The sequence below is a fragment of the Staurois parvus genome, unplaced genomic scaffold, assembly GCF_062004578.1.
Source record: "Staurois parvus isolate SC_StPar_1 unplaced genomic scaffold, SC_StPar_1.0 ptg000599l, whole genome shotgun sequence".
NCBI lineage: Eukaryota > Metazoa > Chordata > Amphibia > Anura > Ranidae > Staurois > Staurois parvus.
In genome coordinates this window covers 1,429,362-1,501,450 of record NW_028318395.1, presented here as the reverse complement: position 1 = coordinate 1,501,450, position 72,089 = coordinate 1,429,362, and positions in this window count along the sequence as shown.

The window sequence follows — 72,089 nt, the reverse complement described above, 5'->3', positions numbered from 1 at the left end:
ATTGGGTATCCTTTGCAAAGTGAATCTTTATCTCATTTACTAAGCTCTGGAGCAACTGCACTTGTTGAGTGCAACTGCATTTGCAAAGTGCAGTCTATTTACCTTTAATAAATCCGCACCTATATATTATGTTGTGGATTACATATTCCCACTTTCAAATGCAATCTGGACATATCTATTCATTTCAGAATCATCTGCAGATATCACCCAAATTGTGGTCTCAGGAAATCTTTCTCTCTAGCTATCTTGTTACCTCCTCCAATGCTTACCTCCAGGACTTTTCTAGAACCTCTCCCATCCTCTGGAACTCCCTACCCTAGTATGTCCAGTTAGCCTCTACTCTGTCCACTTTAAGCAATCCTTGAAAAAGAAATATTCAGGGAAGCCTTCCTCACCTCCACCTAAGAATCTGTACTTGAGGCACCTCCATCAGATTATCCCTTGCAGCTATAATCTATTGTACCACCTGCCCCTCCCTTTATATTGTAAACTTCATGAGCAAGACCCTCCTATTCCTTCTGTAATGAACTGTAATTGTACTGTCCCATTTTATTTTGTAAAGTGCTGTGCAACCAGTTTGCGCTATATAAATCCTGGATAATAATAATATAAAAATAATAATTCATCTCCACAGTGTGCGTATTTGAAACCAGCAGCAAAACTTGTCCTCACTCTCTCTCCCAGTCATGTGAATTCAGTATCTCCCATTGTCAAAACCCTTCTAAGACATAACGATGCCGGCTGTAAGGCAGCAAAAACACAATACTGCAGACTGCATACATTTAAAAAAGGTATAACATCTTATTTCATTCAAAAGATTTGATTAGGAGCACACAGCAATTGAAACATTTATAAGCTTTAAACACTTCTATTACACTTGTATTGAAGCCTTTTTGGATCTTGCACCCTGCCAGTGCCCATAAAGACCAAACACATATTAAAAGTAACAATCCAGTCAAGGAGTATATTTGAGCTACACAGTTTGCATTACACAACCTGAAGAATGATGCAGAAAGTCACAATGAATGTACCGTATTTTTCACTCCATAAGATGCACTTTTTTCCCCCCAGAAAAGGGGGGGGGATGTCAGTGATTCTTAAGGAGTGAATATGGAGTGGCCAGTCCGATATTTCCGCCGCCGCCACCATGTCAGAATACAGGGCTGGCTGCTCAGCTCTTCTCTGCAGCAGGACCTTACCTGTTCCTCGGTTCAGTGCTGTACAGTCTTCCTGCGCTGGCATCTTTAGTGTGGGCACCCGGCTGTGACACATGACAGGTCCCAGAAGATGCTGGACCATTCAAAAAGCGCAGCGCTTCTCGCGCATGTGCAGTGGGCACCCGGCTATCAGCCGGGTGCCCACACCAAAGAAAAGACAACTCCACGGAAGTGGGAAGCCCACGCTAAAGAGAAGACAACTCCGTGGAAGTGGGAGCGGGTACCTGTCAAATTCAGGTACCCATTCCCCCTCCCTCCCCAAAGGTCCGCAGTATCTTGATTATCCCCTGTACTGTCTGCAGTCTCTGGTCATCCCCTGTACTCTCTGCAGTCTCTGGTCATCCCCTGTACTCTCTGCAGTCTCTGGTCATCCCCTGTACTCTCTGCAGTCTCTGGTCATCCCCTGTATTGTCTGCAGTCTCTTGGTCATCCCCTGTATTGTCTGCAGTCACTTGGTCATCCTCTGTACAGTCTGCAGTCTCTTGGTCATCCCCTGTACTGTCTGCAGTCTCTGGTCATCCCCTGTACTATGCCCGCAGTCTCTGGTCATCTCCTGTACTGTGTCCGCAGTCTCTGGTCATCTCCTGTACTGTGTTCACAGTCTCTGGTCATCTCCTGTACTGTGTCTGAAGTCTCCGGTCATCTCCTGTACTATGTCCGCAGTCTCTGGTCATCTCCTGTACTATGTCTGCAGTCTCTGGTCATTTTCTGTACTATGTCTGCAGTCCATTGGTTCAGAATATTTTTTTTCTTGTTTTTCACTTCTAAAACCTAGGCGCGTCTCATGGTCAGGTGCGTCTTATGAAGCGAAAAATACGGTAAGTCACCTGCTCTATGCTGTTTCTCAATTTTCTCATACTACAACATATCTGACCTGCTGCCCTGGGTCCTCAGTGACCCATGGCTCTATGCTGTTGCTCAGGTAGAGGAAACCAATCAGTATGAGTGCCACTCACAAGTCCTGTCATAATTTAGAGATCCCAAAATGGCTGTCAGATAAAAATCCCTATCTGGTATTTTTGCCATTTCCTGTAATAGTGAGAAATTTGAAACTTGGATTTTTCCCAACACTTTCAGTACCAGTGACAAAGGTAATGAGGACAAATAGAGATGGCAAATCTTCCCAATGGGGATGCAGACACCACTACTGTTCTAAGATCTAATGTTTTTGTGCTTAGGAATAGAGTTTCCTTTTGCACTTCCTGATGACGATCTATTGATCGAAACCGGTCAAGGTTTGATGACGCAACTTCCGCTGATGTCATTTCCGCCCTTTGAAACACGTTGGAACACGGTGGCCATTTTGGTTCCTATTCACAGGCAGCAAGGCTGAATACACTGAGTGCCAGGTTATGGGCACTTTGCTTGTGAGTTTTATTCTTATAATTTCTCCCCATCATTAAAGTTTTTTTTACGGTTTTACACTATGGGATGTTTGCTTTTGTTTCTGTTCACATGCTGAAACTTGGTTTAGTGTCTGGGAGGAGAGGAGAAAGTTTAAAAAGGATATTTTGAAACTACACTGTCCTTTATATCCACGCTGGTCATCATCCTATTGGTTACTATCAGCCAGATCGCATGATTCCCAGGAATGAATATTGGTGCTATTCTTATCATCACGCATTGGGCTAGTCCCAAACCAGGCGCTTAAGATCAACCTAGAGATAAGTGGTCCACGGCTAACGGTGAGTGCACATCTATGTGGTGCACCGATTGAGCACAGAGGAGCACCTGTCATTATTTTTTGTATGAAGTTCACCAGTTAGTATTCAACACCTGGGCACTTTATTTTTCCGTATTGGGACTGAATGTTACAATTATTCACTTTGCATATGTGAAGCAACACTACTGTTCTGTTTCAAATGCTGCGTTATGTGCTGGCATACCTCTTTAGACCCAGTCTGTCTGGGCAGTATAGTCACCTGCCAATCTGGCACAAACAACAGGCAGCCTAACTCTTCAAAAGAGATACAGAAGTTGAATTAAATGCAATTTTACTTCAGCTAACTGCAGTATAGAGGATATGTTTCCAGTTTTTTTAAGTGAAAAAGACAATGACGTTTCTGAGCCCTGTGAACAGCTAACATTGACTGAGAAAACATGGAGGAAGTGGGGAAGCTCTAGCTAGGGCTAAACTAACTAGCTATAAACAAAAGGGGAGGACAGAAGATAATACCAAAAATTACACTAGCAAACAAATTGTAGTAGCCCCAAACCACTATTAGCTGGCAGCACACTACAGAAAAATGATACCTTGATGCAGTTCAATACAAGACATGAAAAGTGGGCAGAACAACTATAAACATAACCCTTCACCATTTTATTCAAGAATGAAAAAAAAAAAGGTTTTGGCTTTGGATACAATTTAATAGCAGACACATACATACTTAAACCCAAATCAAATCAATATAGATAGAGTGAGAATAGGCTACAGCCTGCTTCAGGTTTTTGTGTTGCTACAATATTGTTTATGATTTTAAACAATTCAGGAACGTTTTACATGCATTTAAGTGATTTATTTGTTTTTTTACATTCGCAAGCAGGAATGAAGAAAGGTTATATGTGAGTTTATGGAGTCAAATACTGGTACTGGAATTGGTGACTGAAGGGTGGGGAGTGCAAAGGTGCCCCCTTTCCTAGGGCCCTATTTAGCCTTTATCCATCTATGGCTTTGTTCCAGAGATAGCCAAGTGTGCAACTTTTGCCAAATATAACCATCTTAACGTCAAATCCCTGGATCAAAATATTTATATTGAAGGATTTAGCAAACATAACTCTGGATAATATTAGTTCTAAGAAAATAATACAGCCCTTTTTTAATTTCCTATGTTTCTTTTGCCATTACTACACTATGTAGTTGTGGCAGCCTAATCTATTTTCACCGAAAAACCCCGTCCTAAACTAATGTAAAAACCTTTGTTACATGGATAAATTATGTCCTTCGAAAAAGTCCTTGGCATGTGGCCTTACAAGATGTGGCCTTACAAGGGACTTTCACAGAGGAAATATTGTACTACCATTATGTGTTTTTTTCTCCCTTTTAATACATTCCAAAATTCTGTTTGCTTATGCGAGCTCTCTCTTGGCAATGCGTTGCGATATTTAGCTTATTGTTGATCAATATTTCCAGGTCTTTCTCATCTCTGTTTTGCCCAGTTGTGGTCCAATAATTTACAGGGTGTAGAGCTATTACCCTAGCCTTGGTACACGACTTGCTATTATTATGTCAAGCTGTTTCTGTATATATATATATATATATATATATATATATATATATACGGTATATATATATATACATACACACACGTGAAACTCGAAAAAGTGGAATATCGTGCAAAAGTTAATTTATTTCATTTTGTCTCTCATAGTTGAGGTCTACCTATGATGCCAATTACAGGGCTCTCTCATCTTTGTAAGTGGGAGAAGTTGCACAATTGGTGGCTGACTAAATACTTTTTTGCCCCACTGTATATATATTCAGGTTAAACTCAAAAAATTAGAATATCGTGCAAAAGTTAATTTATTTCAGTAATGCAACTTAAAAGGTGAAACTAATATATGAGATAGACTCATTACATGCAAAGCAAGATAGTTGAAGCCGTGATTTGTCATAATTGTGATGATTATGGCTTACAGCTCATGAAAACTCCAAATCCACAATCTCAGAAAATTAGAATATTACATGCAATCAATAAAACAAGGATTGTACATAGAACAATATCGGACCTGTGAAAAGTATAAGCATGCATATGTACTCAGTACTTGGTTTGGGCCCCTTTTGCAGCAATTACTGCCTCAATGTGGCGTGGCATGGAAGCTATCAGCCTGTGGCCCTGCTGAGGTGTTATGGAAGACTAGGATGCTTCAATAGCGGCCTTCAGCTCTTCTGCATTGTTCGGTCTCATGTTTCTCATCTTTCTCTTGGCAATGCCCCATAGATTCTCTATGGGGTTCAGGTCAGGCGAGTTTGCTGGCCAATCAAGCACAGTAATCCCATGGTTACTGAACCAGGTTTTGGTGCTTTTGGCAGTGTGGGCAGGTGCCAAGTCCTGCTGGAAAATGAAGTCAGCATCCCCATAAAGTTCGTCTGCGGAAAAAAGCATGAAGTGCTCCAAAATCTCCTGGTAGACGGCTGTGTTGACCCTGGACTTATTGAAGCACAGTGGACCAACACCAGCAGATGACATGGCTCCCCAAATCAACAAAGACTGTGGAAACTTCACACTGGACTTCAAGCATCTTGCAGTGTGTGCCTCTCCATTCTTCCTCCATACTCTGGGTCCTTGGTTTCCAAATGAGATGCAAAAGTTGCTCTCATCAGAAAAGAGGACTTTGGAGCACTGAGCAACAGACCAGGTCTGTTTTTCTTTAGCCCAGGTAAGACGCTTCTGACGTTGCTTGTTGTTCAGGAGTAACTTGACAAGAGGAATACGACATTTGAAGCCCATGTCCAGGATCCGCCTGTTTGTGGTGGCTCTTGATGCACTGACTCCAGCCTCAGTCCACTCCTTGTGAAAGTCCCCAACACTTTTGAATGGCCTTTTCCTGACAATCCTCTCCAGGCTGCGGTCATCCCTGCTGCTTGTGCACCTTTTTCTTCCACACTTTTCCCTTCAACATAACTTTCTATTAATGTGCTTTGGTACAGCACTTTGGGAACATCCAACTTCTTTTGCAATTACCTTTTGAGGCTTTCCCTCCTTATGGAGGGTGTCAATGATGGTTTTCTGCACAACTGGCAGGTCAGCAGTCTTTCCCATGATTGTGATTCCTACTGAACCAGACTGAGAGACCATTTAAAGGCTCAGGAACCCTTTGCAGGTGTTACGGCTTAATTAGCTGATTAGAGTGGGACACTTTGAGCCTAGAATATTGCACTTTTTTACAATATTCTAATTTTCTGAGATTGTGGATTTGGGGTTTTCAGGAGTTGTAAGCCATAATCATCACAATTATGACAAATCACAGCTTGAACTATCTTGCTTTGCATGTAATGAGTCTATCTCATATATTAGTTTCACCTTTTAAGTTGCATTACTGAAATAAATTAACTTTTGCACGATATTCTAATTTTTCGAGTTTAACCTGAACCTGAATACAGTGGGGCAAAAAAGAATTTAGTCAGCCACCAATTGTGCAAGTTCTCCCACTTACAAAGATGAGAGAGGCCTGTAATTGGCATCATAGGTAGACCTCAACTATGAGAGACAAAATGAGAAAACAAATCCAGACAATCACATTGGCTGATTTGGAAAGAATTTATTTGCAAATTATGGTGGAAAATAAGTATTTGGTCACCTACAAACAAGCAAGATTTCTGGCTCTCACAGACCTGTACCTTCTTCTTTAAGAGGCTCCTCTGTCCTGCACTCATTACCTGTATCAATGGCACCTGTTTGAACTTGTTATCAATATAAAAGTCACCTGTTCACAACCTCAAACAGTCACACTCCAAACTCCACTATGGTGAAGACCAAAGAGCTGTCGAAGGACACCAGAAACAAAATTGCTGACCTGCACCAGGCTGGGAAGACTGAATCTGCAATAGGCAAGCAGCTTGGTGTGAACAAATCAACTGTGGGAGCAATAATTAGAAAATGGAAGACATACAAGACCACTGATAATCTCCCTTGATCTGGGGCTCCATGCAAAATCTCACCCCGTGGTGTCAAAATGATCACAAGAACGGTGAGCAAAAATTCCAGGACCACACAAGGGGACCTAGTGAATGACCTGCAGAGAGCTGGGAGCAACGTAACAAAGGCTACCATCAGTAACACACTACACCGCCAGGGACTCAGATCCTGCAGTGCCAGACTTGTCCCCCTGCTGAAGCCAGTACATGTCCGGGCCCGTCTGAAGTTTGCTAGAGAGCATTTGAATGATCCAGAAGAGGATTGGGAGAATGTCATATGGTCAGATGAAACCAAAATAGAACTGTTTGGAAGAAACACAACTCGTCGTGTTTGGAGGAGAGAGAATGCTGAGTTGCATCCAAAGAACACTATACCTACTGTGAAACATGGGGGTGGCAACATCATGTTTTGGGGCTGTTTCTCCACAAAGGGACCAGGACGACTGATCCATGTACAGGACAGAATGAATGGGGCCATGTATCGTGAGATTTTGAGTGCAAACCTCCTTCCATCAGCAAGGGCATTGAAGATGAAACGTGGCTAGGTCTTCCAACATGACAATAATCCCAAACATACCACCCGGGCAACGAAGGAGTGGCTTCGTAAGAAGCATTTCAAGGTCCTGGAGTGACCTAGCCAGTCTCCAGACCTCAACCCCATAGAAAACCTTTGGAGGGAGTTTGAAAGTCCGTGTTGCCCAGCGACAGCCCCAAAACATCACTGCTCTAGAGGAGATCTGCATGGAGGAATGGGCCAACATACCAGCAACAGAGTGTGCCAACCTTGTGAAGACGTACAGGAAACGTCTGACCTCTGTCATTGCCAACAAAGGATATATAACAAAGTATTGAGATGAACTTTTCATATTGACCAAATACTTATTTTCCACCATAATTTGCAAATAAATTCTTTCCAAATCAGCCAATGTGATTGTCTGGATTTGTTTTCTCATTTTGTCTCTCATAGTTGAGGTCTACCTATGATGCCAATTACAGGCCTCTCTCATCTTTTTAAGTGGGAGAACTTGCACAATTGGTGGCTGACTAAATACTTTTTTGCCCCACTGTATATATACTGTATATATATATATATATACACACACACACATCTATAGCACGCTCCTAGTTTAGCTAGGGGGAATTAGATCCTAATAGTTAGACAGGAGTTGGTTAGCAGCTCAGGTGTGAAAGCCAGTGGGGTCAAATTGTGGTCAGGGCTGAGAGACTCTGCAAGCTTTTGGATGTGGGCCTTGGAGGCAGTGGGTGGATCTGAGGAGTGCCTGGCTGCATTCTTGAGGGACCTCAGCCAATCCCCAACAGAGGGCTTTGTAAGGGGCTGGGACTCCCTTAAAATGTAGGTGCCTGCTCAGTAGCAGGAGTCAGGTGGAAGGAGAGGAGTGTAGAGAGGAAGATGTGAGCCTGAGTAAGGAGGCTGCCAGGAGGCCTAGTGGGATAGGGCCTGCCTGCGAGCTTGGAGCTGGAAAGTCAGAAAACTTGGAGCTCACTGGCCCCCTGATAGAGGACCACCTGTATGGCAGGGAAGGAGTGGCTCAGCTGATAGGCCTGGTAGCAGCAGCCAACCTGCAAGCAGTACAGGAGAGGATCTGAATGAGTACTCCTGCACCCCCTGGGCAGATAGGGGAGGGAGCATTCTGGTGGAAAACCAGATTAGCCCCTGCTAGTGACTGTACACCTCAGTTATAGGAACAGTAGTCAGATCCCCTGCTCAGGAAAAACCTCTAAATTGCTGGTTGAAGAGGAGTTCATCTAGGGTCTGGGGTGGTACAACTAGGAGATGCTGGCTAGCACTCCAGCAGAGCCTGTGTTGCAGAAGAAGAATCATTATGAAATTCTCTAATCAACACAACCAAGTTATAAACATCAATCAAAAGTACTGGCACCTACTAACCATAGATCCTCTGATGGGCAAATTCGTACCCCCTATCCCTCTAATTACATTTAGAAGGGCTACATCTGTAAAAGATCGCATTATACAAAGTGAATATAAGGGTGACTCATTTAGAGGTCCTTGCAAACTAAATGGTACTTTCAACTGTGGGACTTGCAACTATTGCAGGTATATGTAAACGGAAGCACAACCCAGACTACCAAATGGGGTTCTCTTCAAATCCAAACATTTTGCCAATTGTCGAACTGCGGGGGTGATATATCTACTTCTATGGGAATGTGGTTGTTTTTATGTGGGCAAAAATTGGAGTTTTGGAGGCCTGCGTATAGACACATAAAAAGTATGCAGACTAGTGACCTTGAATTACCTTTGGGGCGCCATGTCCTTATGGTACATAATGGTAAATTTCAAAAATGTAATTTCTTACATCCAGGCCCTAGAGGGGGTGACTGGAACAAGCTCAGATGGATTTTCCACCTACATTCTACTCCCCCCCCCCCCCGGCTTGAATGAATCGGTCAATTTCAGGCCCTTCTTACAGGGGTTTGTGTCTGGCAGTATGGAAAAATAAGTTCACGCAATGATCCTCGTTCTGTACATGTGTCCTGCCCACATTTGTTGTCATATTTGATACTCTGCTTCAAACTTTATATGGTTTTGATTCAGTGCCCTATATGTGGAATGTACATCCTTTTTAATTCTGTATCACTGTTTGAGATTTCCCCATTTTACATAATTTCCAGCCTTGTATTTTGTATACCTTTTGTACAGCTTTGATGTATTATATATATGGTTTTGTTTAATATAATTTAAAAACATGCATGGCTCTGTTTTGTTGCTTCCACAGCTATGGGATCGGGTGGGGTTTGAACCCAGGTCCTGGGCCCTTTCTCTCAGCGCCCGGCACACTGGGGCTGTAGAACAGCGCTTTTCCTTTGCCCAGTGAGTGCAGAAATCCATGGCCACTGTGGCTCAATGTTTTGGCTTTTGCCTTTCCTCTTCGATTCAGTGGCCGTGTTTTTTTCCTCTAGCATGTCGGTGGTCCGTCGATGCGTGACGTCACTACACACGACATAATGTGATGACGCCATGCACCGACACACCAGGGGCCAAGCTCAGTGGCGTTCCTTGTTGAGGCAGCGTGGGATTGGCATCTGGGTGCCATTTTCCTTCCTTGCCCACCTGGAAGCTGTTCATTGCTGCCAGATGATTGGATGGACCCCTCAGTGGGGTTCCTATATATTTGGGGTCTGCATTTTACATTTGATACTCCTTGCTCTTTGTGGGCCGGTGCAGACTCTCTTAGATTGCAGTACTGCAATTTCTTATGGTGAGCATCATGTAGATTTTTACATCCAATAGGAAATCTTTCCTTTTTTGAGAATTGGGGCCTTGTACCTATGTTTTATTTTCTATTTTTGGTCTAACGATATATGCACTTATTAGTTTCCCTATTAATATTACTTTTAAAGGTCCATGCAGCTTGACCTGATGCTCATTTTTGAAGATTTATATCTACATGCCCCCTGGTTCGTCTGTATAGATGGAACAATTCCTTGGAAATATTCAGATACTCACAACTATAATGGTGGGCTACCCCATAGGTGATGTAATGGTTTGAATTTCCTTTGGAGAAGTTTTTTACTATCTAACCCCTCTCTTGCAGTGATTTGGGTGGCCCTTGTGTTCCGTTTGGGAGGGTCCAAGGTATCTGAGGCCCGCCGGCGCTCTGGCTAGGAGGTGGCAGCAAACTAGAGCCTTGCTTTTAAACTTGGTTGAAGATTTATCTATTTGTCTTTTAACTCCTCTATGTTGTGAGTATAGTTTTATACTTGAAACTATGTAAATACTCTATATGGAAATATACTGTGTATTCTAAACAAATGTAATCTTAATCTCACAGACTGTCAGGGATCCGGGTATGACCAGAAATGTGTGGACTAACACAGGGAAGTAACAGGCTTCAGGAATGATATAATAATATAATTTATTATTAGCTACACAAATATACAACGCTCAGTAAATAAACCAACCTTCCACTAATCTTAGTATGTGCAGGAACACAGGCGCAGTCAGGGATGGAGAGGTGGAAGGGTCAGGCCGGCCATATGGTTCTGTTAACGACCGTCTGGTGATACCCCTAGCAGTCCTCAGGACAGGATTCCCCAGGGCGCAGAATCTAAGTCCCAGTCTGCTTATTCACCAGGGCCCCTGATGGTGGGGATGGACTTGGAGCAGACAGGAACCAGGTCGCGGCCCCTGAGTACACCTGCTCGTGGTAGAGGGATCCGCCAGAGGTATATGCAGGTAGGAAGCCTGATGTGAAGAGGCAGAAGGTGTGAGCAGGGATGGCTGGATCCGTGCAGGATGGATGGATCGTCTGGGTAGCGTAAGGCGTAGTTAGGCAGGCCAGGTCAGCAACCTGCGGGCAGTGAGGTACCGAAGGAGCAGGCAGAGAATAGTCAGGGTCACAAGCCGGGTTCAGGAACTCACGGGCAGCGCGGTACAGAGGATCAGGCAGAAGGATGGTCAGGCAAGCCAGGGATTCAACAGGAGACGGTCAGCAGAGGTCAGGATCAAAGCAGGGTCAGCAACTAGGCAGATAGGCAGGAACACAGGATACCAGGTACAGGGGCTCATGGGAAACATACACCAAGGCACTGATCACAGGCCTGGTCATTCCTTAAATACACCTCCTGCAATCAGCCCCAGGTGTTGGCTGACTGCAGGAGTGAGCTTCTGGCTGCTCAGTAAATCCCCTCAGTAAATAACAAAACAAAAGCTCAAGGACTGATTTTCTGACTCTGATGCAAGCTTGTGTGGAAAATGCTGAAATGCCTGGCTGTGCAGGACTATAGGGGCACCCAATTCATCATCAACCTCTAAGGGGGTAGTGCTACATATACATATACAGTGGATGTAAAAAGTCTACACACCCCTGTTAAAATGTCAGGTTTCTGTGATGTAAAAAAATGAGACAAAGATAAATAATTTCAGAACTTTTTCCACCTTTAACAACTTCCTGTCCAGCCCATGTATATAAACGGCGAGCCTGGTGATCGCCGTGTCCCTCAGATACAGTGGATCACGTGACATGGTACAGGACCAACGAAATCGGTCCTTTACCATGTGACCAACTGTGTCCAATAAGGACACAGTCTAACTGTCAACAGAAGCAGCATGGTGCGGCTTCTGGCTCTTTCTCCTCACACAGAGTTTTGTCTGTGAGAGGAGAAGGAGCTGGATAGCCTGAGCAAGCAGCAAGCAAACTGCCCTCCACCTTGGTAACATCTGTAGTGTCCCTGATCACAAGTGTCCCTGTTCGCCAGTGTCCCTGATCGCTGCACACCTTCAGTCCCAATCACAGCCATACCAGTGGGTCCTGATAGCCGCCACACTAGTGGATCCTGATCACAGACATACCAGCAGGTCCTGATCACCCCCCCAGCAAATCATGATCACTACCCAACCAGTGGGTCCTGATCCCTGCCATACCAGCGGGTTCTGATTGCTGCCACATCATTGGATCCTGATCACCGCCAAACCAACGGGCCCTGATCACCACCATACCAGCAGGCTCTGATTACCACCATACCAGTCCTGATCACCTGAGAGCCATTACAGCAACCTGTGTACCTGATCGCCAGTGTCCCTGATCATCGGTGTCTCTGATCGCCAGTGTCACTGATCGCCAAACAGTGGTCCAGCAATGTCCCTGATCACCAGTGTCCCTGATTGCCGCACAGCAGCCCAGCAGTGTCTCTGATTGCCAGTGTCCCTGATCGCCACACGGCGGCCCAGCAGTGTCCCTGATCGCTGCATAGCGTCCCAGTGTCCCTGATTGCCACACCAGCAGGTCTTGATCACCTCCACACTACCAAGTCCTGATCATCATACCACCAGGTCTTGATCACCGCCACAGCTGCAGGTCCTAATCACAGCCATACCAGCAGGTCCTGAACGCCGCCACAATAGCGGATCCTGATCACAGCCATACCAGCAGGTCCTGATCACCACCCCAGCGGATCCTGATCACCACCAAACCAGTGGGTCCTGATCCCCGCCATACCAGCGGGTTCTGATCGCTGCCACGTCATTGGATCCTGATCACTGCCAAACCAACGGGTCCTGATCACCACCACACCAGTCCTGATCACCTGAGAGCCATTACAGCAAGCTCTGAGTACTTTTCAGCCTTTGCACACAGTTTACACACACACTCACAAAACATTGCCTGCCAGCTCACGGTATCTCTGATCTTTGCCCAACAGTGTCTTGTGTGAACCAACCGCAGACAGCCATCTGTCCCTCACTACAGTAACATCAGACCACTGTACACCAGCACCATCATCCTGATCACCGCCATTCCAGTAGTTCCTGATCACAGTGTCAAAAATATGTCCAAAAGATTATACACAAGCGAGGAGGAGTTTCAAATTCTGAGTATGACAGATGAGAGTAATGGAGAACTCTCACTGTCAGACTCAGACTCTGTATATCAACCAGTACACAGCAGCGGTTCACTCTCTGATTCAGAAGAAGAACGTGTTCCAACAAAAAGAATGAGGTGCTCCAAGGAGCAGCAAGCAACCACCAGCAGCTCAATACCTTCCTCTGACATGGCTAGTACCAGCAGTGTAAGTGTCGCGTCAGCCACCAAGAATTAGGGCCCATACTGATGTCCCAGATGCACTTTTAAACCCTGTGTGGATACCTACAGGATCAGGAGCACTTATAATTCCCCCATTCATAGCCCAGCCAGGCATTCAGGTAGAAACTCAAAATTTTACAGCCATTGATTTTTTCAATTTATTTTTCATGGCAGATTTTTTTAATTCAGTTGTGTACCAATGCAATCTTTTTGCCCAGCAATTTATCACCCAAAATCCCAACTTCATTTATGCCCATCCATTTGAGTGGAAATGCCTGACAGTTGAAGAATTTAAAGTTTTTCTTGGCCTTGCATTTAATATGGGACAAACAAAAAAAATGAACTGCATGCTTCTTGGTCAACAAATCCCATTCATAACATGCCGCTCTATTCCGCCACTATGTCCAGGACCTGCTATAAAATAATTATGCACTTTCTGCATTTCAACGATACTTCCCTATGCCCCCCCAGAGATCACCCCAAGTATGACAAACTTTATAAAACTAGGCCACTGATCAATTATTTCAACCAAAGATTTTCAGAAATATATTGTCCTGAAAAAAACACCTGTGTCGATGAATCCCTAATCCATTTCACTGGGAGGCTGATCATAAAACAATACATTCTAAGCAAACGGGCCAGATACGGGGTGAAGATGAACAAACTCTACAAAAGGGCCACAGGGTATGTGCACAAGTTCCATATCTATGAAGGAAAGGACAGTCAGCTAGAGCCCCCTGAATGCCCAGCCTATATGGGGATTAGTGGAAAAGTTGTCTGGGACCTGGTATACCCTCTCTTCAGTCAGGGGTACCACCTTTACATGGACAATTTCTATACAAGCCTGCTCCTTTTCCGCCACCTTTATCTTAAGAACACTGTAGACTGTGGCACAGTTCGACCCAATCAGAAGGACTTTCCACAACAATTGGTTGCCACCAGGTTAAACAGGGGGGAGTCAGCTAGCTTGAGAAATGAAGAGATCCTGGCCCTTAAGTGGCGAGACAGATGGGATGTTTATGTCCTTTCCTCTATCCATAACAGCAGCTCATTGGAAATTCAAGGAAGACGCGGTACCATCCGAAAACCCCAATGCATACACAAATACAAACTGTTCATGGGGGGAGTGGATTTAAATGATCAAATGCTACAGCCCTACATGCCCAACAGAAGGTCAATCCACTGGTATAAAAAAGTATCCTTCTACCTTTTACATTTGGCCCTGTACAATTCCTACATTGTTTTCCAGAAGTCCACACAAAGACCTGTCACCTTCTTACAATATCAGGAAGAGATTATCACATCCTTCATCTATCAAGAAAGCCCCGTACCTGAACAAATTCGCTCTGATGCGGTGAGCAGATTGCATGAAAGACATTTCCCCGATATCATCCCCACTACCCAAGCAGACTGCCATCCTCAAAAAAAATGTTGTGTATGCTCCAAAAATAGAATTCGATGTGACACCTGATACTAATGTCCCCAGTGTCTGTCAAAGCCTGGTCTCTGTACAGGAGAGTGCTTCCGTATCTACCTTACCTCACTACATTAGTGAAGTATGGTGAAGATATTTCTTTGTCCTCTTACCTGCTATTTCCCTGCTATGTTTCTGCCTGTATTCATTTTCCTACTTTCCATCTGAACTGACCTCGGCCTGTTAATTGACCATGCCTCTGCCTGCTGCCTAAACTGAGCTCGGCCTGTTAATCGACCATGTTTTCTGCCTGCCTCCTGGACTGATCTTTTTCCCTCCCACTTTAGTAGTGGGATTCAAGACAACACAGGGGTCTCACTTATGTGAGGGGATCCAGAGTAGTGTTTCCAAGCGGAGAAAACATTTTTGTTTTCTTTGGGTTTTGTAATTCCTGGATCAGGGTCTGGAGACCAGAGGCTTCGAAAAAAATTTGGGTGGGACAAAGCCTCTACCCCTTTGTCCAGTCTTACCTACCAAGGCCCTAAGTTTAATGTTTCTGCCTGGACCAATCCTTTGACCACGTCTCTGCCTGCTGTCTGTATTGACTGTGGCCTTTTTATGGACCATGTTCCTGTCTTTTTCCTGGACTACTGCTTTGAATGTTTGCTCACTACATCCATGCATGACACCGGTACTGACCCATCTGAACATCCCACTGGCTACCTTCCTGCGAGACACTGGTGCCACCCATCCTCTGTGGAAAACTGAACTGAAATCACAGGTACTCTTTGGTTTATCTTTTGGTGAGTGAACATAGTGCTATGTGGGCAGCCACGTACCAGTAGGTTAAGCTTTTAGGAACAGGTTGTAGGTGAAGCTACACTATGCTTTATTGATATATAATGTTTTAATGTTTGCTGACTTTTGTGATACACAGGTTGCATGTCCGGTAATCAGTCCAAACACTGAAAAGTCTTACACATGTGGTATCCCTATACTCAGGAAAAATAGCAGAATGTGTTTGATGTGTTATTCTAAGAATGCCTATGCAGTGTGTTAGAAATATATTATTGGTAATATTGCGTTAAACAAAAATAATTCCACATGTTCTAAAAATTTGTGTAAAAAATTAAGTCTTTAGAAGACTCTGCTGCTCCAGGACCTCCAAAATTGTGATAGGTAGTCAAGAAATTTGATGTGTCATTTTTGGCCTAAGTATGCCTAAATGTGCTTATTGGATGCGGGGCCTCTTTATGTAGCTAGGCTGTGAAAGAGACTTGCACGTGTAGTATCGTTATATTCAGGAAGAGTTAGAGAATGTGTTTTTGGGTATAATTTTAAGTATGCTTATGCAGTGTATTAGAAATATGTTATAGATTGACAACTTTACATAAAAAAAATAAATTTTCATTTTCTTTTCACATTTTCCAAAAACTTGTGGCAAAAACTGAAGTCTTCAGAAGACTCCCCATGCCTCTTAAAACATACCTTGGGGTGTTTTCTCTCCAAAAATGTTGTAATTTTTTGGGTAATTCCATTGTCCTGATACTCCAGGACCTCCAAAACGGCAATAGGTATTCAAGAAATTAGATGTGTAATTTTTGCCCCTAGAACTCCAAAAGGTGCTTATTGGATGTGGAGCCCATCTATGTGGCCAGACTGTGAAAAAGTCTCACACTTTGGTATCGCCATATTCAGGAAGAGTTAGAGAATGCATTTTGAGGTGTAATTTTAAGTATGTCTATGCTGTGTAATAGAAATATCTCATAGATTGACAACTTTGAGTAAAAAAAAATACATTTTAATTTTCTTTTCACATTTTCCAAAAACGTGTGGCAAAAAATGAAATCTTCAGAAGACTCCCTATGCCTCTTAAAACATACCTTGGGGCGTTTACTTTCCAAAATGGGTTCATTCTGTGGATAATTCAATTGTCCTGGTGCTCCGGGACCTCCAAAACCGTGATAGACAGTCAAGAAATTAGATGTGTAATTTTTGCCCCTAGAACGCCTAAGGGTGCTTATTAGATGTGGGGCCCTTCTATGTGGCTAGGCTGTGAAAAAGTTTCACACGTGGTATCACCACACTCAGGAGGAGTAGCAGAATGTGTTTTGGGGTGTAATTGCAAGTATGCCTTTGCCGTGTGAGAGAAATAACTTAAAATGACAATTTTGTGGAAAAAAAAAATTTACTTTCATCATTTCCCTCAAAAATTGGCAACAAATGACAACTTCAAAAAACTCCTCATGCCTCTCATTAAATACCTCAGACTGTCTACTTTCCAAAAAGGGGTCATTTGGGGGGCATTTGTACTGTCCTGGCATTTTAGGGCCCCAACAATTTATATAGGTAGTCAGTGCATCAGGATTGATACATTTTCAAATATATATACCATGGTCTGTGGACTCTATAACTTTAACACAGACTGAATAATACAAACTGATTTGGGTTATTTCTACCAAAAAATGTAGCACAATGGATTTTGGCCTAACTTTATGAAGAAAGAATATTTATTTGCAAAATTTAGTAACAAAAACTAAGAAAAACATGTTTTTTTTTCAAAATTTTCAGTCTTTTTTAATTTTTCTAGCAAAAAATAAAAACTCCAGTGGTAATTAAATGCCATCAAATGAAAGCTCTATTTGTGTGAAAAAATGATAAAAATTTCATTTGGATACAGTGTCGTATGCCTGAGTAATTGTCATTCATAATGTGAGAGCGCTGAAAGCTGAAAATTGGCCTGGACAGGAAGGCGGTGAAAGTGTCCGGACATGAACTGGTTAATATGACCTATAAACTGTACAACTCAGTTGAACAACAAACTGAAATCTTTTAGGTGGAGGGAAGTAAAAATAAAAAACTAAAATAATATGATTGCATAAGTGTGCACACCCTTAAACTAATACTTTGTTGAAGCACCTTTTGATTTTATTCCAGCACTCAGTCTTTTTGGGTATGAGTCTATCAGCATGGCACATTTTGACTTGGCAATATTTGCCCACTATTCCTTGCAAAAACACCAAATCTGTCAGATTGTGAGGGCATCTCCTGTGCACAGCCCTCTTCAGATCACCCCACAGATTTTTGATTGGATTTAGGTCTGGGCTCTGGCTGAGCCATTCCAAAACTTGAATTTTCTTCTGGTGAAGCCATTCCTTTGTTGATTTGGATGTATGCTTTGGGTTGTTGTCATGCTGAAAGAGGAAGTTCCTCTTCATGTTCAACTTTCTAGCAGAAGCCTGAAGGTTTTGTGCTAATATTGACTGGTATTTGGAACTGTTCATAATTCCCTCTACCTTGACTAAGGCCCCAGTTCCAGCTGAAGAAAAACAGCCCCAAAGCATGATGCTGCCACCACCATGTTTCACTGTGGGTATGGTGTTCCTTTAGCGATGTGCAGTGTTTTTGTGCCAAACATATTTTTTGGAATTATCGCCAAAAAAGGTCAACCTTAGTTTCATCAGACCATAACACATTTTCTCACATGCTTTTGAGAGACTTCAGATGTGTTTTTGCAAAATTTAGCCAGGCTTGGATGTTTTTCTTCGTAAGAAAAGGCTTCCGTCTTGCCACTCTATCCCATAGCCCAGACATATCAAGAACACGGGAGATTGTTGTCACATGTACCACACAGCCAGTACGTGCCAGATATTCCTGCAGCTCCTTTAATGTTGCTGTAGGCCTCTTAGCAGCCTCCCAGACCAGTTTTCTGCTTGTCTTTTCCTCAATTTTGGATGGACGTCCAGTTCTTGGTAATGTCACTGTTGCGCCATATTTTCTCCACTTGATGATGACTGTCTTCACTGTGTTCCATGGTACATCTAATGCCTTGGAAATTCTTTTGTACCCTTCTCCTGACTGATACCTTTTAACAATAAGATCCCTCTGAAGCTTGGGAATTTCTCTGCGGACCATGGCGGACTAGAACAGCTGAACTTTATTTGGAGTTAATCAGATGCACCTTAAATGATGGCAGGCGTGTACTGACTCCTATTTAACATGATTTTGAATGTGATTGCTTAATTATGAACACAGCTCCATCCCCAGTTATGCAACCACATTATTTTAGTTTTTTTATGTTTTATATATATATATATATATATATATATATTTATATATTTTGACAGGTCGAGATCATGGCACTTTGAGAAGATAGGAAAATGTGACACAGGATTCGCATTTATAGTGAATGCAACGTTGCAGACTAATGTTCCTGGGCAGAGAAACTGTGGATTGGGTTTTCTCTGGATTCTGGATTGGAACATTCAATCCTGTGTCCGAGTTTTGCTAGACACCTGCAATCTGGAGCGCACATGTGTGAGGTTTTGTTTTATACTCACATCTGAGAATTGTTCAGGGCCCCCAGTTGGAGACGGATCCCAGTGTGGGAGATGGAAGGATTCATTGAAGGGTCAGAGGACCCAGCCAGAAGCTGGAGGTCTTAGTTCCAAGAGGCAGGTCAACTCCTATCAGGTGTCAGTAGAACCCCCATCCACAGACTAGAGGTGGACCTTACAGCAGGGCTCTAAAGGCTAGAGAGCCAGGTATCCAGGAGAGGTACTGCAAGTGAAGCTGAGTGAGCTTATGAGCCAGGTGGCCCAGCATTTTCCAGTGTATGGATTTCTGTTGAAGATCCCTTGCATGGGAAATCATTTGTTTGTGAAATTTTGCTTTCTTTTATCAAAAAGTGGGATATGAAGCCCTTAAAAATAGTTCCTGTCTCACTAAAATAATGCATCTACCAAGACAGCTAACAATCCTATATACAGTTGTGTTCAAAATAATAGCAGTCAGACATCACTAACCTGATCAATCACTGTTTTTAGTAGAAATTATATTTCTACATGGCAAATAATTTACTAGCAGGTGTAGTAGAGTAATAGAAACCCAACAGACCCAACAGTCATGACATGCATGCTGCTGATTCTGTGTAATTGAATCACTAATTGAAAGGGGCATGTTCAAAATAATAGCAGTGTGGAGTTCTATTAGTGAGGTCATTCATTCTTTGAAAAACAGGTGGCAATTATTGCCCTTATTTAAGGAAGGAAGGCAGCAAATGTTGTACATGCTGGTTACAGTGCATTTCTCTCTGAAATTCTGAGGAAAATGGGTTGTTCCAGACATTGTACAGAAGAACAGCGTACCTTGATTAAAAAGTTGATTGGAGAGGGTAAAACATATAAAGAAGTGCAGAAAATGATAGGCTGCTCAGCTAAAATGATCACAAATGCTTTAAAACGGCAACAAAAACCTGAAAGACGTGGAAGAAAGCGAAAAGCTACCATTTGAATGGATAGAAGAATAGCCAAAATAGCAAGGACTCAGCCAACAATCAGCTCCAGGAAGATCAAAAAAGTTCTAAAGTTACCTGTGAGTACTGTTACAATTAGAAGACGTCTATGTGAAGCCAAGCTATCTGCAAGAAGCCCCCACAAAGTCCCACTGTTGAAAAAAAGACATGTGCTGAAGAGGTTACAATTTGCCAAACAGCACATTGACAGGCCTAAAGAGAAATGGCGCAACATTTTGTGGACTGATGAAAGTAAGATTGTTCTTTTTGGGTCTAGTGGCCGGAGACAGTTTGTCAGACGACCCCCAAACACTGAATTCAAGCCACAGTACACTGTGAAGACAGTGAAGCATGGTTGCGCAAGCATCATGATATGGGGATGTTTCTCATACTACAGTGTTGGGCCTATTTATCGCATACCAGGGATCATGGATCAGTTTGCATACATCAGAATACTTGAAGAAGTCATGCTGCCTTATGCTGAAGAGGAAATGCCCTTGAAATGGGTGTTCCAACAAGACAACGACCCCAAACACACCAGTAAACGTGCAACATCTTGGTTCCAGATCAACAAGATTGACGTTATGGAGTGGCCAGCCCAATCCCCGGATCTTAATCCAATAGAAAACTTGTGGGGTGACATCAAAAATGCAGTTTCTGAGGCAAAACCAAGAAATAAAGAAGAACTGTGGAATGTAGTCCAATCATCCTGGGCTGGAATACCTGTTCACAGGTGCCAGAAGTTGGTTGTCTCTGTGCAACACAGATGTACAGCAGTTCTCAGAAACAGTGCTTATACAACTAAATATTAATTAAGTGATTCAAAGGAAAGCAAAATCTTTAAACATTTTTCAGTTTATATAGTGAATGTTTGAGTTTGTAAAGAAGAATACAAACACTGCTATTTTTTTGAAGTCTAATATTCACTTTTCTTCAATTTATTTAGAGGAACAACACAAATTTGATATATTTTTCTTCATGTTTTGATTTGGAATAGAATGTGTAGTGTTCCCAATGCATTTGTATGTATGGAAATAAAAGCTATTAGAAGGATTTTGAGCTTTATTCACTTTTTTTTAACACACTGATATTATTTTGAATACAACTGTATATACAGTATTTGTGTGTAGCACTATCCCCTTAAGAGTCACTAGAGATTTGGGTCCCCCTATATTGAGCTTGTTTTTTAAATTTTATTAGAGGAATTCAAACTTGGATGGGGTAAAGGGGGTATGGGATGCCCAAAAGTAATGGCAACAGAGGACAATCTTTCAGAACTACATAAAGTCTCTTTAACAGTAAAAGAACAGATTCTTGATGCAGAGTTAGCCAGCATCTTCTGTTGTACCAACCCAGACCCTAGATACTCCTTATCCAGCTGTTCTGGGGGAATCCCTTGGCAGGAGATCCAGTGACTGTCACTTCAACAGAGGATAGTTCTGGGTAGTAGCTAATCCAGTTTCCCACCAGAGAGCTCCTTTCCATTACTAGCCCAGGGGGTGCAGGTCTACTCAATCAGTCCTATGAGCTGATGGGTCGGTGGCTGCTCTCAGGCCTTCTGCTGGGCCACTCCTTCCCTTCTGCATAGGTGGTCCTCACTCTGAGCTTTCCTCCATCCAAGCTTCCCTGCTTGTAGGTGATTTCCTTTCCCATCTGGGCTCCCTCCCAGGCTCCTGCTCTCCAGCCTCTCACTTCTCCATCTTCCACCGAAACTCTCTTGCTGCTGAGCAGGCTCTGTCACTCTTGCTATCTAGGAGGTGCGGCATGTGCACATATACAAGGGTCTGGGCCTAAATGGCACACAAGGTGGTGGATAGGATGTTTTTATCGACCAAAATGTGAATTGGGGTGATTGTGGGCTTCAGGGAAGCCTGGCGAGGAATATATGTCAGTCCCACTTTAAGAGACCCCAGTCCACAAATTCACTTTTCAAGATGCCTGGCTCAATATCAGGGCTAGAACGCACACACAGAAAGGTGGTACTACAGGTTTTAAAACCCAGGGGATGCTCTGTGAAAAGCACTTGAATGATTCCCCACCGGACTGGAACTGGTTGGGGCTGAACAAAAGCATGGACTTTGACACTTGCTAATGTAAGCGTTACTTCAAGTTTTGCTTTATGCTGACTTGAAGTTGTTTTGCTTTTGTCTGGGCCAGGGCAGCTGGGTGAATCGGATGTGATCACGGAGGGTGATCAGCATGGTGGAGGAACGTGGCAATTTCTGGAACCAATTCCCTGTATGGCTCTCTCTGCAACAGGTGAAAGCTGGCTTCTTCTCCCCTCCCTCCCACTTGCTTTCAGCTGCTGCACAGAGAGCTACACAGTGGATTGGTACCAGTAATTGCCCCCTGCTGCACCCACCTGCCTCCTTTCCCCCTACTGCCCAGGCTCCCATGTGTGCCCTCACCCACACAGTGCTGATGCAAGCACACAACAGGATTCTTTATGATGGAGAGTGATGGAAGAGACACATTTACCAGCCCCTTCCTTTCCTGAATGAACACAATCGGTGATTGGTGCCAATCACTCCTTGTTCATCCATAACTGAAGCATAGTAAACTATATTTACTGGGGGGGGGGTTATCCGGTTGGCTGTATGGGGCTCCATGTTTTCTAACAGCAGCCTTGTGGACAGCTGAAAACAAAGAGGGGATATCTACTCTATTAAATAGACTGCATTGGTTGGTGCCTAACTGTCACACAGCATGACACATTTGTATCATGCAAATTCTATGTGTGGGAAACCGCATAACGCTTTTCAGTGCATGGGGGTGCAATTAAGAGTCAAAGGCTCTCCTGTGCATTTTCTATGCAATACCGTGTTTTTGTGTGCAGCTGCATGTGGTTGTAGAAATATGTGTGATTTACTTGCATTCCCACACCTACATATACAGTAAGTGAACTTAGCTTAAAGGAATAGTGAATGTTCACTTTCAACAAAAATGATCATTTATTTTAGTGAATAAGATTAAATTGGGCTCATTTCAGCCAGCTAATCATCTATAAAATAATACTGTTTTTCAATTTCCTGTGTGCCATTCAATATGAACATTTATGCACCATACAATGTATAGCATCCTAATTTAAAAAAAAAGTTTTCATCTTTATGTATTTATGAATGTTTCAAATTAAAATGACTACTATTGCTGTATTTACAAATACATGTTAAATTTATATTATCTGTTTAAGCAATTAACTGGCTGACATATTTTGTAGAAATGGTATAAAACTGAATTAAATAAAGGAATTAATAAAATGTTTTACCATGAAGTATAATCCGCACAGAATGTGTTAACAGTATCCGCTGCTTCACACAGCTGCCTGTGTGTGTGTGTATACACATAAAATACACTGTCAAGTGGTCTGGACACTAATGTTGATCCTTTTGCAGTTCAAATGATCCCTGCAGGCAACCAACAACTGGTAGATCTGTGGAATGTGCTCTTTGAACTGTACAAAAGCCTTCAGCCTTCCATGTAAAGCTGCAAACAAAAACTGCCAACTGCAATAATTTCTGACTTAAACTGTAAGGGAGTGCTTTTACAATACACATACATTTTATATATATATATATATATATATATATATATATATATATATATATATACTGTATATATATATATATATATATATATATATATATAAAAGACTATTAAAAAAACTGTGCTTATGGAACACTTAAGTATCAGTTTGCCCATTTCTTAAACTTATGATTACTTTTTGTTGGGTCTTGTGTCCAGTGGTATTTGAACTTGTGATGTGCTGCATTGTTGTGTGAGACAGTGTTGCTATAGTTATTTTAAGATAAGTAATTAAATGATAAGTACATGTCAATTTCTCCCCTAACCTTTCCCGTTATTTATTATAGGTACTTATATAGCGCTGTCAATGCTTTACACAGCATTTTACATATATATTGCACATTCACTTCAGTCAGTGCCTTCAAGGAACTTACAATCTAAGGTCCTTAACTCACATTCATACACATCCTAAGGCCAATTTAGATAGGAGCCAATTAACCTGCCAACATGTCTTTTGAGTGTGGGAGGAAACCGGAGTAACCAGAGAAAACCTACACAAGTACAGGGTGACATGCAAACCCAGGCAGGTAGTGCCATGGTAGGGATTTGAACCAACGACCCTTGTGCTGCTAGGTGGAAATGCTAACCACTTAGCCACTGTTCTGCCCTTGACCTTGTACTGTTCCCTCCTGATTCCTGCCTCAAAAAACTGTCTGCCCAGCCATCATTCTGTGTCCCTGGAGAGCCTAGAACTCCACACCATCTACATTCAAGGCACCAGGTAGTCAGACTACCCCTGCTGAAGCTTTCTGTCCCTTGGTGTCACAGGATGCACAGCCAGTCATCCAGTTCCATGGCAGGGTGGCTGCATGTGGATTCCCCACATGTAAGCCACAGACTTCCCCCTCCACAGGCGCAGCATTGAGGTATGGCCCTAAATCCTGTGCAATGCAGTGCTTACCTGAGGGCAAAATGATGCCAAGCATTGGGTTTCTTGGCCGCAGGATCACACCCCAGCTCAGTTTATTGCAGAGTCTTCCAATCTTGTGACATTGCTGCCTGTGTGGACCTGAGCTGCAGGTCAGGTCACACTGGACCTCCACATCTCCCAGGACCCTGTCATCTCCTTCTGGAAGCACTCCACCAGACTTAATTTGGCTGACCATCTACTCTGATGACCATTACCCCTGCTGACCATCCTGTGTGGATCATCCTTCAGAAAGACTGTGCCGGACATCCTCAGGGTGGGTGCCCCTTTTTTCTGTGCCCTATTGTTGCTTGTCAGTTGTTGTGCCCTAGATAGCTGATCTGTGACTCCAATAGACTTACTCCATTAATGTTCTATATCGATGCCCTGTGTACCTGATGATTGGATCTTGCCTTATTCTGGATTACTGTCAAGTAATCTCGCTACCTATCCCTTGGAGTACTACCTTGTGATTGTACTTGGAGTACTATCCCTGGAGTACTACCTTGTGATTGTTGTGCTGTGTCTCTGGACTTACACTTTGATCTTTCAAATTGCCACTCTGTGTTCCAGCCAATTGTCTCTTGCCATTCCCTAGATTGCTGCCCTTTGATCTTTCCATCTGTCCTTTGTTGTTTCTGGAATGCTGTGACCCTGGACTTAATCTTTGCTGCAATATATTACTGCCTGCCCCTTGCTGTGACCCTGCACTTGACCCTTGCTGTGCCTATATTACTGCTCTATGGGCTTATTCCCTTTACAGTCCCTTTGATTGTTCAATCCCCCAATAAAGAACCCTTTGGGCAAGGGTCATAAACCACTCTTGATCTTCATGTGTATTCTGTTTTGCATACTGAGAAATTGCACATGCAGCCTCAGATGTTTTTTAAAATATTGCCAGTAGATTTTTAATGCAGTGAGCAGTAGCTTACAATTAGGGTTCTATAGTACCATCTGCAATGGTTGTGCACATTAGGCACATGGAAGCTCTAGGCAACAGCCATCTTGTTCAGGTCTCAGCCATTTTTGTCATGAGCCCAGTGATCTCTCCCCTCCCTTCCTCCTGAAATTCATAGCCCTAACATTGTACACACTCCAAAAGAGCCTGATATCTCAACTTGGGGACAGAAGACACCAGCACACAGACTGTGGTCAGAGCTGTAAACAGCTAATTGAGCCCTGGCAGAATGTCTGTTAGTTTCCACTGACCATAAAAAAAAATCTACAGATTAACACTTCCCTGTGATCTATCAGAAAACTATGACAAAACCCTGCAGTTCTGTCACACATGGTTTGTAGGGCAATTAAAGCACTAGGAACACATAGCGTGCCATAAAATGTCTACCCAGAAAGCAGTTAGGCATGGGGTGACCTCTCCGAGAACTCTGCCCAATTCACAACTTAACAAATTCCACAATTCATAATATCCAACAGGACCAAGACACATTATATTTAAGTATATATTTGAATGGGGAATGTCATACCAAATAAATCAAGCTAGCACATACAAAAGGGGAGATAGCAGTCTCCTCCCTCCTGGGTGACATGTCCATCCGAAATCCTCTGTGTTTCATATCCCTGGAAATAAAATATAATGCTGAACAATAATCAACCAGTTTACAGAATGTAACCTGTACATAGTGGAAGATATTAATATTAGTATAAAACTGTGTGTAACGGAGGGCTACGATACAGTAATAAACGTGGTGACCTCCCAGTTTATTCTAAAATCATAGCTGCTATTGCTAGGATTGTGAGTTTTCTCCTTCTCAGTAAAAAGGTGGTGGTGGCGTTTAAAGGCTTAATTGCTTAATTAACTTAACCCAGTGATGATCGCTCTCAGGCTGCTGCCACCTAGATTGTGGTCCCACAAACTGGAAAATCTTTGTGCAGGGTGCAGCTGAGAGTGGCATTGTTACGTAAGTGGCAGTGCAGTGTGAGATTGGCCAGTTCTTTGTCATGAGTTGGTGAGAAGGACAGAGGTCGGGCACCATGATCATCACACCATCTACCTAGACTTCAATGTCTTGGTAAATATGTATCTGGAGAGCGGAAGGGTGGATTATTTTGAAAGAGCATTTCCTTTAATAAAGTACTGTCTATTGAACTGAAACTATTTGAAAATGTTGGCACTACTCTCAAAATGGAACATATGCAGTGATTCCAATTTTAATATTTAGTTAGGTAACACTGCACTCTCTTTACACTGGACAGTAGTCCAGCAAAGAAAGCATAAGAAATTGTGATTTGAGACCTGGTAAGCAATCGTAGAGAGCCATTCAGAAGTGTTAGTGTAGCTGCCCTGTAAGTAAAAGTACATGCAGGAATGTTGTACATAAACTTCTTCTTGAAACCGCCCACACAGTCACCAATTGGCTATGTGTGGTGGTGGTCCAGAAGAAGCCAGTCCTTTAAACCCACTTTCCTGATGCTAAAATTATATTGGCTGGTGTCAGCAAAGCAGGGGGCTGCATACTTTTGCCTTGTGTATACCAGCCCCCTTGCCTGGAATGCATGGTTAGTGTCAAGAGGAACACACTTTTTGTTTTTAATATAGATAAATTAAAAAAAAGAGTGCCACTGCTACTGTAACACTAAAGAGAGACATTGTTACATTAATTTTAAGATAAAGTATTTTTCTAATCTATTAGGATGTGTAGTGTGGTGTCTATTTAGTAGAAAGATAAATGTACAGTTATGTCCATATATATTTGGACACAGGCACAATTGTAATACTTTTGGCTCTGTATGCCACCAGAATAAATTAAAATGAAACAATCCAAATTAATTTGAAGTGCAGACTTTCAGCTTTAATTCAAGGGGTTGAACATAAATGTCAACTAAAAATTTTAGGAACTGCAATCATATTTATACACAGTCCCTCCATTTTCAGGGGCTCAAATGTAATTGGACCAATGAATATAAGCATAAATAAAATTTTGTAATATTTTGTTGAGAATCCTTTACTGGCAATGACTGTCTGAAGTCTGGAACCCATGGACATTACTAAAGACTGGGTTTCCTCCTTTCTGATGCTTTGCCAGGCTGTAAGTGTAGCTGTCTTCAGTTGTTCTTTGTTTATGGGTCTTTCTGCCTTTACTTTTGCCTTCAGCAGGTGAAATGCATGCTCAATTGGGTTAAGATCAGGTGATCATTGCAGAATATTCCACTTGTTTTCCTTCAAAAGCTCCTGGGTTGCTTTTGCAGTGTGTTTTGTATCATTGTCCATCTGTACTGTGATGCATTGTCCAATCAACTTTGCTGCCTTTGGCTGATTCTGGGCTAACAGTAAATCTCTAAACACTGCAGAATTAATCTGGCTGCTTCTTTCCTCTGTCACATCATCAATAAACACCAATGATCCAGTGCCACTGGAAGCCATGCATGCCCATGCCATCACACTGCCTCCACCATGTTTTATAGATGTTGTATGCTTTGGATCATAAGCTGTTCCAAGCCTTCTCCACGCTTTTTTCTTCCTGTCATTCTGATACAGATTAATCTTAGTTTCATCTGTCCAAAGAATGCTTTTCCAGAACTGGTCTGGCTTTTTTAGATGTTTTTTGGCAAAGTCTAATCTGGCTTTTCTATTCTTCAGGCTTATGAATGGTTTGCACCTTGTGGTTTACCCTCTGTATTTGCTCTCCTGAAGTCTTTTCTTGATTGTAGACTTTGACAATGATACGCCCACCTCCTGGAGAGTGTCTTTCACTTGTCTGGATGTTGTGAATGGGTTTTCCTTTACCATAGAGAGGATCCTGTGATCATCCACCACTGTTGTCTTCCACGGACATCCATGCCTTTTTATGTTGCTGAGCTCACCAGTGCATTCTTCTTTCCTCAGAATGTACCAAACTGTTGATTTGGCCACTCCTAATGTTGCAGCTATCTCTGTGATGGATTTGTTTTTGAAGCCTTACAATGGCCTGTTTCATGTGCATGGACAGCTCCTTTCAACGCATGATGTAAGTTCACAGCAATAGATTTCAAATGAAAATACCACACTTAAAATCAACTCCAGACCTTTTACCTGCTTAATTGATGAAGAAATCACGGAGTAGCCCACACCTGGCCATGAAACAGCTTTTGATTCAATTGTCTAATTACTTTTAGTCCCTTGAAAAAAGGGGGGTGGCTACTGTAAAGAGTTGTAATTCCTAAACCCTTCCTCCAATTTGGATCTACATACCCTCCAATTAAACCTGAGACTGTGCACTTTCAACCCATATCCATTATATAACTATAGCTTGAATATGTTTTGGTAGATACCTGAAAAAATCTAAAATTGTGCCTGTATCCAAATATATATGGACCAAACTGTGTGTGTGTGTGTATATATATATATACAGTCAGGTCCATAAATATTGGGACATCAACACAATTCTAACATTTTTGGCTCTATAAACCACCACAATGGATTTGAAATGAAACAAACAAGATGTGCTTTGACTGCAGACTGTCAGCTTTAATTTGAGGGTATTTACATCCAAATCAAGTGAACGGTGTAGGAATTACAACAGTTTGCATATGTGCCTCCCACTTGTTAAGGGACCAAAAGTAATGGGACAGAATAATAATCATAAATCAAACTTTCACTTTTTAATACTTGGTTGCAAATCCTTTGCAGTCAATTACAGCCTGAAGTCTGGAATGCATAGACATCACCAGAAGCTGGGTTTCATCCCTAGTGATGCTCTGCCAGGCCTCTACTGCAACTGTCTTCAGTTCCTGCTTGTTCTTGGGGCATTTTCCCTTCAGTTTTGTCTTCAGCAAGTGAAATGCATGCTCAATTGGATTCAGGTCAGGTGATTGACTTGGCCATTGCATAACATTCCACTTCTTTCCCTTAAAAAACTCTTTGGTTGCTTTTGCAGTATGCTTTGGGTCATTGTCCATCTGCACTGTGAAGCGGCGTCCAATGAGTTCTGAAGCATTTGGCTGAATATGAGCAGATAATATTGCCTGAAACACTTCAGAATTCATCCTGCTGCTTTTGTCAGCAGTCACATCATCAATAAATACAAGAGAACCAGTTCCATTGGCAGCCATACATGCCCACGCCATGACACTACCACCACCATGCTTCACTGATGAGGTGGTATGCTTAGGATCATGAGCAGTTCCTTTCCTTCTCCATACTCTTCTCTTCCCATCACTCTGGTACAAGTTGATCTTGGTCTCATCTGTCCATAGGATGTTGTTCCAGAACTGTGAAGGCTTTTTTAGATGTCGTTTGGCAAACTCTAATCTGGCCTTCCAGTTTTTGAGGCTCACCAATGGGTTACATCTTGTGGTGAACCCTCTGTATTCACTCTGGTGAAGTCTTCTCTTGATTGTTGACTTTGACACACATACACCTACCTCATGGAGAGTGTTCTTGATCTGGCCAACTGTTGTGAAGGGTGTTTTCTTCACCAGGGAAAGAATTCTTCGGTCATCCACCACAGTTGTTTTCCGTGGTCTTCGGGTGTTTTGGTGTTGCTGAGTTCACCGGTGCGTTCCTTCTTTTTAAGAATGTTCCAAACAGTTGTTTTGGCCACGCCTAATGTTTTTGCTATCTCTCTGATGGGTTTGTTTTGTTTTTTCAGCCTAATGATGGCTTGCTTCACTGATAGTGACAGCTCTTTGGATCTCATCTTGAGAGTTGACAGCAACAGATTACAAATGCAAATAGCACACTTGAAATGAACTCTGGACCTTATATCTGCTCATTGTAATTGGGATAATGAGAGAATAACACACACCTGGCCATGGAACAGATGAGAAGCCAATTGTCCCATTACTTTTGGTCCCTTAAAAAGTGGGAGGCACATATGCAAACTGTTGTAATTCCTACACCGTTCACCTGATTTGGATGTAAATACCCTCAAATTAAAGCTGACAGTCTGCAGTTAAAGCACATCTTGTTTATTTCATTTCAAATCTATTGTGGTGGTGTATAGAGCCAAAAATGTTAGAATTGTGTCGATGTCCCAATATTTATGGACCTGACTGTATATATATATATATATATATATATATATATATATATATATATATATACATATATACACACACATATACAGTTGTGTCCAAAATTATTCAACCCCCAATGCTGTAAAGGGGTTTAGGGACTATAGTGTACATTTGGAATTGTATTCAGAATCAAATCCTACAAGGACGTTGTAACTACCCAAATGCAACTAAAATGACATCAATTGTTTATGTAATACAGTAGTAAATGGTTCTTATGTGGTTTCTTCATTGCCACAATTATTCAACCCCTTAAAGACTACCACTCTGAAGAACAGAGGTTCATACAGGTGCTTTCCATCAGGTATTGAAAACACCTGTGGATGTCACCGAGCAGCAATCAAGCATAATAAGCACCAATTAGGCAGCTTTAAAATGACTGTGATACTCAGCTCCTTCTAGACATTTACTGGTGTGGTTACAAACATGGTGAAGGCAAGAGAATGGTCCAGGAAGACAAGAGAAGAGGTGATTTCTCTTCACAGGAAGGGCAATGGCTATAAGAAGATTGCAAAGATGTTAAACATACCAAGAGACACCTTAGGAAGCATCATTCGCAAATTCAAGGCAAAGGGCACTGTTGAAACGCTACCTGGTCGTGGCAGAAAGAAGATGCTGACTTCGACTGCTGTGCGCTACCTGAAGCGTAGAGTGGAGAGAAGTCCCCGTGTGACTGCTGAGGAACTGAGAAAAGATTTGTCAGATGTGGGTACAGAAGTTTCAGCCCAGACAATAAGACGCACACTGCGTAATGAAGGCCTCCGTGCCAGAACTCCCAGGCGTACCCCCTTGCTGTCTCCAAAGAATAAGAAGAGTCGACTGCAGTATGCCAAAAGCCATGTGGACAAACCACAAAAGTTGTGGGATAGTGTTCTGTGGACTGATGAAACAAAATTAGAACTGTTTGGGCCCATGGATCAACGCTATGTTTGGAGGAGGAAGAACAAGGCCTATGATGAAAAGAACACCTTGCCTACTGTGAAGCATGGTGGAGGGTCAATCATGCTTTGGGGCTGTTTTGCTTCTGCAGGTACAGGGAAGCTTCAGCGTGTGCAAGGTACCATGAATTCTCTTCAGTACCAGGAGATATTGGATGGAAACGTGATGCAGTCCGTCACACACCTGAGGCTTGGGAGACGTTGGACCTTTCAACAGGACAATGATCCCAAGCATACCTCCAAGTCCACTAGAGCATGGTTGCAGAGGAAAGGCTGGAACATTTTGGAGTGGCCATCGCAGTCACCAGACTTAAATCCGATTGAGAACCTCTGGTGGGACTTAAAGAAAGCAGTTGCAGTGCGCAAGCCTAAGAATGTGACTGAACTGGAGGCCTTTGCCCATGAAGAATGGGCGAAGATACCCGTAGATCGCTGCAAGACACTTGTGTCAAGCTATGCTTCACGTTTAAAAGCTGTTATAACTGTAAAAGGATGCTGTACTAAGTACTAAGATTGAATGTCACTTGGGGGTTGAATAAAACTGATAATGCTGTGAGCACAGAAAAGACATTTGTGGTTATTTCATTATAACTGTTATGTTATATTTGTCTGACCTACAAGTGCCTCTTTAATGTAAATGTAAGCAAGATGACTGAATGATCAAAAGCAATGTCAAACTGGCCAAAACACTCAATTTCAGTGGGGGTTGAATAATTTTGGACACAACTGTACATACACACACCCTAATGCAATAGGCTGCAAACACATATGCCTAAAGACTTCCTGGTGAAGAGAAGAAAAAGTCCCCACTGCAGTCCTTGGACACCCCTGCTGGCCAGTTTGGGAACCCAGAGTCAGTACAGCAGCTACTGTCCAGCCTGACCTGCCTGGTGAGCAGAGAGCACCTGGAGCGGAGCCTCAGCCTGCTATGTTGAGAGAAGGCAGGGAAGAGTGAGAGTGGATGGGAAGCTGAGTCGCTGCACCATGGGCCGCTAGGTTGTACTTGCCCCTTAGGCCAAAACTTGCCAGTCAGCCCCTAAATAGATCACATACACACATATGAAAGATGAGGTGATATCAGCAAACCCCTCTACAGTAGATATATAGTTTAAAGGCAATTTAAGCAGCATGTCTAAAGACCTTAAAAGAAATATATGGCCACTGTGTACACTTCATTTTATAACACCAGCATTGTACTAGCAATGTAAACAATAGTTACAGTCAGGTCCATAAATATTGGGACATCGACACAATTCTAACATTTTTGGCTCTATACACCACCACAATGGATTTGAAATGAAACGAACAATATGTGCTTTAACTGCAGACTGTCAACTTTAATTTGAGGGTATTTACATCCAAATCAGGTGAACGGTGTAGGAATTACAACAGTTTGCATATGTGCCTCCCACTTATTAAGGGACCAAAAGTAATGGGACAATTGGCTTTTCAGCCGTTCCATGGCCAGGTGTGTGTTATTTCCTCATTATCCCAATTACAATGAGCAGATAAAAGGTCCAGAGTTCATTTCAAGTGTGCTATTTGCATTTGTAATCTGTTACTGTCAACTCTCAAGATGAGATCCAAAGAGCTGTCACTATCAGTGAAGCAAGCCATCATTAGGCTGAAAAAACAAAACAAACCCATCAGAGAGATAGCAAAAACATTAGGCGTGGCCAAAACAACTGTTTGGAACATTCTTAAAAAGAAGGAACGCACCGGTGAGCTCAGCAACACCAAAAGACCCGGAAGACCACAGAAAACAACTGTGGTGGATGACCGAAGAATTCTTTCCCTGGTGAAGAAAACACCCTTCACAACAGTTGGCCAGATCAAGAACACTCTCCAGGAGGTAGGTGTATGTGTGTCAAAGTCGACAATCAAGAGAAGACTTCACTAGAGTGAATACAGAGGGTTCACCACAAGATGTAAACCATTGGTGAGCCTCAAAAACAGGAAGGCCAGATTAGAGTTTGCCAAACGACATCTAAAAAAGCCTTCAAAGTTCTGGAACAACATCCTATGGACAGATGAGACCAAGATCAACTTGTACCAGAGTGATGGGAAGAGAAGAGTATGGAGAAGGAAAGGAACTGCTCATGATCCTAAGCATACCACCTCATCAGTGAAGCATGGTGGTGGTAGTGTCATGGCGTGGGCATGTATGGCTGCCAATGGAACTGGTTCTCTTGTATTTATTGATGATGTGACTGCTGACAAAAGCAGCAGGATGAATTCTGAAGTGTTTCAGGCAATATTATCTGCTCATATTCAGCCAAATGCTTCAGAACTCATTGGACACCGCTTCACAGTGCAGATGGACAATGACCCAAAGCATACTGCAAAAGCAACCAAAGAGTTTTTTAAGGGAAAGAAGTGGAATGTTATGCAATGGCCAAGTCAATCACCTGACCTGAATCCGATTGAGCATGCATTTCACTTGCTGAAGACAAAACTGAAGGGAAAATGCCCCAAGAACAAGCAGGAACTGAAGACAGTTGCAGTAGAGGCCTGGCAGAGCATCACCAGGGATGAAACCCAGCGTCTGGTGATGTCTATGCGTTCCAGACTTCAGGCTGTCATTGACTGCAAAGGATTTGCAACCAAGTATTAAAAAGTGAAAGTTTGATTTATGATTATTATTCTGTCCCATTACTTTTGGTTCCTTAATAAGTGGGAGGCACATATGCAAACTGTTGTAATTCCTACACCGTTCACCTGATTTGGATGTAAATACCCTCAAATTAAAGCTGACAGTCTGCAGTTAAAGCACATCTTGTTTGTTTCATTTCAAATCCATTGTGGTGGTGTATAGAGCCAAAAATGTTAGAATTGTGTCGATGTCCCAATATTTATGGACCTGACTGTATATTTGACAATCCAATATAAGCTTACTTTAAACATTTTCTTTCATGTTGTGAGTTCTGACTGTCTGCTGCCATGTCTTTCTACAACTTGCTGGATTCCCTGCATTCTTTGCAGCTTCCCCTTTGCTGTTTAATTTCAGTCTCCAATGACTACATATCCCATGGTACCTTGCCTGCAAGCAGTGATTTCTGTACTGACTATGTCTCCTGAAACTCCTTCTCGCAGCACCCCTCTGGTTCAGAAGACAGGCTCTGCGAATTCTGTAATAAAGCAGTGCCTATTCACAGGGCATAGTAAATATGTGTTACAGAATTCAAGGAAATAAATATATGTGGATCTTCAATAAGTAAGTTTACAAACTCATTGAGATTAATAGGAGTAGGCTAGAAATAATTGAAATACAACACGGAAAGTAACAAATAAGTTAACATTTTGACCATAGATACCCTTTACGTTTTAAGCCTTTTTAATAAAGAATAGGATAAAGAAGCTGGGTAGATAAACGCTAATCTTATGCTGAAATAAAATGAGGTCTTCTTGCTGAACTAGATAAAGATAATTAGGAGGTAGACAATGGGTGTGAAAATTTATAGTGAAGGAGCCCCTTTAATTGTGAAGGTACAATCATTTTTTGTAGGTAACTATTATATGTACGTATGGGTGATGGTTGTGTTTTCAACTCGGTCATAATACAAATCATATGCTTTGGTTTTGATGTTTCATGCTGTTTTGATAAGTTATTAATGGATGCTGTATAATGTTTTTCAAAGTTTAAATGCAGAACTGAGATTGCTACTATTGTTACTGTAATAACATATGTATATATGTAATGTTCACAGGGTCCTTAAGGTCTGCCATGATGGATTGGGAGCTCCCCTGTTTACTGATTGCTATCCAGATCAGGATCCAGTTGCCCTTTCAGCTGACTACGGTGCGACCCCCAGGGATTAACAGATTATGTTTCCAGGTGGTACAACAATCCTCCTCCATTCAGGAAGCATACTGTCTAATGTGCACCTCCTAGTGTGGGAGGAGAGCAACGATATTTCCAATGTGGCCTGGGTGGCTAGTCTACCCCAAGATGGCAGTTGGTGTTTGTCACAGCCGCTGGGGGAAAGCTAAAAGGGAGATGCCAGTGAGGTTATGAGTATGATGGTCAGTGGAGGCATGTGATTCAGCAGAGGTGCAGGTATGATACAATGGATTTGTGGGAAGCTGGAAAAAAATTCACTTAAATTACAGCAAAAAACTTACGCTTGTCTCTAGCCATGAACCACCTAGAGGGAGCATTTGGGACATGTATCTACCAGGACAGTCCATGGTAGTGGTACACAAACCACCACTCTAATGGCAATACCCTCAACCTTGTATTCTCCCAACTATGTACTCCCTGTAACCTCTCTAACTCCCCCTTTCCTCTCTCTGATCACAACTTTATCAGCTTAACACTCTCCCTATCTCCTACTTCCCATGCCTCCAACCAGCAAACAGTTACCCACAGAAACCTCCACCACCTCAGCCCTTCCCTTCTTCACTCTGCTACCGAGTGCCTTTATGATAAAATTTCACCCCTGTCCGGTCCAGACCTGGGCACATCTGCCTACAAAAACGTACTATCATCCTCCATGGACACATTTGCTCCTCTCTCTACATGCAGAATCAAGCCTCGCCTGCCACAACCCTGTCAAACAGATGACACTAGAAGTTTCAAGAGACCCTGCTGTGCTCTTGAGCTGGCGTGGCGTAAAACTAAATCCCTGCAAGGCTTCACCTTTTACAAATCCTAGCTTCTCAAATACTCCAGCCTCCATGCTGCTAAACAAACCTACTACAACACTCTCATCAAAACCTTCTCATCCAATCTTCGTCAACTCTTTTCTACCCTTAATTCCTTACTTCATCCCCCACTACCTCCACCCATCAACTTACTTACTGCCCAGGAGATTGCCAGTCATATCAAGAACTAGATAAACACAATTTGTGATGAGATCTCCACTGTCAAGCTTCTTCCTCCAACCAACATATCAGGTCCAACACCACACTCATTACTCTCCTCCTTTGGCCGTTACCACTGAGGAGGTTGCCAAACTCCTTTCTGAGGCTTACTTCACCACCTATTCTCTGGACCCTGTCACCTCACAATTATTGTGATTTTCTTTCTGTTCTATCACAGGCTCTCTGATCTACATTTCAACCTCTCCTTCTCCACCGGCACCTTTCCCAACGTTTATTCTAACATGCACTGATTACCCCTATATTTAAAAAACCCTCGCTGGACCCCACCTGTTTGAATAAGTTAAGGCCCATCTCCCTGCTCCAATTTGCCTCCAAGCTTCCCGAGCACCTTTCCACAACCAAATGAGTTGCCACCTCAGTGACAACAACCTTCTCAATTCCCTACAGCCTGGATTCTGCCCACAACACTCCATTAAAACTGCCCTACTAAAACTCACTAACAAACTACTAACCGCTAAAACCAATGGCCATTACTCCATACCCATACTCTTAGACCTTTTTGCTGCCTTTGACACAATTGACCACCTGTTCCTCCTCAGTAAACTCCAATCCCTTTGCCTCTGTGACTCTGTTCTTTCCTGGTTCTCCTCTTACCTTTCTCAGCACACTTTCAGTATCATATACAACACAAACTCCTCCGCTCCTCTTCCTCTTTCTACTAGGGTACCCCAAGGCTCTGTCCCAGGGCTGTGGATAAGGGGGTAACACCTATCCTCCTGTATGGGGCCCAAGCCAGCAGGGGAGCCCAGACAGCTGGGTGAATCGGATGCAGGCAGAGAGGATGATCGGCACGGTGGGGGGCACTCTCTGAAGCAGATGAGAGCTGGATTTTTCTCTTCTCCCTCCTGCTGGCTTTTAGTTGCGGCAGAGAGAGCCGTACATGGGATTGCCCCCCTGCTTCACCCTTTCCCCCTGCTGCCCAGGCCCCCCTATGTGCCCAAACAGTGCTGCCGACTTCCGTCCTCACATTTACCAGCACCTTCCTTTCCCGATTGAACACAATGAGTAATCAGTGCCGATCACTCACTGTGTTCATTCATAACTGAAGCAAAGCAAAATTTGCTTTCTTTGGGGGGCCCTGTCAGGTTGGCTGTAGGAGGCCCTGTGGTTTCTAACAGCAGCCATGCTCTGTCCTTGGCCCCCTCCTTTTCTCTCTCTACACCTCCTTCCTGGGCCAATTGATAACCTCCCATGCCTTCCAATACCACCTCTACACTGACGACACCCAGATCTATCTCCCCACTTGCCAGCTCACCCCCTTGATTCCCTCACGTATCACAAATCTACTGAGCAACATATCAGTATGGATGTCACACCACTTTTCCTCAAACTCAATACTAACTACAATGTACAAAGCCACCCATAACACTGCCCCTAGCTACATCACTAACCTCATCCAAATCATCTGCTCAGATTCTCCTAAGACATCTTGCTCTCTAGCTCCCTTGTCACCTCTTCCCATGTCCGCCTCTAGGATGTCTCCAAAACCTTTCCCATCCTCTGGAACTTCAAACCCTAGTATGTCCAGTCAGCCCCCCTCCCTGTCTGCCTTTAGGCGATCTTTGAAAACTCCTTTATTCAGGGAAGCCTACCCAGTCTCCACCTAAGAACTGTACTTAAATCACCTCCACCAGATCGTCCCCCCCAGTTGTCACCTTTTGTATTTTTAAATTTTTTTCTTGGAAATGTTTTATAGCAGTAAAAGTATAAGTATAGCAGTAAAAGTATAGCAGTAAAAGTATAGAAGTAAAAAATAAATACACGTAAAAATTGTCAGTCTTTTTTTTTTCGTTTATAGCGCAAAAAATAAAAAACCGAGAGGTGATCAAATACCACCAAAAAAAAGCTTGATTTGCATAATTTTTTAAAAATAAATTTCATTTATGTACAGTGTTGCATGACTGGGCAATTGTCAGTTAAAGTAACGCAGCGCCGTATAGCAAAAAATGGCCTGGTCATGAATGGGGTTAAGTCTTCTGGAGCTAAAGTGGGGGATAAGGGTTAGATCCTGTTCACATTATTGTGCAGAGATGTCAGTTTTTTTGCATGCATTGTGCAAGGGCACAACAAAATCAATTATCATGTGCCCTGTTCACACCACAACACTAGTATCACGTGCAGATTTTTTTCTGTGCAGGAAACTGCAACATGTATAAAACTCATTGAAGTACGCATGAAAACTGATGTAAATTGATGTCTCTGCAAGTAAAATCTGCATATCAGTTTCCATCAGTTTTTCTGCACGTATGGTGTGAACAAAGCCTTAAAGTGGAAACCCTTACATGTACCCAGTGAAGTGAGGTGATACACAAAGATGAAACAAATCCTCCTACATCAGTTGTACCTGACTATCTGCAGTATTCTCTTCTCTGCATCTGTTCAAAGTGCTGAATTTAATAAGCTTGTCTGAGAGTTCAGAAAAAAAGAGATTGAGGAGCTGAAATTACACACTGCAGATCTCAGTGAGAACTCTGGGAGCTGATTGGAGGGAAGAGACACACCCCCAACTCCACACAGCTCAAGAAACAGAGCTGAGGCTACCTATCTGCTGGAGATCCCTCCCCTGACACCATTTTTCTCTTGGTGTCAGGAAAACTTGTCAGAAGTGATTCATACCAATAGCAGAGGAACAAAGCAGCAGACAGAAATGAATGACATTTAGTGCTCTGGATTGAGACAAGGAGACACTATAGAAAGATATGCTTTGTTCATATTTCATGTCCAAGGTTTACAATAACTTTAAGAATATAATGTATGCTCTTTTGTCAGTGGCCATCTATATAAGGATGAAGGCAGAATATATCTTTCATTTCAATTTTTTTAACACATTGCCAGATAATTACTGACATGTACAAGATTAGGGCACAGAAGACCGAGGGCAGTTTATCTATCAGGTAATTAACCAACCCCCTGTATCCCAAACTATTTGGATGTTTTCTTCTAAGCCTATTGGCTTTAGATGTGGTAACGCACCACATATTATATTTAGAATATATATAATGCAAAACTTTAAAATATTTTAGATAAATGTGCGGTTTTGGCTCTCCTGATTCCTCTCTTCCCCTGCAGTCCCCCATGTGAAAGGATTTTACCCACTGGGTAGCAGCACTACTGTTATATAGGGCTACTGTATTGCATGTAAGTGGTTTTAAGATTTCTTGGATGAATGAAAGTTTAATGCACTGATCTTGAATTGTACTCATTTATATTCATATAATCTAGATCACTTCAATTCTCCTGAAGATGTGGACAGCGAAACCCATTGAGAATTATTCCACTTCTGACAGTCGTAAAATGGAACTAATAGTAAACAGACAATGGACTGTTTGTGGAAATGTGGAAAAAAAAGTGTAGTATTGTGATTGAATGTGAATTGCATATGCTATCATATGTTCCACTAGAGGTGGATAATAACAGGTTACTATGATTACCTCCATAAGGAGAATGATAAAACAATCCATAAAACATTTTGGAGAAACTGTATGTGAATGGTTTTTAACTATGTATGTATAATAAGACATGAGATCATTTTAAACCATATTCTGTGTATGACACCTTGAAAGTCCCATTCTCTCCATTGTAGTTTTCTTTTTTTTTCACCTTGTTCCTTTACAAGCAATGCATGCAAGGCCATATTTTGAGCTTGCAAAGTGCATTGAATGTTTTTTATGATTTTTTTTTTACCAACAATTAAAATGATCTTGGTCTCTTTCATCTAGATTTAGTCTGGCACTCCTTTCTGTATTTCTATGGTTGGAGCTACTGTTGGGTGCCCTTTGAGGTAAGCTTTCATCTGATGTAATAAAAGTTCACAGTTCCTCTTTGGGTATGTTGTTCTGGATATTTAGACCCCATGACCGAGTTACTTTAATATAATAAAATACATTTATGCTCTGGTGTACATATGAGATTTTTAGTGGCTAAATCATGCTTCTAAAATTTTTAATGATTAATTGTTAGGAACAACAATAGACCACTACACAGATGGAATACATAGCTTCCTAGGGTGTGTGTAACCTAAGCAGCACATAGTAACATGTAGATGTGATTTATGGCACATATATTTTGGAGCATTGTATGACCATATGTAATTAATTGCTACTACATACTACTTGTGTAGCTCACACCAAAGGGAGCCATTTGCTCCATCTGTGTAGTGAACAACTGATACTCCTAACAATTAATCTCTAGCAAATTGAATAGTGTGATGGAAATTACTAAAAATGGTCAGTGTGCTCTTTACTTTAGAAAGTTTGTATATGTATCATGCAACTAGGGAAGTCATTTATTAAAAAAATGGCATTATTATTCCTATTTGATCTATTTTATAAATAGTAGGCTGTGACTTTCTTACAATATTTCTATTGCTGAATCTGCCTGTACTAAAATTCACAATTTTCTGCAGTGTTTGGCTGGGTTTGCCATATTGTAACATAGTGTAAACTATTTAGGTGGACTTGAGATGGTAAAATATGCCCGCTTTATTTAATTTCAGTACTGGCAAACACTAGTGTTGAAGGCAGAATATAATGGAGAACATTTGTGCAAAAGGTTTTCTGGGACCTGTTAGGCCACTTGTATCTTTAAGAAATGTTAATGCTTACATTTGTTTGCTTTTTTTATTCCTTACATTAGAAGTACACTGAAATTTCCCTCTTTCATTGAAATTTAGTATGCAACTGTATTAAAAACACAGCACTCTTACTGGAGTACCGGTACTCTGATTTTTCATCTGATACCTTCAAAAATATGCCATTGCTGTCCATCATTTTTCAGACAGATACAGTCAGGTCCATAAATATTGGGACATTGACACAATTCTAACATTTTTGGCTCTATACACCACCACAATGGATTTGAAATGAAACAAACAAGATGTGCTTTAACTGCAGACTGTCAGCTTTAATTTGAGGGTATTTACATCCAAATCAGGTGGACGGTGTAGGAATTACAACAGTTTGCATATGTGCCTCCCACTTGTTAAGGGACCAAAAGTAATGGGACAGAATAATAATCATAAATCAAACTTTCACTTTTTAATACTTGGTTGCAAATCCTTTGCAGTCAATTACAACCTGAAGTCTGGAATGCATAGACATCACCGGACGCTGGGTTTCATCCCTGGTGATGCTCTGCCAGGCCTCTACTGCAACTGTCTTCAGTTCCTGCTTGTTCTTGGGGCATTTTCCCTTCAGTTTTGTCTTCAGCAAGTGAAATGCATGCTCAGTCGGATTCAGGTAAGGTGATTGACTTGGCCATTGCATAACATTCCACTTCTTTCCCTTAAAAAACTCTTTGGTTGCTTTTGCAGTATGCTTTGGGTCATTGTCCATCTGCACTGTGAAGCGGCGTCCAATGAAATCTGAAGCATTTGGCTTAATATGAGCAGATAATATTGCCTGAAACACTTCAGAATTCATCCTGCTGCTTTTGTCAGCAGTCACATCATCAATAAATACAAGAGAACCAGTTCCATTGGCAGCCGTGGTCTTTCAGGTCTTTTGGTGTTGTTGAGCTCACCGAAGCGTTCCTTCTTTTTAAGAATGTTCCAAACAGTTGTTTTGACCACGCCTAATGTTTTTGCTATCTCTCTGATGGGTTTGTTTTTTCAGCCTAATGATGGCTTGCTTCACTGATAGTGACAGCTCTTTGGATCTCATCTTTAGAGTTGACAGCAACAGATTCCAAATGCAAATAGCACACTTGAAATGAACTCTGGACCTTTTATCTGCTCATTGTAATTGGGATAATGAGGGAATAACACACACCTGGCTATGGAACAGCTGAGAAGCCAATTGTCCCATTAGTTTTGGTCCCTTAACAAGTGGGAGGCACATATGCAAACTGTTGTAATTCCTACACCGTTCACCTGATTTGGATGTAAATACCCTCAAATTAAAGCTGACAGTCTGCAGTTAAAGCACATCTTGTTTGTTTCATTTCAAATCCATTGTGGTGGTGTATTGAGCCACAAATGTTAGAATTGTGTCGATGTTCCAATATTTATGGACCTGACTGTACAACACTTAAAAGAACCAATCTACTGTTTCGCAGTACTCCAAAATTACACAATTTTATACATTTTTCAGAAAACAGCAAACCTGTTCTGTAAAACTTGGAAAATGTAGTTCAGTAAGCCATTCTCTAATAATATACTGTCATGTTTATACAATTTGCTCGTTTTCATTGTAAAATCCCCAAATGAAGAGCCAACCAAATGATAAAAATAAAATAAGAATAAAAGAATTAAGTCACTTGTGTGTCAATGTATCAGAGCTTGCAGCAGGGCCACTGTTAGAAAGCATTTGACCCATACAGACAACCTAACATACCCCCCCCCCCATTTCTCCATAAGCTTATCCCCCCTTCAGAATCTCCCCTTTAATTTGAAGCACCCCCAATGCTTGGTGTCTCCTTATACTGCAAAGAGCAGTGTATGAGCTACTCCAGCTGCACACTGCTTAGAGATCCTTGCCTACAGCCTGCAACCTACTGCCCCAACACTCCACATCCTCTGTATTCCCAATACTTAAACATGTTGCACCCCTGCATCCCTCATGATCCCACATTTTTCACCCCCTGCACCTATCATTACACCTCACTCTGCACCCCCATTGAAGCTTACTCTTCACCCCGGCATCCCCCATTAACCAGCACTGTGGACCACCTGCACCTTCTACTGCCATCACATTGCACAGCCTGCATCCTCTGCTAATCTCTCTGTACCCTCATGACACCTCACTCTGTATCCCTTCCCAACAGCCCCAAATCTGCACCCCCTGCTTCCCCCTGGCACATAGCAGCCCTTCCATAATAAACTTCACATGCCATGAGCTTTGCTTCGTCATATCCCCTCTCATATCCCCTCTCTGCTGGGTGTTGGGAATTCAGGGAGGTGAAAGGTGAAGAGGATAAGAAGAGGAGGGGGGGGCCCGGGATGGGAGGACAGAGGACTCTGGGTCACCTATGTGCAGCCCCTGCTGGGCCCCTGTCCAGTTGTTTGATGGTGCCCAAGCTACCTATATTCCCCTATCACCCTCACTGCTTTGCTTTCTGGATTATGAGCACCTTATGGTAAGTACATCCCTGAGTGCTTGCCAAAGCAAATGTTACTTAATCTTAGATTATTTGACTAGACTGTAAGAATTGCTAAAAAATTATAAACATTTCCCTCTTTTTTTTCAACATAATGCCTTTAAATATTGGTAATTGAGATCACGCACGCATAAACAATATGTTCTTCATGCCAGGGGCTTAGAGCTTTCGTTTAGCCTGTTGAGGCAGCTTTGAATGGATGACAGCAATTTTTAACCTTCACAACATAGTGTTGAAAATGTGATTACTCTCAGTTTAAATTCGAGACATTACCGGTATTGCTGTATTTTTAATGCCCTTTATAACATGCATGCTTCTTTAACTTTGCAAAGCTCAATCTTGACCATATAAATTAACGAAGAATGCAACAAAAGCTGCAATAAAAGAACTTTATCCTCCAAGCCTTCAAGTTGCAGCTAAATGAGATTTCTTTGAAATGCAGATCAGTTGAACTAGATTAGTGAATTTTAGCTCCTGTCAACATCATAACAAAATACAAATACAATTGTTCACTGGCCTTATCTCCATGCTTCCATCTGCTGCCTTGTTATTTACTTTCCTTGATTTACTATGCAGATCTAAATAAGGCACATCAAGGAGGGCTTACAACACAATGGCTTCTTAAGCTTTACATCAAGGTATTTGAAACTGAAGCCCTGAAAGGGCTGCCATCAAAGACATATCTCTAATGAACTTCCATATCTGAGAAGGTTTGGTATTTAATACTGCTGTGAAAAGGGAGAAAAACAAATCAGAACAGCCTTCGAAATAAAATACCAGGAAATCTTGATGAGATTAGCACCTACAGGAATTAATATCCCAATAAAACTAATGTATTGAACTGTATAGAGTTAACTTCCAACCTTGTTGAAAATTGGTGTCAAAGAAACCCTAACAGCTGACAAGGTTGAAAGGTCATAATAGGATTGTACTGCTTTCATAGAAGACAATGAAACAGCTTTGGTTCTTTAATCAAGCCTTGTAAAACAAATTATCAGCGGCATACTGATCCAGTTTAGATCGCTAACAGATCCAGTAGCTTTAACTTTACAAATATATATTTTTTGATGTGTGTTTTACAAATGTATAACAGAATCACAGTGTTGTAGCATAATCTTCAGTGACAGCAAGAAACATTTTTTTTATCAAATTCACTATTTCATTTCCTCCCCCACAGCAATCTACACTTGCTCCAGGAGAATATTCTGCCATAGTGTTTGAAAGGGAATTTCTGTTTGAAATAGTTTTGCTACTAATATATATAGGGCAACTAAGAATAAGACTGAGACTGTCACCAAAAACTTTGAGAGTGTGCATAAAAAATGTGGTTACAATATAGCTATTGTATGTGGTTTAATTAATTGTATAATATGTCATTTTAAATAGGTTAAGATCACATGGACATAGCTCTAAGAAACCAAAGTCAAGATGACAAGTTACAAGCTTCAGTGCCTGTAATTTGTGCTGTAGGCCCACCAGATGATAAATAAGGTACACATTTGTGTCTCAGGCCTTTAGGCACACCACACTTTTAGCTACTCTTGTCTATGACAAAAACACCTTCTTTTCTTCTAAAAATATGAATAAAACAACTTTCTATTGATAATAAGCATCATATTTATTGTGTTTATATTTTCATACTGTTACTTATGTACACATAGCAAAACTGATACTGAGTTAGAAATTATATGTCTAACAAATAACCCCAATTATCACCTAGAACACATTTTATTCAGCTGCATACAGCTTTAAAAAAAAATAAAAATCTGACACAACGCTTGTTTTAGAGACAGGTGCTTGAACAGGTTTTATCTTATATTGACTGCAGGCATGCAACTGTGTCAACAGCTTTGAAAGAAATGTAACCAAACATAATCAAGATTAAAACGGAAACATTCTATCAGGCAAGCACTTTTATTTTAAAAGTACTAGCCATCATCATACTTATGTGCTCTTTGACAAGTTTCCAATTACAAGATGTGCTGTTCCTTCTTTTATGTTATTTATATGGTTCTAAAGACTTTTCCACAGATACAAAAAATCTTATTTTTTAACTCAATTAATTCAATCGAGTGGTTAATATAACATTGGCAGGTAGCTTCATTTTTCTTCTGTTCATCTCATTGACACCCTAAACGTAGCCTCCCTAGCGGTCTAATTATGTCAGTATTTCTGTGCTCAAAGCGGTACATTTTTTTGCATGGAAATATGTATTTTTTTTTATTGTAGGTCTGTAATTTTTAGGAATAACTCACTGAAATCTGTCCGAACAAGAGTCTAGTAAACATCCCGGGTATGTTAAAATTTTAAACACGAAATCATAAATTATAATTTAATAATCATTATAAAAAAATATATTAATAAATTTAATTTAATAATATAATCAAACCAAAAACACTGAAATTTGAAATATAGAGCCAAGTTCGCACATCACTGAGCAAAGTCGCAAAATCGTTTTCAGTGTCTGATGACAAATTTCCCCACGAATCATTATCACTCAATTCTGAAAGTGGTTCTAATTTACTATCGCTGTTCTGTAGCTGCTCTAAAACTGCTTTTGACCTAAAGGGACACTTTTTGGACGCCATGGACATTTCTCAGTTTCCAGGCAGAAAGAACAGTAAAAATGCAGGCAGGGCACAGGACAAAGCACTCGGGACAAAATGTATGTGAAATGGTTTGATACAGTAATGTTTTACTTTGCGATTTTAGTGTATTTAGTGACTGTCACTTTTTCACATTTTTAAATTTCCCGCCCTTCCATCCTCGTACGTCCTGACGTCGCAGGGAACAGAACCTGGAAGACGGATTCCAGCATCGGCCGGAGGACATTGCCGGGGACACTGCAGGAGGGACATCGCGGGAGCGAAGGACAAGGTAAGTGAAGAAGAGATCCCGGAGCAATGCTGCAAGGTATTCCCGAGTGTAGCTCGGGGTTACCGCTTGTGGTACTGAAACTTTAGCCCGAGCTAAGCTGGGGAATAGCTCCAGGGAAGTTAAAGAATATGTAAATCTAACATTTCATATTCCTAAAATGTGCTTGCTGTACCATTTACTTGTATGAAAAAGTATCCTATTCTCTTTGTATTGCTTCCTTAGTGTAAAATCTATGGAGTTCCTGCCAGTCCCTCTGCTTCCCTATTACAAACTGACCACACTAAGCGTAAGAACACAGCCTGGTCAGTGTTCTAACTATAATCATAACTCAGCTTATACCCCCTCCCCCACACACACACACACACACAGCCATCCGCTAAGAAGACTAGTGTACTGCTGCTGTTTCTCCTTCCCCAACTCTCTGAGCCCGTTATGCAGCTGAGAACAGAGGGTACGTGTTTATAATTTGTTTTAATATACACACACACAAATGTTTTGACTTTCATTTCTAGTTGAAACTGATTGGGCTGTTTTACAAGGTGAGGGTTTACATATACTTTAAAATGTATGTAAACTCTATCAACTCTTTTCTTATTTGCTACCAATTTCTGTTATTTATAACATTAAAAACTGTTTGTTATATCTGATTGATAAGTGCAAAAAATACTGTTTGACTCTGCCAGCATGTGTTCTCTGATGCCAAACTAGGGCCATCAGTTCTACCTAGTTCTCTCCTGTAAACAACAGAACATCTCCCTCTCTCCTCATCTTCATAATACATATGGAGGTTTTCTGTAGTTCATAGAGGAGTACTAAAATGTTTTAGTCCAAATCAGGAGTGAGCAGCCCAGGGTGACAATGCTATTCCTCCACTGATACAGTGAGTGCGCATTGTTAGGAAGTATGTTACTCTGAGGATCACTGGATCACTGAAAAGTTTAAAAAAGCACTGAAAAAAGGATTCTAATTCATTCACTACATACAGTCATGGCCGAAATTGTTGGCACCCTTGATATTTTTCCTGAAAATCAAGTATTTCACACAAAAAAGGTATTGCATTAACACATGTTTTGCTATACACATGTTTATTCCCTTTGTATGTATTGGAACAAATATAAAACAGAGGCAGAAAAGCAAATATGACATAATGTCACACAAAACCCCAAAAATGGGCTGGACAAAAGTATTGGCACCCTTAACTTAATATTTGGTTGCACACCCTTTGGAAAACATAACTGAAATCAGTCGCTTCCTATAACCATCAATAAGCTTCTGACACCTCTCACCCGGAATTTTGGACCACTCTTCCTTTGCAAACAGCTCCAGGTCTCTCTTATTGGAAGGACACCTTTTCCCAACAGCAATTTTAAGATCTCTCCACAGGTGTTCAATGGGATTTAGATCTGGGCTCATTGCTGGCCACTTCAGAACTCTCCAGCGCTTCTTTGCCATCCATTTCTGAGTGCTTTTTGACGTATGTTTGGGGTCATTGTCCTGCTGGAAGACCCAGGATCTTGGACGCAAACCCAGCTTTCTGACACTGGGCCCTACAGTGCGACCCAAAATCCTTTGGTAATCCTCAGATTTCATGATGCCTTGCACACAGTCAAGGCACCCAGTGCCAGAGGCAGCAAAACAACCCCAAAACATCATTGAACCTCCACCATATTTTACCGTAGGTACTGTGTTTTGTTCTTTGTAGGCCTCATTCCGTTTTCGGTAAACAGTAGAATGATGTGCTTTACCGAAAAGCTCTATCTTGGTCTCATCTGTCCACAAGACGTTTTCCCAGAAGGCTTTTGGCTTACTCAAGTACATTTTGGCAAACTGTAGTCTTGCTTTTTTATGTCTCTGTGTCAGCAGTGGGGTCCTCCTGGGTCTCCTGCCATAGCGTTTCATTTCATTTAAATGTCGACGGATAGTTCGCGCTGACACTGATGCTCCCTGAGCCTGCAGGACAGCTTGAATGTCTTTGGAACATGTTTGGGGCTGCTTATCCACCATCCGGACTATTCTGCGTTGCAATCTTTCATCAATTTTCCTCATCCGTCCACGACCAGGGAGATTAGCTACAGTGCCATGGGTTGCAAACTTCTTGATAATGTTGCGCACTGTGGACAAAGGCAAATCTAGTTCTCTGGAGATGGACTTGTAACCTTGAGATTGTTGATATTTTGCCACAATTTTGGTTCTCAGGTCCTCAGACAGTTCTCGTCTCCTCTTTCTGTTGTCCATGCTTAGTGTGGCACAGACAGACACACAATGCAAAGGTTAAGTGAACGTCTCTCCTTTTTATCTGCTTTCAGGTGTGATTTCTATATTGCCCACACCTGTTACTTGCCCCAGGTGAGTTTACAGGAGCATCACATGCTTGTAACATTCTTATTTATCCGCAGTTGTGAAAGGGTGCCAATACTTTTGTCCAGCCCATTTTTGGAGGTTTGTGTGACATTATGTCGAATTTGCTTTCTTTCCTCCCTTTTTTTGTTTTGTCCCAATACACACAAAGGGAATAAACATGTGTATAGCAAAACATGTGTTAATGCAATACGTTTCGTGAGAAATACATGATTTCCTGGAGAAATATCAAGGGTGCCAACAATTTCGGCCATGACTGTATAAGTACTGGTATGCTGAAATATATTACATTTTTGTTGTCAAGTTTAGATACATTTAAAGGACTGCTAGACAAATGAATTTTTATTGAGTAATTGACCTCTTGTTGGTAGTCATTTCATTAGCAGTATATTGAAATTAATATGCTAGAAATTAAATGATTGCCCTTAAGTAGTTAAATTACTCAGTAGCATGAGATTAAATTTCTCTAAGTAGCTAGACACCATAAGATCTTCATTCTGCCCTGTAAAAAACTGCACAGTTAGCTGATAACTAACATATAATTCTACTCTGGATAATTAAAACTACATATGGACAAATGTTAGGTAGTAATTTAGCCTCCGCCTAAGTCTATTTCCTGTTTTTGTTTTTTTATGCTACTGTCACGTAACTGCAAGAGGTACAGCAAGAGATGCACCATGGTTGTGAATGCATCCGATTACTGTTCTAAGATTACCACTCTTCTCAATGATGCCAATACTTATGAGTCACTAAAGAAGAGCTGTTACAAAAAAAGGTTATACAACAACTAGAAAAGGTAAAAGCCATTGTTTAGGCCTTGTACCCACCATCTCTATCCCAGAAGGTTTTACCCTCTTCATGACCAGGCCATTTGTTTGCTATTTAGCACTGCACTATTTTAACTGGTAAATGCACAGTCCTGCAACACTGTACCCAAATTAAATTTAAATAATTTTTCCACACAAAAAGATCTTTCTTTTGGTGTTTGATCACCACTAGGTTTTTTTTAATTATATAAATGAAGAAAGGCCAAAAAAAATCTGCTATAAAACATATCCAATAAAAAAAATTAAAAATCTAATTTCTTCATAAATTTAGGCCAAAATTTTACTTTGCTACATGTCTTTGGTAGAAAAAAATCCCAATAAGTGTATATTGATTGGTTTGTGTGAAAATTGTAGTGTCTACAATTTGTGGTTTATATACTGGAATTTTAATTTATTTTTTGTTTATACTAGTAGTGGTGGTGATCAGCAACTTACAGTGGGACTCTATGATAGTGTGGCAGGCAATCTGACACTAACTGACACTCAGTGGGAACTGACTAACTAACACTGACATCACCAGTAACACTAATACAGTGATCAGTGATAATACTATATACTCTCACTGTACTAACTTGCTGGGAAGGAGTTGATATCTCAGGGTAAGACCCTGTGTTCCTGTATTCTGACTCCAGTTGCTGACCTGGCTTGTCCTGACTACTCTCTTAACTCTGCCTGCACCAACCTTGCCTTGTGCTTGACCACTGCTGCTGCCTGCTCCATTTGCTTCTATTCCACTGATCAGCTCCTGACCTGGCTAGAACCCTGACCACACTCTTGCCTGTGCCTTTGTACCAGATCCGTTCTGCCAGTGTATGACCTGGCCTGACTCTGCTATTCTTCCTGCGGGCATTGGTGCCTAGGTACCATCCTGCTGTGCCAGCTGATCTACAGTCTGCTGCCAGTATATGCCTCACCTGCCTGCTGTTGCTAGTACCAGTCTGCGTCAGTCTGTTGCCCACCAGCTGTCTACCAGCCTGCCTGCTACAGTGAAGATAACTGATGACTTCTCCTTCCTGGCATGGACACCTGCTCTGCTGCTAGTAAGAGTTGTGCCACTGTGTCAGAGGTGTAAGACATGTTTCTGGTCATTTCAGGTTCTGCTATCAGGTACGTGATAGGCTTTCAGCATTTTACTTATCTCAAAAAGGTGATGTTCCCTGTTGCAGGAAAGTGTTAAAACCACTGTAGAGGCCATTTTCTAATTATCACATGTCAACAGCAAGTGTGGGTAGCTTTCCCCAAAAGGGGACAGACAGCATGCATGTTTTCCTTTTTTTCTGCATTGTGTTTATTTTTAAAATTAAGTGACGTCAAATATGTCACAACACTTCCTCTTTGTACAGAGGTTTCGAAAAACTTGAAGCAGCCCTTACCTCCTTACAGCCAGCAACAGACCACTATAAGAGGTGTTCTATTGCTGCAAAGCTGCATGGGGGGATTCTACAGTAAGTGAGAATAAATAAATGTTTTGCAATGTAGCATCAAAAGAGGAATAAGGTCCTAAAGTAAAATGCAAATTTACACTTTGATTTATGCTACATAAAAATCATATTTATGTAACATTCTTTTAATCAGCAAACTTATAGTTATAGTTTGGGGTACATATCTGCCCTAATTGCATAAATGCTACAATAGAGGAATTACAGGAAATAACATTTTTTTTTTCAAATCCACCATTTTTTTCTTATTAAAACCTAGAAAACAAAAATATATGTTTCCAAATCTATCATCTAATTAAAGTCATATCTGTCCCAAGAAATACAATGTATGATACATTAGGGTAAATTACAAAACCTAAATAATATAAGGTGTGGACCAAGACATCTCAGAAAAAAAAAATGCTTTGGGACGTTGGGTGTTAAAGGAAAAAAAAGGCCTGGGGACTCAAGTGGTTAAAAGCAATCAAATGTACATATTAAAAAAAGATTGACTTTAGAACAAATTGAAGCATCAATTCCCAAATATGGATCTCTAATGAATATGGATTGTTCTACAAAAAAACATATTTATACATTTTTAATTTACTTGATTGTACAGTGTTATTCTATTTTCCAGATTTGTCATAAGAATGTAACACCATATGCCCCCAGCCTGACGTTTGTTGCTCTTTGTGCAGTCTAATGTGGCTGTCAAAATGTGTTATAATCACAAATCTTTTTCTACCCACGTTCTATTACTATCGCATCAAATGCACAGTCTTTGGCTGCACCTAACCATCTTTAGAAGTCTCTTCTGTAGTTTTTCATTTTCCTCTTCACTTCAAAAGGTACCGAATTATCAAAATAACCAAAGCAAAATACTTTGTATAAAAATAACTAAATGTTCAATTCACAAGCCTTAATATTGTTTAAGTGTGTATGTTATTTTAATTGCTAATTTTCTACCCTCCCCATAAACATCATTAAAAGTCTCAGTTATTCCCAGACTGGTACCAGCCTAATACTATTTTAAAGATCAATAACACATGTGATTGTCTCTTTGAAATGGCTTTTAGACACCTAAAAATAGGATAAAATAATTTGCATTGGTGAATTCAGCTGAAGTATGGCGCAATGCCTTTAGAAGAAAGAGGCAAATAATGGTAATGGAATACTGCAAGCATTTTACTTTTGTGAATTGAGCCTTTTACGTCATGTTAACTAATGAATTCATGGCCAAATTTATCATCAAGCAAAGGATCTCAATGTCTAGCAGTGACAGGTTGTTCATTACCTGCACAGAGCTTGCTTAACTACCCTCCTACCAGGCATTGTAGTAAAACAATCACTAGGAGAAGCGGTTATTGTGACAGGCCATTGGAAGTGGATTTTTTGTTTACCTAGGTGTTCCACCTATGCAAGCACAATGCTGCCACTCCTGCTATCATTAGACAGAGATGAAAGGTGCAGAACTGATAGTGATGGCCATGTGTCTTGTGATCGCTGTGACAGCCATTCCCAGCAATTAAAAATGTAAACAGTAGCACGATTTACATTGGAGGGCCTATCCCTTCCTCTAATAAAAAAAGAAGTGGAAGATTTAATGACTGAATCCATGAATCTATGCCTCCAGGCTGCAGCAAGAAGGCTGCAATTCAAGATGGGGGGATTTAAAGGACCACTGTTGTTAGTATGTGGTTCGCACAGCTCAACATAAACTAATATATAAAAACATATATTTATTTATTACATATACTTATATAGCCCCAACAATTTATGCAGCGTTTTACATATATTGTACATTCACATTGGTCCCTGCCCCCAAGGAGTGTACAATCTAAGGTCTGTAACTCACAATTATACATACACATACTAGGGCCAATTTAGACAGGAGCCAAATAACCTACCAGCATGTCTTTGAAGTGTGGGAGGAAGTTGGAGTACACAGAGGAAACCCATGCAGGCAAAGGGAGAGCATGGAAACTCCAGGCAGGAAGTCCCATGGTTGGGATTTGACCCAACAACCCTAGTGCTGCTAGGTGGAAGTGCTAACCACTTAGCCACTGTGCTGCCCCATTCAAAGCTTATATTGTATCTTCTTAAATTATAAAGGGTTCTATTCTATGTACTGAATATAAATATAATAAGCACACCACAAAATAATATATACTGCATACTATCCACAAAAAGTTATACTCGGTGTCATGTGTCTGCAGAGCAAAATACCAAACCCTTATCTTTGTTTACTTTAGTGGCAGGGACCCAGTGATATCATATGGTCCAAGGAAGCAAAGGAATTTGACTTATCTTTCAGTTGGTTGTGAGTGCATTCATTGTAATTGATGTAAATCTGCACTATTGGATGATGTGATTGACAGTGCATTTACATTTTTAATTAAAGGACTTGTCATAAACTGTGTGTGTGTTTTTTACTTTTTACATTTTTTTTGTGAATGAGTAGCCCTGAGTAGGTAATTATGTTATTGTTTCCAAATTTCGATAAGCCCCCACAACCACCGGGCCAGGGTTGTGGGAAAGAAGCCCATGTCCTCATCAATATGGGGACAAGGTGTTTTTCCAGGAGGGTCCCCTATGGCAAGATACCCCCCTTATGCATGTGAGCTGGTGTGGTTAAGGAGGTGGGGTCACAAGCCCCCCCCTTTCCTGTCCTCATGCTTTTTATTTTTCTTGTTTTTGTGTGGGGTTCCTCCCCAAAGTCATACCAGACTCTAAGGGTCTTGTATGGATTATTTTCCTTTCGTTTTTTTTCTTCTTATTTTCATGGGGTTCCCCCTAAAATCCAGACCAGGCCTGAAGGGTTTGGTGAAACTCTTTGGCGGGGACCCCACATCATTTTTTTCACACTGTCCCCACCCATTTGTTCCACAGCTGAAAGCTACAGTAAATGTGCCAGGCAGGGATGAGTTGCTGGAGCCCAAAGACATTGTACACAGTGTCAAGATCTCATACTACTTCCCCTTCTTGTTGAATATTTTTAGTCTATAGGGTTAGGCTATTTTTCTCTATTGGTCAAATGTTCTTTAACTCTTCTGGTAAAATGTTCTTAAGGCTTACATTTAGCCTAAAAAAGGCAACAGAAACTAACATTTCACAAATATTACAAACATTAAGGGCATTATTTGTGCCTTTCACATGAATGCTAAGACATTCACAAAGCACATTCTTGTACATAGATTCCTTAGTGTAGTGTGGCTTAGTGGCATTAGTCATCTCACATACAGGGGGAGCAATAGATGTCATCTGGGGAATCCACTGACAAAAGTAGCCTACTCCCCCAAAAAATATAAAGCCTTTTTATTTTTAGAATTTAACAGGGCATGGCAGAATTCAATGGGCCTGTCTGCCTGTCAACCCTTGAGGGAATCAAATCTAGGTAAGTTGTCTCCCTGCAAAGGTAAAGGCAATAAAGCAAATAACAACTGAGAAACTAGAAAGAAGCACTATTCAGACTGATTACCATAAAAACCTTTGCACTAAGTATATTATATACTGTACATAAATAAATCAACTCACTTTGGAAGTATGGAACACGATCACCAAACATCCATGAGGGAATGTCTAACGATATAAATATGAAAAGTGATCTACAGAGCCCCCTTGTATCTTGTATATGATAGCCCAAAGGAAGAAAAACAGGACTTATCAGACCCAATTAAATTCCGATAAAATGAAAAACAAAGAGAAGAAAGAAAAAAAATTAAAAAGTCTTAAACAAGCAAATATTCTTCCAACTACCAAAAAACAAAAATAATACCCAAAAATAAATCTTACTCACACAAGATCTGGGTCAAACCTAATGAGCAACAGTTGCCATTACAAACACCAGATGTCCACATGGTGTTTCTTCCCATCCTCTAATTACCTTTCTGTACCTCCTAGGGACTGCCTCCAGCACCACCACTTGTTTGGAAAACACCTGCTTTCAAATCCTACTGAAACCTATGGGAACTGAATCTTGCTATTTTTTTTTTCGGTATTTTTTATGGCTTATATGCAAGCTATTATTGAAAAAGGCGCAAGTAGCTGGGTACTGCCTTTGGGAACATAGACCAATGCAAAATAAAATTGAAAAAAAAAAATAATCCTGGCTCAATTTACAGAGTGGTATTTTCCGCTTGAAAATGTGAGATAAAATAGTTCATAGCGTTTAAAAAAAACACAATTCACAAAAAAACACTACTAAAATAAGGCATGCCGTATTTCATCAATATATGCGGTATTTATCTTATGAAAACAGTTTTTTAAGTTTTTATTGCTAATAAAGAGGTAAAATTGTTTAAACTGTGGAAATATGTTAAGTCACTAAGTCAGTGTGGCCCCTGCAGCAGAAATATTGATACAAAAGAAAAAAGGTGACTGAAATACCAGACAAAGGTAAGCTGCTTTCAGAGGGCACACGTGGCATATCAAAAACAACTTAATTAACCTCTTGCCGACCGCGCATAGCCGAATGATGGCTTCACCGCGGCCGGCCAGTTCTGAGTGGACGTCATATGACGTCCTCCCAGAACGCGCTCTCCTGCGCGCCCCAGGGGGCGCGCACCCGGCGATCTCCGTGATCGCTGTGTCCTACGGACACAGCTGATCATGTGATGTGGTGAAAGGCCGATCCCACCGGCCTTTTACCACGTGATCAGCGGTGTCCAATGACACGCTGATCACAGGGAAAGGCAAGTGCCGGTTCTCGGCTGCACTTTCCTCACGCTGTCAGATCGTGAGGAAAGTACTGCCGAGAACCGGCAGTTGTCAGAGCGGGGATCGGCACCGATCATCAGGGCACTGATGAACAGTGCCCTGATGATCGGTGCCCAGCAGTGACACCCGCAAGTTCCGCCCAGCAGTGCGCCCACTAGCCCCGCCCACCCGTTCCCAGCAGTGCCCCCACCTGTGCCCAGCAGTGCCCCCACCTGTGCCCAGCAGTGCACCCACCTGTGCCACTCTGCAGTGCCACCTACCTGTGCCCAGAAGTGCCACCTACATGTGCCCAGCAGTGCCACCCACCTGTGCCCACCCACCTGTGCCCACCAGTGCCACCCACCTGTGCCCACCAGTGCCACCCACCTGTGCCCACCCACCAGTGCTGCCCACCAGTGCCACCCACCAGTGCAGCCCAGCAGTGCTGCCAGTCAGTGCCACCAGTCAGTGCCCACGGGTTGTGCCAGTCAGTGCCGCCAGTCAGTGCCCAGAAGTGATGCCAGTCAGTGCCGTCTATCAGTACCCATCATCAGTGTCACCTATCAGTGCTGCATATCAGTGCCGCCTATCCGTGACCCCTAATTAGTGCTGTCTATCAGTGCCGCCTATCCGTGCCACCTCATTAGTACTGCCTATCAGTGCCCTTTAGTGCTGCCTATCAGTGCCCATCAGTGCCGCCTATCAGTGCCCATCAGTGCCGCCTCATCAACGCAAATCAGTGAAGGAGAAAAAATACCTGTTTGAAAAATTTTATAAAAGAAACAAATAAACTTTTTTTTTTTTTTCAAATTTTTTGCACTTTTTTAATTTATAGCGCAAAAAGTAAAGTGCCCAGTGGCGATTAAATACCACCAAAAGAAAGCTCTATTTGTGAGAAAAAAATGATCAAAATTTCATATGGGTACAATGTTGCATGAACGCGCAATTGTCAATCAAAGTGCGGCAGCGCTGAAAGCTGAAAATTGGCTTGGTAAGGAAGGGGGTATAAGTGCCTGGTAGGCAAGTGGTTAAATTAGGTGAATACAAAATATCTTTACAAATATCAAATATTGAATGAAATTAGTATAAAAAAATCACACACATTTAGCTCTGTGCAAAAGTCTTAGGCAGGTGTGGAAAATTGCTGTGAATGCTTTCGGAACCAGAAGTGTTCATAGCTTTATTTTTAACAATTAACAAAATTAAAAAAAGGAAATGAACAAAAGATAAATCCATATCAAATCAATATTTGGTGTGACCACCCCTTGCCTACAAAACAGCATCAATTCTTCTAGGAACACTTGCACACAGTTTTGAAAGAACTCAGCAGGTACTGTAAGTTGTTCCAAACATCTTGGAGAACTAACCACTGTACTGTGAATATAGGCTGCCTCAAATACTTTTGTCTCTTCATGTAATCCCAATGATGTTGAGATCAGGGCTCTGTGGGAGCCAAACCATCACATCCAGGACCGATCACACGCTTCCCTGATGGTATGGCATGAAGGATAATTATCTGTTTGTATTTCTCAGCATCAAAGACACAATAGATCCTGACCAAATCTCCAACTCCATTGGCAGAAATGCAATAGCAAACTTGCAAGGAACCTCCACCATGCTTCACTGTTGTCTACAGACACTTATTATTGTACCACTCTCCAGCCCTTCAGGAATAAACTGACTTTTGCTACAGTCAAATATTTAAAATATTGACTCATCAGTCCAGAACACCTGCTACCATTTTTCTGTACTCCAGTTCATATGTTTACATGCATAGGACATGGAAACAAGACTGAGTGACTCAACTATGCACAACAACATAGGCATTGGGGTGCAGAAAATGGCAGCAGGTGCTGTGGACTGATAATTCAAAATTTAAAATATTCAGCTGTAGCTGTAGCAAAAGTCAGTTTGTTCGCGAAAGGCTGGGGAACAGTACAATAATGAGTGTCTGTAGACAACAGTGCAGCATGGTGGAGGTACTTATCTGGGAGGTGTGTGATTGGCCCCAAATTTATTCTACAGCACATCCCATATACTGGTGTTGATGGAATGGAAGAAAGGGGTCCCTCTTACATTAAAAAGAGAGAGTACATACTTGACCAAACCAGTGCTGGTGAAACTATTGCGACCTGGCTCCTCTGATGCAGGCACATCCTAGAGGTGTGCATCTGATCCTGAACCCTCCATCTCAGCTGATGTTGCTGGGGAATACCTGCTACTAACTTGGCTGAACTAGGAAAGAGACTCTATTGAAAAACACCACTTCGATCACCACTTAAAACTACCAGAGATTAATGCTCTTCTCTGGCAAGGCACGCACCCCCCTTGGGGAAGACGACTGACACTTGGATTGATCAAGCTCTACAGGCCATAGAAGAATGGGAAATAATTGATGTTGTAAACAGGCAGAGAGTAGTGGAGAGCTTACGGACTCACACTTCTGACATTGTGCAGAACTTAACACAAGGCAGGTTACACAGCACACGAGTGCCTTGAAGCACATGGCATTGTTTATATGTAATTTCTTTAATTGTCAAACTACAATTCAGAACATTTTTCATATACATACTTTTCCTTTGTTACAACCTATGATGTGCATCTTTAAATTTAAATTCAACTATAACTGATATCTATAACATCAGCCAATCTGGGTTGTACATCAGTAGCATCCTTTTTTCTTTTTTTAAATTTTTTGCAAACCCATTTGTGTTATATTGCACCTTTTCAATTAACAATTTTTTTTTCTGTCATTCCTCCTTTACATCTCACCACCTGTCAGGGTTATCTTGCAGTGTTTATTACCAATTAGTTGATCTAATTGTCAAATTGTTTAACGAACAGGGGGAAGTGCACTCCTTCCCTTTTTTTTGCTCATTGTATATAAATGTTATGTCCCGAATTTTGTTTTATGGCTATGATTAAAGCTTATTGCTGAAATGCGCAAGCCATTTTATCTGTACACTCTACTCGCTGATATAAAGTTAATCATATGGAAGGATGAGTTGCTATCTTTTCAATCTCTACTTTTAAGTTGTGTTGGAAGGGCACTTACAGCAAGCAGCACCGTTAGTCCACCTTTGTGGGCAATATATCTGGGCATACTTATGGCCTTGAAGCCTTGCAGGAAGTGTTCAGGAGAGTCAAGAACTGCACAGAGCTGACATAGTTGTTTGCGCACACATATCAGAGTGAAGGTAACAGGCTGTTCGACTATGTTCAAAAGTTAGACAAGATTTTGCACCAAATGTTTGTACAGGGAGGAGTGAGAGCAGAAAGTACCAGCAAGACCCTTTGGGCCCCGGTGCAGAAAGGGGCTCAACCCCCAGTTCCACCTGTGCAGAAGCTCAGGGTCAGGTATCTTTATAGCTCAGTGACATATTCAAAATTCATAAAGACTATACGGGAAGAAGAGGCCTTGATTGCAGCCAAAGCTCGGAAAGCTGAAGTCCAGAGTAGAACTAAGCTGAGGGCATCCTCCTGTATCACTCAAACTATCTCAGCTAGGGAGGAAATACCTGAAGTGCAGGCAATGGTTCCAGTAGATATTATAGTGCAAACATTTCTCAGTTAGCCCAAGCTCAAGCCATATTTCAACAGTTCTATTGCGAAGTCCAAAAGACAATAGGTCATGGAGGCCCTATGTTGCTATGAAGAAGGCAGTGTCGGAAATGGGGCAGACCTTGACAACAATAGCTGCAGATAAGAGAGAATCTGATACTGGGTCTACCCAGTGCTGCTTCCAGTGTGGAGAACCAGGACACTTCTGGGCACAATACCCACAGAATGAATCAACTGCCGACCTTACAGCCAAAGTAGTACAATCCTTGTAGAAGCTGTTGTTCTCAAAAGATGGCAGGAAAGTTCAGGGGGCCTCAGAGAAGGAGCTAATTGAGGACTGAAAGAAACCATAAGTTCCACTTAACAAAGAGACACAGACTTTGCAGACCAAAATACTCGGATATCTTCTACTAGTTGTTCAATAGAGCCAGTTCACATCCAAACTCTGTTGACTGGTTCTCAGACACGGGATCAATACACACCACTCTGTAAATCCTAGCAAAAGGCTATCAAAGAAGCGAACAACTAAGCCAGGGAAAGCCTGGATCAAAATTGCAAAGCATCGCTCAGATAGACCTGTAGTTTCTATTCAAGTAGAGGGAGTGTACACCAAAGTTTTTTTGGATACAGAAGCATAGGTGACCCTACTGTATAGAGATTTTTATGACAAACACCTGAAACTGAGACACAGCAGTCAGAAATATGGTGAATACGGTGAATTAGAAATCAGAAGTGTCCATATTATGGTTACATACAGTATCTATCCACTGGTCTTCAGCCCAATCCTCACAGGAAGAGCCGAAACCTTTGACACCCTTGCAGTAGTTTGCCCACAGCCTCCTGGAGTAAAGTAGTGTTCTTTACTAATTGAAACCAACACCAAATTAGTCTGCAGGCTGCTAACTCCGTTGGCTGAGCAGAATGCTGTGCCCATTGAGAGCATTCATTCGCAGCTATGTCCAGTCTACCAGTGAGTTTTCAGAGAGCTTAGGGCTTCTGAAGAGGAAGTGGGGAGAGTCTGGAAGAGTGAGAAAGTACTGCAGTCAGGGGAGGTTACTTGTATGAAAGCCAGAGTTATATCGACCTGTGATCAGCCAGTAAAAGAGAGACCGTCAATGTGGAAATTATTATTATTATACAGGATTTATATAGAGCCAACAGTTTACACAGCACTTTACAGCATAAGGGCAGACAGTACAATTACAATACAAATTAATACAGGAGGATTCAGAGGGCCCTGCTCATTAGAGATTACAATCTAAGAGATAGTCCCAGAAGTGATGACTACAAAAGCTCTGGAGCGCAGTAAGGGTAATGTCCTTGTTAGAGTCTGCAATAACACGGAAGAGCCTATCACCCTGAAACCCAGAGCGCTGCTGGGACAAGTGAACGCTGCCACCACTGTTAATGTACCTAATTCATCATCATTACCACATCGGAGGACATTTTGGCCTCCAAGATTCCCCTTTGTCAGAATAGTGGAAATGGAGAGCAAACAATAGATTGTTGAGTTGGTAGATATTTTTGAATAACGATTATGATGTTATGTGCGGCAAGAGTGCTCAGCATCGGATCCGGCTTAGTGAAAATAAGCCGTGTCAAGAACGAGCTTCATGGGTCCCCCTAGGGGATCTGGATGACCTCAGAGACCAAATGACGAAGCAAAAAAGGGCCAGAATAATTTGGGAATCCAGGAGTCCTTATGCTTCTCCCATTGTAGTGGTGCAGAAGAAGAATGGTACTCCGTGAATGTGTAATGATTACAAGATCCTAAACAAACGATCAATACACCACCCCTAGAATTGAGTATGCATTGCAGTGTCTGTTGGGAGCCAAATGGTTTAGTTTCTTGGATCTGAAGAGTGGATATTACTAAATTCCAATATATCCCGAAGACAGAGAAAAGACAGCTTTCATCAGCCCGCTGGGATTCTTCAAATTTGACTGCATGCCTCAGGGCCTGTCGGGAACAGTCGCCACTTTCCAAAGACTGATGGAGAACAATGTCAATGAACTGAGATAGTTCCTGGGGTTCTGTTCGTATTATCACCACTTCGTCGAGGGGTTTGCCAAGACCTCTCACTGAACTACTGAAGAATATTGAAGAAGGAGAAGCCAGTGGGCCCGGTAAGGCCCTTCTGGCAAAGGGTCCATGAAGGCTTTGTGATCTTATCAGTGGGCAGTGGACTTAATACTGTAAACAGGCATTTATAAAGCTGAAGCAGTGCTTGACTGAGGCTCTAGTGTTGGCCTATGCAGATCCTTCCAAGCCTTATGGATTACACATAGATGCCAGTCGAGAGGACCTTGGGGCCGTGTTGTACCAGGAACATGTTGTATTACTTTGGCCCATGACATTTGTAGACCACAGTCCCCTGCTAAAAGAAGCTACCCTACTCACAAGCTGGAATTCCTTGCTTCACACTGGGCAGTTGTGAATAGGCTCAAAGATTACCTGTATGAGGCAGAGTTCTTAGTGAAGACCGTCAACAATCTGTTCACTTGTGTGCTGACCACTGTCAAGTTAGATGATCTATGGCAACTCTTTTTACCTTCCCAGTTCAGGAAAACAGTGCTAAAGTCCCTGTACGATGAGCATGGGCATCTAAAACCAGAGAGGACTTTCCTGTTGGTGAGAGATTGCTTCTACTGGCCTCGAACAAAGTTGGAATTAGAGGAATACTGTCATACCTGCATGAGCTGTATACAGAGGAAAACTTTGCCCAAACAGGCCGCCTCGATGGGCCACCTCTAGAGTCAGGGACCCATGGAGCTGGTGTGTATCGATTTCCTATGTTTGGAGCCAGATTCTAGCAGACGGGGAAATATCTTAGTGGTAACTGACCACTTCACTAGATACTACAAAAAATCAACAGGCCTCCAACTGTAGCCAAAGTTTTAGTAGAGAAATTTTTCATGCACTATGGGCTTCCACAAGGAATTCACTCAGATCAGGGCAGAGACTTTCAGAGCAAGCTGATCCTGGAACTGTATAAAAAAAATCTACAACTACTCCTTATCACCTTCAACCCTACCGGTTCAACCAATCGCTCCTAAACATGCTTGGTTCCATGTCCCTGGAGAAACAGCAACAGTGGAGTCAGCATACCGCTGCAGTGGTGCACGCATACAACAGCACCAACAATGACACTACAGGCTATTCAACTTACCATTTAATGTTTGAATTGGAGGCAAAACTACCCTTTTATCTAGCTTTTGGTACAGCCCCTGATCACCTCGCCTCTTCATCGCATTAGGGGTATGCGGAGAGGTTGAAGCACCAGTTAGAGACTGCTTATGAAAAAGATAAACAGGCTTCCAAAGTGGTGGAACAGAGGAACAAGCGACACTATGACTCTAGAGTAAATTTGCAAGATTTACAGCTAGGGGATCGAGTGCTATTAAGAAACCTTGGAATCCCAGGGAAACACAAAATTGCAGTTTGCTGGAAGTAGCAGCCCTATGTCATCTGTCGGAAGTTACCAGACTTGCCAATCTATCTAATTCTCCAAGAAGGGAGGCGAGGCCTGGTAAAATCATGGCACCAGGACCATGTACTGCCCCTATCTGATACTGCATGGGTTCCAACTCCAACAGAAGACCCTCCTGCTGCTGGGACTCACCAACCCTGACCTTCCCCAAAAACTCCCCATCCTGCCCAAGCTTCAAAAGAGAAGGGGATAGAAGAGGAAGCTGAGGTGGGGTTTGATTGGCAGCCAATCATAATCATATCTGTTATCTGAGACAGTATGCTGGCCGTCCACCAGTTCAAGTCTGCCAGTTCCCCTGTTAGACTCAAAAACTTATGTCTCTACCCCTCCTGAACCAGACCTTGCAGGATTTGTTGAGCCAATCCATAAGCTAGCCTCAGGCCTTAGTGACTCTGCCCTTCCTGAGCCTGAATCAAATTTTCCAGGATGTATCAAAATAGAGAATTTAATGGAGCCTGTGGCTAGCAGAAACTCAGATATTGTGTTGGAACAGGAGGAGAAAGCCACAGAGGCAGAAGATGAAGTCAGTTTTCATGCTGAACCAAGAGAAAGGAGAGACATAAAGCCACCCAAAAGATTGACTTATGAAACTCTGGTTGAGAGCTCAGAAGAAGGGTTCCATGTTAGTCAAAGTACTCTAAGAAACCCTGTGCATAGTAAAGAGGGGTGTATCCTAGAGCCTGCAAGCCCTCTTGCTGACACCATCAAGGAGGAAGTTTTTAGAACAATGACCCTTCCTCAAAATCAGTTAGAGTCTCCTAACCCTCCTGATTAATACATTTATATCGAAGTCAGTTATTTATATGTTGTTTCAAATGCTGTTGGTTTGATTGTTAGCTTTTTGGGGACCAAAGACTTTAAGTGGGGGGAGCATGTAACACACTGCACAAATACTGGTTGTAGGATGTTAAGTAAACACAAGATGGAAGTTCTGTGCTTCAGTTATGCAGACTTTTTTGAGGAAAAGCCTTGTTGAACTCGTATGCTGGTAGCACAATTTCTGCACACAGACAAGGAGTGAACAGATTACATTTCCCGGAAGAGCTGACAAAGGGGCGGGAGTGTATATATTGAGAAGCCTGGGAACTTTACAGGAAGGAAGTGGATGGTGAGAGGTGGAGGATGGGTGTGTGTAGAAGGCCATGCGGGACCCAGGTGGATTAAGGCTGGATTGGGCCACTTCACAAAGAAGGAAAGAAGGACTGCAGACTGCTGGTATTGCTGATAAGCAGGACAGTCAATCCTGCAAGTCAGGGGGAACATAGTGCTGCCATCAGCATTGCTTCTTAACAGAGGGACCAAGAGAACACGGGGGCTCCCCAACAGAGAGACTGTCACTTATTTTGCAAATGCTACAAACTGCGTGAGTTCCATAACACAGATCATCACAGTGACTGTGTTAATTTAAAATTTTCAGTTCAGTACACCTTACGCCACAGATGATCACATTGAGGCCCAGACTGCCTAGCCCATTCTGGATTATGGCCTACTACTTTACTACTTTTTACCCGTGCAGACAGGATTACACTAGAATCTCAATTCAAGCCTCTTTCAGCCTCAAAGAAACTTGCTTCACCAGACTAGTTCACCCTCTGCAGAAGTCTGCTTCCTCCCCTTTCTTCAATTTTAGCCAGTTATTGCCATCATCCTTTGTGTTAAAGAGTCCCCCAACAGAGAGAATACCGCTTACGCTGCAAACCGGGTGAGAGGGTTCCATAACCCAGATCATCACAAGTTGCAAATGACTGTGTTAATTTCATTTGCTCAATTCAGTACACCTTACACCACAGATTATCACATTGAGACCCAGACTGTCTTGCCCATTCAGGAATATGGCCTACTACTTATAATCCTGATCCTGAAGGATTCTAGTATTTCAATTCAAGCCTCTTGCAACCTCAAAGGAACTTGCTTCACCAGACTAGTTCAACATCCCTAGGGGTTCAACCTCTGCTGAAGTCTGCTTCCGCTTCTTTCTTCAATTTCAGCCAATTCTTACCATCATCCTTTGTGTTAGAGACCTTACCCAGTTTCAACATCACTCAAAAGGGGAGTCTTTCTGTGGCTATACCATCTGGAGGAAATCTTGCTCTTACACAAGAAGGGATCTGAACTTTAATGTGCACAAACTAGGGCCCCATCAAGCGCGAGATTTGCCGCCATTCTTTAATGAGATACAAAAAGGAGCATCACTATTTAGAACAAAAGTATTCTTCTGAAGAGTTTAACCCAGTAACGAACAACTGAGAGCCCAAAAGTGAGTTAGCCTGACATCTTGCTATTACATTTTAGCTCACTTGGGGAGAGTTATCTCAGAAGCTGGAATTAATGTTTACATTCTGATCCTGCAGCACATTTGGGTTTGCGTAAAGTGATACTGTGCCTTATTACTTTGTTGAACCTGATGGAGTGTTTACATTCTCTACTGTCCTTGTTGTGCTTGCACTCTTTATACTCGGACCTCAATACAATCCAAATATTTGCACGCCTTAAACTGTGTGTTTATTTTATGGTTCAAAGCCAGGGAGTTCTCCTGGCCAGGGTTTCATGGTGGTGTCAATAGGGGCTGTACTTCCAAAGCAGGCTCAAAACAGACAGGGAACCCAAAGAGAAAAACCCTCAGTGGCTCTTAAGGGGGTAGCACAACACCGATAAAGAGTAACTCGACTTTTGTTGAGAAAAAAAATTCCCCTCTGGGTGATCAATGTACATTGCAAGGATTTTTAACAGACTGTGTTGCAGATACCTACCTTTTGTTATTCTGAACAAAGAACTGTTTGTCTTTGTCCATGTGCAAAGTTAATGTGTATGGGAGTGCTTTCATAATTATAAATCAGTTGCTGCACTTGCAGGGATCTAATGGAGAAAATTGCAGGGCCTGCATCCCTTTAGACCTGATTTCCCTTTGGGAGTATCTTAGCAAAAATTACATTTTTGTTGGAGGGGATGCCTAAAATCTGACTTGTATCTTAATGCACACTTACAGGAAAATCAGTAAACCAATCACACAAGCAGGAAATGATGTTCCTGAGGGGCGTTCTGTACACCTTCTGTGTACAGAACACCTCCAGGTAGCCATATTGCATTTTATAGAAAAATACAGCACTGCAGATTGAAAAGGAAAGGTCATTCTTAACAACATTCAATTATAGCATGATTTGTGTAATTGTATATGCTATAATATTTTTATGTGTTATTTTTTTCTCACCACAAACGTGGAGTGGAGAGTTACCCCTTAGTGCAAGAGGGCACAACAATTACTGAACGCAATGGCTCACATACTTTTGGAATACGCATGTAATCCCCTTGTCTTAAACAGGGGCTACCAGCAAATTTTGCTGTGCTAGAATGTAGTTATCCTGGCTGATTTATAGTCTTTTGGTCATTAGGGTTCACCATTAAATCTAGCATAGCTGTGGTTCCTCCCTTTTTTCCAGTAGGTGTCACTGATACCTTTTGCATTAGTATGATGAGCTACAGTAAAGTTAGGTGGCTAGGGGTTTCCTGACCACCAAAGCATGTTGGGAGAGAGTACATATATTTGGGAAGATCAAGTGATCCAGGTCCTCCCTCCCAGACCTTGGTCTGGTGTGGATGTGTTAGGAACAGCTGTATTGGGTAGGCCTAAAGCCTAGCCATGTGCTCAAGGCTCTGCAAGGGAGAGAACCTGTTTGTTGCCTGGAGGCATGAAGAAAGGGATGAAGTTCTGTGATGAAGTACCAGATGGTGTGGCTATGTTAAGAACAACTGTATTGGGCAGGTCTAAGGCCTAGCCATGTGCTCGGGGCTCTGCAAGGGAGAGCCTATTTGGTGCCTGGAGGCATGAGGAATGGGATGGAGTTTTGTAATGAACTACCAGAGTACTCTTCCATGAGCCACGGACTGTGGAGAGCCTGGGAAAGAATCCCTGCATGGTGCTGTGAGTTTCTGGTTGATATAGAAGACAGCTGTTGCTACATAGGTACAGAATATTGGGTGTATGTCTAAGGCCCTTGTTCTGTATTGCTGCCTACCCAGCTGTTTTCGTCTTTGGAGTCTGCTGGTCTGTTTGCCTAATGTCTTAGGGTGTCCTGTGCCCTAACCCTCTTTCCCTACCTTTTGACGTTGTAAGCAAAAAACTCACTTTTATTCAGCCTAAAAGTGGTGCCCAATTTTTCTGTAAGGCTACGTTCACACTAGCCTTGTGTGCAGGCGGCAGAGAGGTGTTTGAGAAGCGTTTTTACTGCTTCCCAAACGCCTCTGCCAATTCTGCACATTACAGCACATGGTGCTGTTCTAACGGGAGCGTTTGCGTCGCATCGTGTTGCGTCGCGGCAAAACGGACGCCTCTGGTCGAGTCAGGAGGCTTTGAAGCCTCCTATTCTCATCTATGGTGCCGCTCCGCAAACGCCCGGCCGGTGTTTGCGGTGCGGTTGCGACGCGGTTGCGGGGCGTTTGCGGAGCGGTAACACCACTCAAACTGTATTATAGGCATTTGTGGGACGTTATTAACGCTCGGCAAACGCCTAGCAACCGCCACTAAACCGCGCATGCGGCGTTTGCCGAGCGTTAAAAAACGCTCCGCAAACGCCGGACCAACGCTTGCCAAACCATTACCAGTATTAAAAATAAATAATAAATAAAAATTCCAGTATATATATATATATATATATATATATACACACAGTTGCAAGAAAAAGTATGTGAACCCCTTGGGATTACTTGGAGTTTTGCATGAATTGGGCATAAAATGTGCTCTGAACGTCATCTAAGACACAGTAATAGAAGAACACAGTCTGCTGAACATAATACTACACAAAAATTAGATGTTACCATGGTTTAATTGCACATGACATGTAAACATTCACAGTGCAGGGAGGAAAAAGTATGTGAACCTTTGGACTTAATAACTGGTTGACCCTCCTTTGGCAGCAATAACCTCAACCAAACGTTTCCTGTAGTTGCAGATCAGACCTGCACAGCGATCTGGAGTAATTTTGGACCACTCCTCTTCACAAAACTGTTTCAGTGTAGCAATATTCTTGGAATGTCTGGTGTGAATTGCTCTCTTAAGGTCATGCCACATCATTTCAATCGGGTTGAGGTCAGGACTCTGACTGGGCCATTCCATAAAGCGTATTCTGTGCTGTTGCAGGCATTGTTTTGTTGAATTACTTGTATGCTTTGGGTCATTGTCCTGTTGCATCACCCATCCTCTGCGGAGCTTCATTTGGCAGACAGATGGTCGTATGTTTACCTGCAAAATATCTTGATAAACTCTGGAATTCATTTTCCCATCAATGACAACAATCCGTCCAGGCCCTGAGGCAGCAAAGCAGCCCCAAACCATGATGCTCCCTCCACCATGTTTTACAGTGGGGATGAGGTTTTGATGTTGTTGTGCTGTGCCTTTTTTTCTCCACACATAGTGTTGTGTGTTCTTCCCAAACAACTCAATCTTGGTTTCATCTGTTCACAGTATATTTTGCCAGTAGTGCTGTGGAACATCCAGGTGCTCTTTTGTAAACCTCAAACGTGCTGCAATATTCTTTTTGGGCAGCAATGGCTTCCTCCGTGGTGTCCTCCCATGTACTCCATTCTTGTTTAAGGTTTTCCTTATTGTAGATGTGTCAACAAATATGTTAGCATGTGCCAGAGATTTCTGTAGGTCTGTAGCTGACACTCTGGGATTCTTCTTTAACTCATGCAGCATTCTGCGCTGTGCTCTTGCAGTCATTTTTACAGGATGACCACGCCTAGGGAGAGTAGCAACAGTGCTAAACTTTCTCCATTTGTAGACAGTCAGTCTTACCGTGGACACATGAACATCAAGGTTTTTGGAGATACTTTTGTAACCCTTTCCAGCTTCATGCAAGTCAACAATTCTTGATCGTAGGTCTTCTGAGAGCTCTTTTCTGCGAGGCATGGTTCACATCAGACAGTGCTTCTTGAAACCAGTAAACCCAAAACAGGTGTGTGTTTTTTAAGGGCAGGACAGCTGTCAGCAACACATTCAATATCATCACACTGATTGGAGTCAAGGTTGGCTCACTCCTGGCTCCAATTAGCTCTGGGAGAAGTCATTAAGCTAGGGCCTCACATACTTTTTCCTCCCTGCACTGTGAATGTTTACATGTTATGTGCAATTAAACCATGGCAACAGCTAATGTTTGTGTAGTATTATGTTCAGCAGACTGTGTTCTTCTATTGTTGTGACTTAGATGAAGTTCAGAGCACATTTTATGCCCAATTCATGCAAAACTCCACGTAATCCCAAGGGGTTCACATACTTTTTCTTGCAACTCTATACACCATAGTTTGTAGACGCTATAACTTTCACTCAAACCAGTCAATATACACTTATTGGGATTTTTTTTCAAAGACATGTAGCAGAATACACTTTGGCCAAAATTTATGAAGACATTTGATTTTGAAAATTTTTTTTTTGGATATGTTTATAGCAGAAAGTAGAAAAAATTGGGTTATTTTTTCAAAATTTGGGGTTTTTCCATTCATATCGCAAAAATAAGTGGCAATCAAATACCACCAAAAGAAAGCTTTACTTGTGTGAAAAAAATATATAAATTTAGTTTTTGTACAGTGTTGCATTACTGCGCAATCGCCAGTTAAATGAGCACAGTGCAGAACTTCAAAAAATGGTCTGGTCATGAAGGGGGCAAAATCTTTTGGCGCTCAAGTGGTTAATTAGTTTTTGGACTGCATTAAAAAAAGATCATGTTTAGGTCATATTTGTGGAAAAATATAAAAAATGCAAAATGATTTATAAACTGTAAAGCACCATTGTAACTAAAGGTAACAGGGTCCTTCAGCAACGTTTATACTGGGGCCTTTAAATGTTAGGAAGAAGCCATTAACTGCCCTATTCTGCCCTTCAGATGCCAATGTTTTAATAATTGGCTTTATTTTTATCTATTATTATTCTTTGTAAGCTTACTAGAAGTTCATACAGTAGAGAGAAGAGGAAGAAAAAAATCTGCTTTATTGTGTACAGAATGTAATGTCAGCATACGGCTGTTAAATAAAGGACAACATTCATTATGGCTTGACTCCCTGACCTTGTGGACTGCATGAGCAGCAATACCCTGTAACCCCCTGTAGCTCACAGGAAATTTTTGAGAACCTGGATGCCACGGATTAACTAAATCTTCTTATTTACAGGACCTGTGTCAAAGGGTTGAGCTAATGCTGTGGAAAATTGGACATTTTATTCTGTGCCTAGAAAAAGGTCTAAAATTAGTAACCTATTTATTGTCAATGTTGGGGATTTCAATTCCTTTATTAATGCTCTCCTGCACTGCCACAGTTCAGAGTTTGAAGCCATGGTCATGGAACTGAACCTATCAATTCAGTTCCTGAGGTCTTTACTAAACTGACCGCTCAGGGAAACCATAGTGACTTAGGAGGGGCTGCCTTATGCGTATATATCAAGAATGTCAAATTCCTACCAGAGAGGTGGGTGCTACACAATAAAAAGCTAGCCACAGCTCCCATAATGGCAGGAAGAGAACACCAAAGAAATGGTTGAAACAGGAGTAAAATATCCATAATTCACTGCAGCAGAAAAGGGTGAGGGAAATAAGAAGACGGCAAAAGAGTCAAAGGGCGGACAGGGGTGCAGCCGAGCAAAGTGGTATGAAGACAAAAGTCAACAAAATAAAGCTGATTGTGACCAATTTAGAACTTGTACTGCTGTGATGCTGCTATACACCTGTAAAAAAAGAAAATCCTTTTGAGAAATTCTACTCTAAGACCTCATTCACAGGTTCAAAAAGAACCCTTCTAGTGGATTCCTGTGGCAGGTATACTGCAAATACCTGTGGCAGGTATACTGCAAATATCTGTGGCCAGTATCTCAGGTGTTCCGATCATTAGCAGCCACAAAGCCTGTATAACTGAATACCATGCTGAAAGATGCCAGGGCTGTCTGCGGCTGTAAGCTGGTATCCACACATTCAGCAGTTGCTGACAGTTAGGGACAGATGTCTGACCTTGGACACAATCTATCTGTGTCCAGTGGCAGATATCTGTCCCTAACTGAAGTTGAATGCTGAATGTGCACACACCTGTCAACACATGCTTATAGACATGGATAGTCTTCCCTCCTTTCAGCCTACCATTCATTTGTACACACTGGAAGCTGCAGAAGATCAGAACACATGGGATATTAAAAGCAGGTATTTGCAGTATGCTTGCTGCAAAGATCCGCAGGAGGGCTCCTTTGCCTATATGCATGAGGCCTAAGAAACAGCAAAAGCAAGATCTATTTTACATATATAACCACTGTATTCTTTGAGCCTATGATGTCAATAATTAGTTTAACCACTTGCCTACTGGGTACTTTTACCCCCTTCGTGCCCATGCCAATTTTCAGCTTTAAGCACTGTTACACTTTGAATGACAATTGCTCGGTCATGTAACATTGTACCCAAATGACATTTTTATAATTTTTTTCACACACATAGAGCTTTCTTTTGGTGGTATTTTATTGCCACAAGGAGTTTTTTTTTTTTTGCACTATAAACAGTAAAAGAGCAACACGTTTGCTTCTATTATAAAATTTTGCAAACAGGTAATTTTCTCCTCAATTGATGTACGTTGATGAGGCTGCACTGATAGGCAGCACTGATGGGAACTGATGAGGTGGCACGGATAGGCAGCACTGATAGGCTGCATTGATGAGGTGGCACTGGTGGACATTGATGAGGAAGCACTGATGATGCTGCACTGCTATGCAGAAATGATGGTCACTGATGCTGCACTGATGGGCGACAGTGACGGGCGGCGCTGACTGATAGCACTGCCTGATGGAACTGATGGGTACAACTGCTGGGCGACACTGATGGGTAGCAGTGCTGGGCACTGGTGGGAGGCACTGCCGGGCAGCAATGCAGGGCACTGATCATCAGTGCCCTGATGATCAGTGCCAATCTGCTCTGCGACAGCTGGCGATTATCGGCAGTACTTTCCTCACACTGTGACAGCCTGAGAAAAGTGCTGCCGATAACCGGCAACTGTATTTACTCCGTTATCTGCTCTGTCATTGGACACAGCTGATCACGTGGTAAAAGGCTGCTGTCATTGGCCTTTTTCCTCATCACATGATCAGCTGTGTCTGTAGGACACAGCGATCATGGAGATCGCAGGGTGCGTGCCGCTAGGGGCACGCAGGAGGGCACGTTCTGGGAGGACATCATATGACACCTTCCCAGAACTGGAGGAAGCGCACTGTAGCTGTAATTTGGCTTTAGAGCGATTACCAAGTGGTTGATAAGCTGAATTTGTTGGTCGGATTCATCGAATGAACTGAAAATCATCCCACAATAAA